Source organism: Pleurodeles waltl, chromosome 3_1, assembly GCF_031143425.1.
Source record: "Pleurodeles waltl isolate 20211129_DDA chromosome 3_1, aPleWal1.hap1.20221129, whole genome shotgun sequence".
Taxonomy (NCBI): Eukaryota; Metazoa; Chordata; class Amphibia; order Caudata; family Salamandridae; genus Pleurodeles; species Pleurodeles waltl.
In genome coordinates, this window is record NC_090440.1 from 1824781803 (window position 1) to 1824853891 (window position 72089).

The window sequence follows — 72089 nt, forward strand, 5'->3', positions numbered from 1 at the left end:
CAGCCAGAGTTTCAGACACTTTCCAATGGAAGGTATGTTATGCTGAGTGATCAATGCTGCCATGGAATGAAACCTGGAATTGCTTAGGTAATTTCAGTTTCCCAAACTGTAACTTGTTGTGGCCATGTGTTATTTCCCACCACACAAGAGATAAAAGTAGCAGAATAGTGGCTGCACAGTGCTACTTCCAATGTACAAGCTGAGCAGACTAAAGGCGTTATTGTTTCAAAGACATGTGGCTTTGACATCAGCCACAGAGACCTATGACCTGCATCTTGCAAGGTCATCGGCGGAGATACAGTCCCTATTAAATACCAACTTCCCCAAACACTTTGGAGAATTAATTGGTGAGCAGCATTTTTAACGCATCTAACACTACAGAGATTGTACACTTTTTTAAGGCTCTTGGGTCTGGATTTGTCAGCATGTTCCATACAGTATTTGGAGTCATTCCTTCAGCCATTTATTCACTCTTTTCGAGTGTCTTTGGTGGATTTTCAAAAACTTTGACAATGATTGGTGGTATTCTGCTGCTGCTATTTTTGATATGCGGTGGCTGTCCCATCTCAACAAAACGGAGTGATGGAGCTACCAACATCCCAACTGTGTCATGATCACATGATGCAGTACTCTGAAGCTTCCAAGCCGGAGGAACTGGAGCTGAATTGATCTCTCACATTCTGACTGGTTCTTACTTGTATGCAATCTATTTTCCATTGCATGTTGTGCTTCTTTGAGTGTTCACTGAGTGTGCAAGTGTGTCTTGCTGAACAGCCTGTACTGCATAATCTGATCATGATACAGTTGGGCTGGTGGTAGCTCCCTCACTTTGTTTTGCTGAACAGCCTGTGCCTTCTTTGGACATGGCTTTGTTGATGTTCTTGATGGGGGTTCATTCACGGACATGCCCATTGAGACTGTGGTTGATAGGGGAGGCATCTCATGAGCCGCCACTTGTGGATTTGCTGACTCCATCAATATCAGGTGAAATGAGAGGTGTTGCCGGATCCTTGGACTGATGTGCTGGTCGAATCATCTTCTGACGAAGTGGAATTTTTCCTGGCCTCCACCTTCACTGCTGACATCAAAACGTTTCTGCAGGAACACAATTATTGTTGACATTCGACCATTCGCATTTTTTTCAAAATCCCAAACGTGTCTCCAATTTGTCCTTTTAACTTTGGTTTGTCTGTTGGCCTGTCTGGCTTATCAGCTTTGGCATTTCATCTCTTTTATGCATATTTTAGAATGCTCTTAGTATGTTTTAGTTTAGGGCATTTTTTTAGCTAGGTCTTTGGACTGTCACTCTTGTTTGGCAATGGGGAGTGTGTTGTGAGTTCATTTTAGCACCTTGCTCAAGCACATATATTTTAGCTTAGATTAGCCCTGCGGCCTGTGCTCTTTTACCTAGATAATATGTTCTGTCCTCATTTATTAAATTTAGAATAGCTTGCTTTTCAGTGGGGCATTTTATTTTTCCTAATCAGCTGCAATTCTACGAGAATGTTGTTATTATTATTATTATACACAACGTTTCTCATCATGTTTCTGACCCAAGGTTGACAAGGAACAGTACGAGACCAACCAAGATAATGTTTGCCATTGCCGCCACAAGAGCACACACACATGCCCATGTCAGTCCTATTCTGCAGAGCAAAAACATACTTTTCTATAAAACATCAGGGCCCATAGTTATACTCTTTTAGTGCCGCATTTGCATCATTTTTTTACGCAAAAATGGCGCAAACTTACAAAATACAATTGTATTTTGTAAGTTTGCGCCATTTTTGCGTTAAAAAGAGGCGCAAATGCGGCACTAAAAAGGTATAAATATGGGCCCAGGTAGGCCAAAAGTAGGTTGAGAAGGGTCCTTCTGAGCAGAATTTCCATCTATGCAGTATGCCAGTTTCAGCACAGCCTCAGACTTCTCTCTGCAAGCCAGCTAAGGAGATGAAGGGAAAACCTTAATTTTAAGTTAATGGGAGTGGGTACTCCTCTCACAGACTGAATAGGGACAGATTTGGGCTCTCACTGCTGTGCTCCCGCTAGAAGCAAGACGCTAGGCCTCAGGTAGGAATTCTAAATACATTTTCATTGCAATATGTTGGGATTGTTGATCTTTTTCTCACTAGCCGTCACAATCCTAATTTTGTTATGCCTCATTCTCCTAATAATTGCAGCACATGTATATTATCATAGATTGCAGTCTTTTCAATAAATATATTTGTGTTTAGGAGACCTTTTGCTAACGAGAGAAAGGGGTGAAATCTGTTCACTGCAACTTCCCTGAGAGGTTACTAGAGTGTCATGCAATAAACTGCCACAAGTCACCTTTCCTTCTTGGGTTGGGTGAGGTGCTGCTAGCAAGCTGGTAGGTTTGAGCTGACAGCTGGCAACTGGTGTTAAAATAACTTAGTCACCCACAAGCGATGTTGCTGCTGCCCTGAATCCAGCAGTCTCGTTGGAACTCCTACAACAAAAGGTAGAAGCATAGATGTCACAGGACCCATGCCAGCCACCACTTTCTTGATCCTCACCCCAAATAGAAGCCCCCCTAATTAGATTAGGATAGCGGCTGGAAGGCGAGTGTAGGGAAAGGTTAGCCACACCTGTGGGCTAGGTTGTCCGACCTGCACTCTAAGGAGATAATTTCTCAGTTTATTTTGTGAGGAACTGTGCATTCTGGGACAAGAATATGCCACACATCCCTGGAAGTGGTCATCAAGGAAGGTGGCAACTTCATCCCCATTGGTTGGGGTGCCCTGTCCCTCTTGCCAGCCCAGAATGTGGAATAAATATGGGAGATCTGAAGGAGCCCCTCTGATCCCTGCCTGACAAAACTGAAGAAGGACTGTCCTGCTGGAACCTTGGACTGCACAACAGAGGACTGCACTCAGAAGGACTGCACCTGCTACACTTTGAAGGCCCCACACAAGAAGGACTTTGCCTGTCTTCAAGGATAAGGAGTTGACTTCTTGCAGCAACAAGTAGAAAAATACTAGAAGAGGCCACCTGCAACATCCACGAAGAGAACAATTCCAGCTGACCAGCTTCACCTGGATTTTCCTGGACTGACCAGGTGTATTGTGGAAGTTGGAGTCCCAGACCCCCGAGGCGCAAGCCAGAGCTTCTGCACCCTTGGCTGGTGCTGTTGATGCTTTCTATCCCTCAAGGAATCTTTCAGAAGAAGATCCGAAAGTTTGGGACTCTTTGTCAACATTTGTGAAAAAGCTCCAGAAGAAGACTTGTTTAACGTCAAGAGTCAAGCCACCACCATCGATCAGTGAGTCGGCCTGACCAACCTGCTTAGCCCCGCTGAAGGCTCTGGAGTTCCCCATCATAGGCACCAAAGACAAAGACCTCGTGAGACCCACCAAGGCATCAATCTGGCGCAGGTCACCTTCGACAGATAGCCGCAGTAGGCGCTTTTTAGTGCTAGAATGCACATCTTTTTATTTAAACTTTAAAAATTCATATCTCCGATTCCCTACATTGGATTTTTGTCTTTTTGGTGTCATTTCAAAGATAAACATAGTCTCTATTGTTATAAATTGGTATTGGGTTTTTATTTTGTTGTATCTTTTACTTATTTACTGTTTTGGTGATGTTCAATGATTTACCCTTAACCTGTCTCCTAAGTCAAGCCTAAGTGATGGTTGCAAAGCTAGCAAGGTTTGAGCAAGGATTAATGTACTGAGACTTGACAGGACCTTATTTGTGATTGTGCTATCATAACCAGCTGAAGGTGCACACCCCTACCTACTAATAATCAACTTTAATAATCCACATTGCTTATTAATTTCCTGGTCTGTACTTAACCAATAGTAGAATATTTTTATTTGAACATTTAAAACTTTGTAAACTGTTGATATTGCTCAACTAAAGTGTTTAAATGCAAAAGAGAAGGGAAGTGGACTCCGGTAGGCAGTCAAAGAACTGGGGCCCTGTCATGTTCGTCTTTTCAGGCCGAGCGCCTTCAGGACATAAAAGGAAATAATTTAACACAAAATGTGTCCGTTAGTGCTGTGTTTTCACATACTACAGCTCGGAAGAGGCAAACATTGCCCACTGTTTCCGAGCTGTACTATCTGAAAATAAGGAAGTAGAAACAACATGTTAAATGAACCTACCCTTAATGCGAAAAACACAGGAGCTCAACTTTGCACTGCCGCAGAAAAGATAATCACGAAACGGTCTTTGGTAAACGTCTATCATTTTGGCCATGAAGTAACGTTTTATCACACTCCAAATGAAACAAAGGCAGTTTGCAGATAATGAGTGCATTTATGTATTTGGACAAAGCATGAAAGAATATGCATGAATAAGTCCAAGACACAAAATGACAGCCTTAGCAGGTTGGGCGCAAGTATTTTAGGAATTCACTAATGTAGCTGCTTCATTGTAAAATCGTTTTCCGAACAGGAAAACATTAAAGTACGAACCAATATTTCATAATATTGGCAGTTTATCATTTCATGGTTGCTGTAGCTGCAGAGAAGAATGCAGAAGGAGAAATGTAAAAAGTCACTTCCACTGATCATGTTGTATAAAGAGACGGCTGAAATTCCCACCTAAAAACATGCATCACCAGAAATTCCTCTTTTTAGGCAGCTCGTTTGCTCATATTTGCGGCATTTCCTTTCCAGAGGCACAAACGGCCGTCATACTAAATCTGCATTCCATGTTACAGTGTTGGGTAGCAAAATTTACTTCCAGTACAATCATTTTCCTTTGAACTTCTAGAAGCCTTTTTTTGCCCTGTTAATGCCCCAGAGGGGATAATAAACCGTATCCATGAACGTGTATGTCGAACCAAGTAGCAGGTGTAGACGTTTGCATGAGTCGTATAGTAGCAGGTATGTTTACATGAGTCTCACAGTAGTAAGTGTTTGTACACAGTAGCAAGTGTGTGTCGTGGGTGTGACTACAGTAGCAGGTGTGTGTTTGTATGCAGTAGCAGGTATGCGTGTGTCGATGCAGCAGCAAGTGACATCATAGCGCATGATAATTCAGCGCATTACATCAAGGAATAGGACACCGCACATCGCATCACAAGAAGTGGCAACACAACCCATGACCTCACAGGAAGTGACGTCAGATCATAAGAACTCACACTTATGTTTAGCGGGTTTATGATGAGTACATTTAGGCACAATACAATATTTAACAAATGAGGTTTGTGTCAGACGAGCTGAAAAAGTGATGCTACCCCGACGCAAAATCTGGGCTTCAATTTCTACATTTATGTTTTTTAAACTCTGTCACAAAGAAATTGGCAACAAGGAGAATCTTGGCAGTAAATCTGTTCTGCTTGATTTGTTGCAAAGTCTCAATTTTAAAATATCTTATGAGGTTAAGGCACCTGCTGCATAGATCTTTGTGCGACCAGTAAAGGAATATTAATAATAATGGTAAGATAACTCTGGAGGTTAACGCACCCACCTAGAGAGATTTGTGTTTTTGTCTAGTTGCAGTTTTGAATCAAAGTAGCATAGAGGGTTAATATGTCTCTTGTAAAGCCCATCATGTGGCACACAGATGGCAGATTTTTATTTTTTGTGAATGGATAAGTGAGTTACTGCTTTTAACACAGATCTTTTTGTTACTTGGAGTTCATAAATTGTAATTCTAATATAGCACAGTGAGCTACGAAGGACGTAACTCCTGCATCTTGTAACCGTCAATGTGTTATGTAACATATGCTGTACATTGATTTCCACATATATGATTTATTGTCAATGTATAATGTGTAAATGTGATGTAAAGCATTCCGACATCCTTGATTTGGATGAGTAGCATCATAAAAGAAATAAAATGAAATAGTGGCATTTAAATTGTATAAATACTGGGACAGAGCAACACATCTGACATCCTTACAGTGCATGCATATGCCATATGCCATATACAGGGACTGAACAAAGTCAAAAACATTCCTCTCTAAAGTAACTGTGAAGTAATAACAATCTGTGAGTCTTTGTTTTTCCTCGACTGCATTTGCAGCTAGGTGTGAGTTTCCAGATAGCCCCCAACCAGGATACTCAATCAAACCGAGGTGTGATGGGACCTTAACTTCAGCCTTTGTTTTGGACTAGGCTGCAATTCAAAGTAACAAAGCCCCCTCTCCACATGCGCGTTGCTCGGACTGAAAGCAGATAAAGTGCATGTGTCCCGCTATCTGAAGATTACACCAGCATATCTCTGTGGATCCCAACTTCTTGGCAGGGGAGACTGCGTCTACCTTGTGAAAAGACAGGGTGGACGCCGTCTAGCCGTATGTATCCTCAACTTTTGCCCTGGTGTGTATAAAGTATCTGTGTGGCCAAGTGTGTGGATTTAGTAGCATGTGTGTATGTTTGTGTGTCTGAATACAATTGCAAGTACGTGTTGCTGTAATAACAGGTGAGTGGGTGTGTGTGCGTTTGTGTCCCAGGATGCAGTAACTTGTATATGTTAATATAGTAGCAGGTGTGTGTGTCTGGATACAGTAGCATGTATGTCTTGATATATTTGCAGGTTAGTGTACGTGCGTTTGTGTGACTTGGTTCAAAACAATGTACCTGTCGATAAATAGTTGCAGGGGTTGTGTGTAAGGATACTGTAGCATACATGTGTCGATATAGTATATGGTGAGTTTGTGTGTCTGGATTTAGTAGCGTGTATGTGTCTATAAAGTAGCAGGTGTGGTTAAAGTACAGGTGTGTGCGTGAGAGGGGTATATACAGTAGTAGTTACTTCATAGATGGAAGCAGTTTATTTAGAGTCATTAAATCGATTAAAAATGCATTTTCATTCTACCATTGTTGCGTCTCTCAAGGAGCAATACTACAATACATGGGGCTATTGTGATTTGACAGACAGAAACAAATTACGAACATAAGCAATTTAAGGTAAAGGGGCAGCGCACATACCTCTCAGGGCTCTGCTCGGGCCAAGGATCTTGTATGTCAGAGAGGCACTCAGCCTAAGTAAAATCTTACTGCCCATTCACAAAACTGAGATAAGAAAACGGGTTGGGGACGCTGCCAATGCTTAATTTGAGCAGGCGGTTTCAGGTGGGGCCTACTGACCCCTATTGTTGGGGAGAACAACTTTTTTTTCACCATCAGACATTAACCCAAAACAAGAGAGAAAGGCAGAAAATGGGGAAGAAGAGAGAATAGAAAGATGGGGGAAATAGTGACAAAGAGAAGATGTAGAGATAACAAAGAATTTGCAAGAGTGAGAATAAAGCCTAGGGCGTGGAGGGCGGTGGATGAAAGGGGCATGAGGAGCAATAAAGCCTAGAAAGCATTGCTGTTCCACAGCTCAACCATTCGGCAATGACAACTGCAGACTTAAAATCTTTGAACAAAGCACATATTGGGCCTGATTACAACTTTGGAGGAGGGTGTTAATCCGTCCCAAATGTGACGGATATACCCCCCGCTGTATTACAAGTCCATTATATCCTATGGAACTCGTAATACGGTGGGCAAGATATCTGTCACATTTGGGACCGATTAACACCCTCCTCCAAAGTTGTAATCAGGCCCATAATGTCATAAATTAAGCACTGGCTCCTACAAATAGTGACTGTGCTGCTAAGTGGGAAAGGAAAGTAAGCAATACAGGCATTTTTTATAATAAGCATGCACAATTCAGTTTTGTCTTAACAGAAACCCTTCCAAGCTGGTATTCATCCCAAGCAAATGCATGGAGCGGCGATAGCATGCTGCATGCTGTAGGAGAGGGTAAAATGGAGCGACAGATTAGCAGTTATGGCTATTTAAATTCCTGTTTCCATTGTCCTTGACTTAAGCATGAAAGCAAAATTGCATAACTTTGGTGTGCAACTTAGGCAATGATGAATAAGTGTGAAGTGACACTTGTTGAACGATGGAGTCTGTTGAGGTTCAGCCTTAGAAAATGTTCCATAGCTTAGAAAACATAATAAATCCATTTTAAAGTGGATTACTTTTCGGGGTGGACAAGTGTTCACTTCAAAGGATAAAGCCACCATCTGCCAGATGTCACACAAACTAAATTAAAACAACATGTGCTCAAGTCCCCCGTTCTGTAACACAAACAGTAAAGTTAAATCAAATGCAATAGGTAAAGTATTTTAGCGGTGCAAAAAGAGTGCAAACAAATCACACAAAACACAATAAAGTTCCACAACCAATTTTACAATCAAGAGAAAAAATATGAGTAAAATAAAATCAAAATGACAAACACACAGTAAGGGGAAATAGAAATATTAATTTTTAAATAATTAAAGTGACAAAGCACCAGAAAAATAAAGGGCAAATGTAAGTCAATCGTAGCAGTAGAGTGGGCCCGAGATGCAATTTCAGGCTAACTGCAACGGAGCTTCGGTCAGGTACACCAAGTGGATTGGTCCTGGTGAAAGTCTGTGAGCCAGAAAGTTCCAAAAGAGTTTCCAAGTCTCACTTCAGAAAGGGACTATGGGCCTGATTTAGATCTTGGTGGAGGGGAATACTCCATCACAAATGTGATGCATATCCAGTCCACCGTGCTATGATCCCATTACAGCCTATGGAGATCGTAATACGGCAGACAGGATATCCATTACGTTTGTGATAGAGTATTCCATCCGCTGAGATCTAAATCAGGCCCTTTGTCACTTTCTTGAAGAAAAATGTTTTTGAGAAGACAAATCCTTTCTAAGTGGACACCACTGAAACTGAACCTACCATTGTAGAACTGAAGATGGGATTCCTGAAGCAGGTAGGTTCCAGTGGCGCTCTGGAGCTTTTGAGATTTCTTGTTGAAAAGTTTCAAAGTCCCAATCCAGCCTTCACACTGCCACACTCCCGGTGGCAGTGAGACTGCCGCACTCTTGCGGGTCCAACCATCACATTACAACCCTGGTGAGCAGGAACGGCTAAAGACCGCCGTCAATGCCAGGAATGGTTCCCGACGAGTAGATGGTGATCTGAGCTGTGCTCAGCCACGTCAACACTGTACTCAGTGCCGCCGTGTTGATTACAACTCAGCTTTCCGCCAGCCTTTTCATTGCAGTGACCCCTCCATGTAAAGTCTGGTGGAAAGCTAGTGCCGGGGGCCCCTCTTCCCAGCACCATCAGAATGTGCATTCTGATGGTGCTGTTGTGCTACAGGAATAAGGGAGCCGAGACCAATACCGTAGCACTGTTACCGCCAGTCAGCCCGGTGTTAACGTCGCAATACAATGTTCCCTCCGGTCAGCCCAGTGGGAACATTGTAATACGACTGGTAGGGACACTGCCAGCATGGCGGTGGCATCCTCCCCATGGAATTGGTCGTCCCATTGTGGGACCACCAATGTCGTAATTAAGCCCTTAGTCATGTTTCCAGTGTTGCAGAGATCTCCGTTCTCTATGTTCCTTGAGACACCCAGGGGATCAGTCTTATGGTCTTTGGAGCTCTTTCTGTGCTTGGATTTCAAATACATTGAGATCTAACCTCCTCAGGTTCTTCTCACTGTTCACATATGCCAATTGCAGCTGGTTTACTCTGTGTGGCATCCTTTCACATATCTAGCTGTGTCATGAGGTAGGCTGGCTGAGGGTTCAGCTTTGTAGGGTTGGCCAGCCAGGATGGGGAGGCATCCTAAGACACTCCTAGTCCTCTCTTATCAGTGGAGTGAATCTTCCTAGGACCTGACCTAGTTACGTTTTCAATAGCTCCTGTTTACCTAACTTCATAGATACCCAAAATGCAATGTATGAGAGCAAATCCGAGATGGCCAAAGTCTTCAACAACACTAAACTTAGGCTCTGAGAACTGGGAGTGTGTAGAGGAGTATACTGTTAAATATTAACACTAAAATCAAGTTTGAAGTAGATCTTGAACTCCAAATTAATTTGATTCTTCAAAACAGGAAAAGTCCTTGAATTTTTTCAGTAGCTGCTTCCTACTTGATAATGATTTAATCTCTTCTGGCAGTATTTCCTAGGAGAACAGTTAAACCCAAAAGAAGGAAAATAGCTTTGAGTTATTGTACATGCTGCACTGCAACTACATGCTTACCTTAATTTACCACTTCTGGGCACTATCCAGCTTACTTTATGGGCAATACAGTAATTTTAGGGGTATTTTACTCCGTGTTTAGAAGTAAGTTTTTAGGCCCAGTAAAATGATTTATTTTTACTGGTCTGTCTACAAACAAGAGAGCTTGCAAGCTGCAGGGAATCGCAAAGCCTGTGTCAAGTTTTTGGGTCACAAAGTGAGTGGCACAATATAATTCTGCAGTCCAGTTGTGACAGTTAATTGGTGTATAAGCCAATTTTAACTTTGTTTTGGCGGTAGGGTCAGTACAGATAAGGTGGGCTTTGGATAGCAGTGTCCCAGTGTTAGAGTTCAAAATTACCAGCAGATGAGTCCCAAAAAAAAACAAAAAAACAAAGCTATTACCGAAAAATGTGTCAGTTTGCAACAGACATCATTTGAAAAACTGACTGGATTACTTACCAGTAATCTTCATTACTCAGTTTATGCTTTTCATTCCTCTGCTGAGTACTTACACTGTGAAGATGAGACCCTAATTCTTCTGGATAGGATCTCTATTTAAAGCACATAAAAACTGCTTTGGGACATTAGTTTGACACCTATACATACTATTTCCGCCCGTGTGTCAGCCCTAAAGGACAATGTGAACATTTCAGACATCTTGTATATGACAAGCCAAAGACCATCCAAGATTTCAGATAAATCTCTCAGTGAGGGGAAGTTTGGTTCACAATAATTGGGCAAAGAAGAGAGAATTGATGTAATGAAAATTACCTGTAAGTGATCTAGCCATTACCTCATCGCTTCCTTCAACACCACATTCCTTCCATCATAAGGAAAAATCCAAGCAGATTGCCTTCAGCCTGATACAAAATAAAACATATTAACAAACAGAAACAAGGTACTAGCAAACATTTACTCAATCATTATCCAGAGAAATGGCAACAGTAACAACCTTCTGAGTCAAAGTACCACCAGAAACGATGTGGGTATCAAAAGCAACCTCACAATTACAGGTAGCATCAAAGATGTTGGGGGAAATGAAAATGGAGGGGGTAACACAGGTAGCTGTACTGCAGATATCTACAACAGAGACACCATCAAACTCCATCCAAGAGGCAGCCACAACAAATGTAATGCACAACTCAACCTGACTGGGAAAAGACAATCTGTCTTGACTGTACACCAAAAAAAAAGATAGACTTCAAGTCCAGGAGGCAAAGACTTGAATCCTCTTTGACCCACACCAGAGTTGATGAGCAGGCCATCACAAAGGTGGAACTCAACAAAACTGCAGAGATAAACCATACATAAAGCTTAGTTTACTTCTGTCAGATCAACTTATTCATGCTTTAACCCCTTCTGTGCCTCGGACCCAATGGTTACGTCCTGCGGCACAGTGCTGCTGTGCCCAGGACGTAACCATTACGTCCTGGGCACACAGCCCAGAGGGAGCGCTAGCGCTCCCTCTGTGGGGTTCCCCCCCCCCAAGTCAGGGATGGAAGGGGAAGCCCTTCCCCTTCCACCCCAGGCCCCCTGACCCCACCTGTGATGTCAGAGCGTGGAAGGACATTTGTGGCTCCTCTCAGATTCCAGAACTTTCTGTCACCGAAATGAGAGGAAAAAATGTTTTTTTAGCCAAATTTTGAGGTTTGCAAAGGATTCTGGGTAACAGAACCTGGTCAGAGCCCCACAAGTCACCCCATCTTGGATTCCCCTAGGTGTCTAGTTTTCAGAAATGTGCTGGTTTGCTAGGTTTCCCCAGGTGCCGGCTGAGCTAGGGGCCAAAATCTACAGGTAGGCACTTTGCAAAAAACACCTCTGTTTTCTGTAAAAAAAATTGGGATGTGTCCACGCTGTGTTTTGGGCCATTTCCTTTTGTGGGCGCTAGGCCTACCCACACAAGTGAGGTACCATTTTTATCGGGAGACTTGGGGGAACGCTGGGGGGAAGGACATTTGTGGCTCCTCTCAGATTCCAGAACTTTCTGTCACCAAAATGTGAGGAAAATGTGTTTTTTTAGCCAAATCTTGAGGTTTGCAAAGGATTCTGGGTAACAGAACCTAGTCAGAGCCCCACAAGTCACGCCCATCTTGGATTCCCCAAGGTCTTTAGTTTTCAAAAATGTGCTGGTTTGGTAGGTTTCCCTAGGTGCCGGCTGAGCTAGGGGCCAAAATCTACAGGTAGGCACTTTGCAAAAAACACCTCTGTTTTCTGTAAAAAAATGGGATGTGTCCACGTTGTGTTTTGGGCCATTTCCTTTCGTGGGCACTAGGCCTACCCACACAAGTGAGGTACCATTTTTATCGGGAGACTTGGGGAAACGCTGGGTGGAAGGAAATTTGTGGCTCCTCTCAGATTCCAGAACTTTCTGTCACCGAAATGTGAGGAAAATGTGTTTTTTTTTAGCCAAATTTTGAGGTTTGCAAAGGATTCTGGGTAACAGAACCTGGTCAGAGCCCCACAAGTCACCCCATCTTGGATTCCCCTAGATCTCTAGTTTTAAAAAAATGCACAAGTTTGGTAGGTTTCCCTAGGTGCCGGCTGAGCTAGAGGCCAAAATCTACAGGTAGGCACTTTGCTAAAAACACCTCTGTTTTCTGTCAAAAAATGGGATGTGTCCACGTTGTGTTTTGGGGAATTTCTTGTTGCGGGCGCTAGGCCTACCCACACAAGTGAGGTATCATTTTTATTGGGAGACTTGGGGGAACATAGAATAGCAAAGTGTTATTGCCCCTTGTCTTTCTCTACATTTTTTCCTTCCAAATATAAGAGAGTGTGTAAAAAAGACGTCTATTTGAGAAATGCCCTGTAATTCACATGCTAATATGGGCACCCCGGAATTCAGAGATGTGCAAATAACCACTGCTCCTCAACACCTTATCTTGTGCCCGTTTTGGAAATACAAAGATTTTCTTGATAGCTATTTTTTACTCTTTATATTTCAGCAAATGAATTGCTGTATACCCGGTATAGAATGAAAACCCAAGGCAGGGTGCAGGTCATTTATTGGCTCTGGGTACCTAGAGTACTTGATGAACCTACAAGCCCTATATATCCCCGCAACCAAAAGAGTCCAGCAGACGTAACAGTATATTGCTTTAAAAAATCTGACATTGCAGGAAAACGTTACAGAGTAAAACATAGAGAAGAATTGCAGATTTTTTCACCTCAATTTCAATATTTTTTTTTCAGTTGTTATTTTCTGTAGGAAACTCTTGTAGGATCTACACAAATTACCACTTGCTGAATTCAGAATTTTGTCTACGTTCCAGAAATGTTTCGGTTTCTGGGATCCAGCATTGGTTTCATGCTCATTTCTTTCACTGACTGGAAGGAGGCTGAAAGCAAAACAAATCGTAAAAATGGGGTATGTCCCAGTAAAATGTCAAAATTGTGTTGAAAAATGGGGTTTTCTGATTCAAGTCTGCCTGTCCAGAAAGCTGGGAACCTGGTGATTTTAGCACCGCAAACCCTTTGTTGATGCCATTTTCAGGGAAAAAACACAAGCCTTCTTCTGCAGCCCCTTTTTCCCATTTTTTTGAAAAAAACAAAATTTTCACTGTATTTTGGCTAATTTATTGGCCTCCTTCTGGGGAACCCACAAAGTCTGGGTACCTCTAGAATCCCTAGGATGTTGGAAAAAAGGACGCAAATTTGGCGTGGGTAGCTTATGTGAACAAAAAGTTATGAGGGCCTAAGCGCAAACTGCCCCAAATAGCCAAAAAAAGGCTCAGCACAGGAGGGGGAAAGGCCTGGCAGCGAAGGGGTTAATACTCTAAGAGAGGCTTTCAAATCTATCCTCTCCTAGGTAAATAAACTATGCTAAAACAATTTAAGACACACACAAGCATAGAATGTTGATTCATTCAATAGGGATATATTGTCTTATATATTACTATACTGTTAACTTCACTTTGTGCAGTAGGTGGATGGATATGTACAATGAAAGATAGTGTGTCAGCCTGACCTTGCTTGATCCACAAGCTCCAAGTGGTCACCGATATTCTTGAAAGTTGTTGGTGCATAAAGTGCTATTGATTTCGTTCTTGATTTGCTACTTCCATGCTGCAAACTGCTCCGGTCTGCGCACGTCTAGCCCAGAGGCTGCTCTGAGGGGCTGCAAGCAGCCCAATCTTAAGACTCCAGTTAACTCTAGGGCATCTCCTTTATGCTGTCCTGAGGAAGACCCAAAACTGATGATTGATGATCACATATAGACACGTGTTGAAACGTCAACAGAAACATTTGCCTATTCTTTATAACTGTGTTGGAAGAAAATCAATGGAATTCTACACCTAGTCAGCTAAAACACATTTATATACTATGTAGCTATGCTGAAACAATTGTGGCTGGCAATTATGACAGTAATGTACTTGACCCCAGCCTTGTAGGGGCATTACTTATTTCTCTCCATAAATGCTTACAGGTGAGCAAAGGCATATTTTTCAAGTTTGTTGCTCAGATAAGGCAGATTGGGTAGAACTTATTAGTGTCATTCATAACGACCAAAGGCTTCTTTAATAACGACTTTACCATACATACCATTCATGCAAATTAGAGGAGCCTCGCCGTGCTGCAGCACACTGTTGAATAATGATATGAAATAGACTTTTAAGGTGGGAGTCAGGTGTTCCCTGATTTTTGTCAGGTAGGTATCCACAAGAAAGCCTGTGAGGCAGCATTTTGCTATGTTTTTTTCCACTTCATCCAATTCCTTTTGGGTGCTCCCCCTAAACTGCATTAGCCTCATGGTGTGGTCAAGTCCATACGTTTTGAGTAATAGCTTTATGTGCAGTGAATTAGCGTCCTGGCCAATGCATGGCCTATCTTTTCAATTTCCTCATCATTAAAATGTGAAAGCAATCAGATTCTGTGAAGGGGGTAAACTGGGGTTTGTGGTCATACCAAATATTTTAGCGCCCTGAGTATTATGAAACATTATCTTGCCAGGTTTGGGGCCTGGAATATTTGTGACATGTAGTGGGACATTTTGGCTCTATAAATTTGCAGTTTGTAGGCTGCAAGCTTGGGAGACTATAACATTTTGGCTTCAGAGGGATATATCTGCCTCCATTTCCTTTCTATCTGTCAAACTTTTAATTTAAGATTGGCAAATTAACTGACAAATCAATGGTTACTCCTGGTTTGAAGTCTGATGAGACAGCGTTAAGATTTCAGAGGTAGATGCACCTCTAATAAAGTTGCACCATTAATAAATGAAATAATAAGATCGTTTCAGAAGTCTTCTTTGTTGTAATTGTGAGAAAGTGGATTATTAGTTGGGGTGGATGGAAGTCACTGTCTTGCTAGGTCCCGTATGGAGTCCAGTAATTTAAACCGGAGCACAGCCCTAGTAGCTGTGGCACGGAGAGGACGTGCTGAACTTAAGAGTCATCCCTGCAATTGCCCAGCTGACCCGATGAAACTGAACCTGCCTGAGCCCTGCCTGCCTCTGCTGGAGTAAGTTTATGAACCCTAAGAGTAGCTTCCCCAGGTCCTCGACCCTTGTCTTGCATCAGTGGTGCTCGCCCTGTGAATAAAAGGAGGCATCCTGAAGTTTGGGCTCTTCATGACCACAAATGAACACATTGGTGCTGGAACTCGACTGAGGCAAAGACCATTCACTATGCCCAATCTAATCTTCGTGCTACAGTGATGACAGCCTCTGACACCAGGCCTCCTCTTTGTGCTACTGTGACGGCCATCCAAGACACTATCCCTGCTCCTCGAAGCCTCCTCTCCCTCAAATGGAACTCTTCGCAATTGACTTTAGAAGGTAACTTTACTGGAGGCCTAACCTGGCCCTTATATCTGGCCCATGCTCCATTGCAATTGGCCTGAGCCTGTGACTTACACCAGTAGCCTAGCACAACCAGATGACAGCGAGTGGCGCTTTTAGGCGCTAGATATCTCTAATATTTTACATTTGCATATTTTGAATTTACTGAGTGGATTTTTGTTATTTTGGTCTTAATTTATTCATTTAAATTTACAGTATATTTCTAAATGGGTTTGTGATTTTTCTTGTGTTAAATTAAGCCTGACAGGGTTAAGTCCAGGTTAATTTTGAAACGTTTGTGGTTTCCCCTGACAAGAACTGCAGTTGTTGCTTGAGGAGAGTTCCACCCCCTCAAACAATATCTAAATTTTTTACAACCACCACTGATATTCCATCCTACATCTCTACCAATTAGTCTAAACGCTCCCTATATTATAACGAGCTTTCTAACAGCTTAGTTGCATTAGTCTTTCAAAATATTTCAAGTAATGTAAAGCCTTACCATGTACCTCATTCTATCATTAAACTTAAAGTCAGAATATCCCTCCTCCAATCATTCCATGGGTCTTTCCCTGCTCTTACACCAGTATCTTTTATATTGTTGTTATGCTATAGCGCGAGGAGGGGGTCAGCTCATTTCTTCTCCTGTTTTGTTACACAGACAAGCAAACAATGATTCTTGTTCAAAATATGAGAGCACAGGGAACCGGTCATTTTATTCCTTCTTCCTACAAGACCGAACTCACAAGGTCATCTGTCCGTGTAGCACATTTCAGCTGCGGTGCTTATGAAAAATGAATAAACATTTTCCTTCTCCATCTTGCTACCATGATCTTCGAAAAACATGGCAATGTAGATACATTTAATTAGGTGCGCCATTTAAACAAATAAGCCCGCCCCTGAGGCCTTGCACTTGCAGCACACTTTCTAGTATGCGCAGTGACCATGGGAGCACACAACTTGGGCTGAATTATATGTAACATACATAAAGAAGTCTCACCACACACGTCACCAAATCAAAAATAATTTCATACGATGACATACTGTCATTACCTTGATGACTTTCACCTCAGACATTAGCTCAAAATGTCATTAATAAGCCTCGTGAGCTGTTCTCAGGCCATGTAGTTATATTTAAGATTGGGCATTGCCCACCCATCATCAGTCTGTGTATGACATGTTTGCATTGTATGACTCTTCGAGTTTTCCGCCCTCTCGAGTTGTTAGGAGGTTTTTTTTAATCGAAAATTGGAGGCATGCAATCGACCCTTTTTAGGTTAAGCGACCGTGTTATCTGGTGGTTCCATGAGAGAATTCACGTTTACAACATTTCATAAAGGTCAAAGGCCTTATTATTACTTGTAAGACGGTAAAATGCACGCCTTTGCCACGCAGTCTTTACCACGCACATACCATCATAATGCATGCCTTCACCACAAACATACATAGAATTACCTTATATTAACCATTACCACGCATGACATTACCACTCAGATGTTTTCCATGCAAACGTTTAACACACACCTTTTTTTAATATCAAAATGTCTAATGAATATGGATAAAAATATTAAAATTAAATGTACATGGATAATAGAATTATAATGTAACATATTGTGAGGATTTGTGGTATTCTATATTGTATGGCTGGGTAGCCCTACCGTGCACTCACAAATGCTGTCTTGGGTCCAGTCAGGTACATTTACTCAACTTTAAGCTCAACCCTAGGTAGCTGTGGCTGCAAGCAGCAAGGCTTAGCAAAGGAACAATGTGTAAAGCATTTAACACCAAACAACAGAACAAGAAAGTCACACAACACAAAAGAAACAGGAAAAATAGATTCAATTTTTATGTATCTTTAGAGTCTGGCAGGACAGAGGTCCAGGGGTCAGAGATGATACTTTGGGCAGTTACCTGGCCACCAGAGCATTTTGAGAGCAAGATCCAAACTTTACAGAATGACCGCCATAGATCATAATGGAGTGGTTCTGATGCTGAGGGATGCAGGCTCAAACATGCAGCAGGATGCTCCAGGTGCTGTGCGGTCCACGGGGCTGAAGTCTGGTTAAGTCCTCAGTTGACAGGTGAGTGGGGGTTACTCTGGCCACAGTGTTCAGGGTCCCACGAAGTCCTCTTTGCAGGGTTCCATGGAGTGCTGCTGCTGACCTTGGACTTTTGCAACACAGCAGTCACGGTGCAAATCTTCGTGGAGCTGGTGAAAGACTCTTCAAGTTTTCTGCCCTTTCGAGTTGTTAGGAGGGTTTTTTTTTAAATCGAAAATTAGAGGCATGCAATCGACCCTTTTTAGCTTAAGCGACCTTGTTATCTGGTTGTTCCCATGAGAATTCACATTTTAAACATTTCATAAAGGTCAAAGGCCTTATTAGTAGTTGTATGACGTTACAATGCATGCCTTTGCCACACAATCTTTACCACGCATATACCATCACAATGCATGCCTTTACCACAAACATGCATAGAGTTACATTATATTAACTATTACTACGCATGTCATTACCATTCAGACGTTTTCCATGCAAACGTTTACCATGCACCTTTTTTTAATATCAAAATGTCTAATGAATATGGATAAAAATATTAAAATTAAATGCACATGGATAATATAGTTATAATGTAACATATTGTGAGGATTTGTGGTATTCTATATTGAATGGCCGGGTAGCCCTACCATGCAGTACACTCACAAATACTGTCTTGGGTCCAGTCAGGAACATTTACTCAACTTTAAGTTCAACCCTAGGTAGCTGTGGCTGCAAGCAGCAAGGCTTAGCAAAGGAACAACGTGTAAAGCATTTAACACCACCAAACAACAGAACAAGAAAGTCACACAACACAAAAGAAAACAGAAAAATTTATTACATTTTTATGTATCTTTAGAGTCTGGCAGGACAGAGGTCCAGGGGCAGAGATGATACTTTGGACAGTTACCTGGCCACCAGAGCATTTTGAGAGCAAGATCCAAACTTTACAGAATGACTGCCATAGACGATAATAGAATGGTCCTGATGCTGAGGGGTGCAGGCTCAAACATGGAGAAGGATGCTCCAGGTGCTGTGCGGTCCACTGGGGTGAAGTCGGTCACGTCCTCAGTCCACAGGTGAGGGGGGTGACTCTTGACCACAGTGTTCAGGGTCCCACGAAGTCCTCTTTGCAGGGTTCCATGGACTTCCGCTGAAGACCTTGCACTCATGCAACACAGCAGTCATGGTGCAAATCTTTGGTGGAGCTGGTGTCTCTCTTGGGAGACAAATCCAATCAATATGAACATTCACAGGTCCATTAGACATGGGTGCACCTTTTGGCTATCGCTAAATAGAAGTGCCCGGCATTCAGTAGGGGTAAGATTTCTGCAGGCACTACCAGTTATGTGACTTGGGCTCCTGCAGCTTCATTGTCTCCAGTGCTGTACTGGGACCACCAGCTAACTGACCTTCAGAGTCTCTGTGTCCACCTGGGGCCAGGGATCAGCATTTCCCCAATCTAGGCACACAGAACTTCATTAGCCCAAAGTGTTGCAGCCTCTCATTGTGTGCTTCAAAGGGTGAAGAGTAGTCTTCTTCCCATCCTATTTCCATATCCAGCGAGTACAGAGGGTCAGCATGCCAGGGGTGCCACATTTATCCCAGGAAATTGCCCTTAGAAGACCACGTGGTCACTAGCAAATGGGCTACTTTGTCTCCTCCCACCTAGTGACAGAAATCCTGTGATGTGTGGCATCTGGCTATCCCAGAATGCCACATCCTTGTACCCTTCAAGTTGGTATGACTTACTCAGTTGTGAGGAGAAAGGTAGCCCACTCTAGGAGTGTGGTTACCTGGGGACAACACACCCATAGTAGAAGTGGTTTTGGGTTTGAGTTTCCTGCCTCTGGTCCTGTCTCCATACTACCTACAAGGACAAAAGGCAACCTGCTCAGGGGTGCTGGGCCAGGTAGCCCATCAAAGGCAGCTTGCCCTTTGAAGCATGCCTCTGGGCTAGTGTCCTGAGAAGCCATCAGGGAAGAGGAGGTGACACCTTGCTACTGCGGCACTGCCTTTGTCTTTGAGCCTAGGATTCATTCACACTTCTCCTCAGGCAGTCAGAAAGCTGTCGTTATGTGTGTTCCTTTGTGAGGCTGCTGGACCAGCAGAGCACAGAGTGGTCAGTTATTTAAAAGTGGCCAACTATAAATAGTGGCATTAATTTCGACCTAAGTATTAAATCACATTTAGGTCCTCATTACAACCCTGGCGGTCGGTGTTAAAGCGGCGGTCGGTGTTAAAGCGGCGGTAATACCGCCAACAGGCCGGTGGTAAAAAAAAATCACGACCGCAGCGGAAACCCCCAACATAGACAGCCACTTTAACACTCCAACCACCATGCTGGTATCAACAAACACCGCAGCGGTCACCGTCAAAAGACAGGCGGAAGTCAATGTACCGCCCACCCCATTACAACCCGCCAATCCGCCAGCTTTTCTGGGACAGTACCAACGCCATCAAAAGCACAGCGGAAACAGTGTTTGGAAGGGAAAACACTCACCCCTTGGTGGTGCTGCCCGTGGTGCCGGTGGTGCCACTGGTAGAGGGAGGCACCAGCCCGTCTCCTGCAGCCTCAGACAGCTGTCCACTGGGGATGCTGCTGCTGACAGTAGTGGTGGCAGCGGTGGGGCAGGTGGCGGTGCAGGTGGTGGTGTTTGCAATGGGGATGCTGGCGGTGCTGCCCTTGGTGCAGGTGCCGGTGCTGCCAGTGGTGGAAGGAGGCACCAGCCTGTCTCCTGCAGCCTCGGACGGCTGCCCACTGTGGATGCTGCTGCTGACAGTAGTGGTGGCAGCAGCGGGCAGGTGGCGGTGCAGGTGGTGGGGCTTGGGGGGGTTGCTGGCAGTGCTGGTGGTTCTGATGGTGGCCACCAGACCCTCACCTGCAGCCTCCGAGGCCTGAAGTGGCTTGGCTTTTCTGTCCCTTCCTCACCTTGGCAGATGCTACTGGGACCTTGGCTCTGGCAGCTGGAGCTTTGGAGGAGGCCTTGCTGGGTGGGTCATGCTCCTTGCCCTTGCTGCATGCTGTCCCCTTCTTCACCATTGGAAGGTGGCAGAATGGTTTGGTCCTTTGCAGGGGTCGGTGGCACAATGGTTGGCCTGACGGGTGCCCCCTTTCATCCTCTGGGAGTTGCAGGTACCACAGCAGATGCCGACTTGGCGGCTGAGGTGCTGGCCTGGGATCTGGACACCCTGGCCTGAGAGGAAGGACGGGGCGAGGGGTAGGGAACAGGTCCATGTTTGCCAGGAAAACTTTTTTAGACACACTGGGACGGGAAGATGTAGGGTTTGGGAGTGGAGGATGAGGGAGTGGTTGTAGGAGGTGTCTGTCTGCTGAGATTGGGTGAAGGTGCATGGGCTGGATGCTGTTGTGAGGTGGATGGCTGTTGGGTGGGTGCTTGCGTTTGTGTACTTTGGGAGGAGGGGTCACAGACACACTGGGAGAGGACACCGGGGACGTGTGCATGGTTGTGGGGGTGGTGACTGCTCGTGAGGGGTGTGTTGTGAAGGGCGTGCTGGTGATGGAGGTAGTGGATGAAGATGTAGTGCATGCAGGTGTGAGTGTAGACGCTTCTGGGAGGGAGGTGAATGAGGAGGAGGATAGGGGCACAGTGGAGGCAGTAGATGTTGGTGTGTTTGCATGGGTATGGTGTTTGCATGGGTATGGTGCTTGTGTGAGTGCCTGTGAAATGAAGTGTGGTGTTTATGTTTGCCTGAGCCACTTTTGTATGGTGATTTGGGTGAATGCTGGTCCGAAGGTGTGCTTGGGATAGGCTGGGGTTGAGGGGATTGGGTCTGGGTAGAGGAAGTTGAAGGGGGGAGGCTAGACACAGGGACAAGGGCTGCCATCAGTGCTGAGGCCAGAGCCTGAAATGCTCTCTGTAGGGCTGCCACTCCAGAGTGAATGCCCTCCAGGTATGCATTTGTTTGTTGCAAATGCCTCTCAACACCCTGGATGGCATTCAGTATGGGTAACTTCCCAACAGGGAGGGATCTCAGGAGGTCAATAACCTCCTCCTTGAGGGCAGCAGTGCTGACTGGGGCAGGGCCTGAGGTGTCTGGGGTGAAGGAGATGCCCACCCTCCTGGGTGAGTGGGCACGGGAAACATGCTGAGGGGCTGCTGGGAGGGCGGTGCTGGTAGGGGTTGGCAATTGTACCTGTTGTTGGGGTGGGCACAGAGGTGTCCGCCACCGCCAGGGAGCTTCCATCGGAGGAGTCGCTGTCTATGGTCTCCCCTCCTGTCCCCGTTGTGTTTCTCTCCTCGGCCTCCATCCCACTGGTGCCCTCACCCTCGATGGATTCGGCCTCCAGGCCCATGTGGGATGCAGCTCCCTCCATTGCCGGTGCCTCTGCTCCTCCGCCAGACAATGCTAATACACATAAGGACAAGGTGACAAAACAAAAAGGAGGGAGAAGAGACAGAGGAAACACTTGGTCAATGCCAGCAACATCACTACAGTTGGCGTACACAACACACAGGGAGCAACTCTATGAACTAGGCCATACCCAACCAGTTACTAACATAGTCACCAGCCCATGGGGTACAATGCGTAATGCCACCAGCTGCACACCAGAAACCCACAGGACCCTGCCCAGTAGTAGATGCCCACTTAAAACTATTGGGGAAGGAGTGCTCCAGAGCCGGCCCAAATAGGGACCTACACTGCCATGTTGGCCCTGGCCTAGGGGCACCCACAGCCCACATCCCCCACCCAGATACCTCCTAAAGCACGCAAAGTTAGGTTTCAGATTCTGTACTCACCCCCTCGTGGCTGCTGTGATGCCTTTAAGCGCCCATCCAACTCTGGCTAGGCCACGGCCAGGATGCGGTACATCAGGGGGGTCATGGTGCGACAGGCGCCCCTTACTCATTGGGAGGCCAGCCCCAGCTGGGCCTCCGCCGTCTTCTTTGCCCAGCAGCACAGGTCCTCCTACCTCTTGCGGCAGTGGGTGCTCTGCCTGTCAAAGCCCCCAGTGTCCACACCTCATTGGCGATGGCATGCCAAATACCCTTTTTCTGGTGGGCGCTGACCTGGAGGGAAAAGACAGCAGAATAGGGAATTAGTCACCCGTCCAGACCGTCAGACTCATTGCCCACCAGATCCCACCCATCCCCTGATGCACATACATTGACCACCTTACATGCTGCACTCTGCCCAGGATGCCTCAGTGCCCCCCAACATGTGGCTTACATACACAGCACTCCATAAATTCATCGCCCACGCATCATGTTCAAAGTGTACTCACTTGTTTGTCTGGAGGACCGTAGAGTAACGTGTAATGGGGTAGGACCCCATGCACCAGTTTCTCCAACTCCTCCACAGTGAATGCAGGGGCCCATTTCCCAGACACATGAGCCAATGGTCGGTTCCATACACAGGTCACAGCAGCACTTGCAGTGTAGGTCCTCTCCTGTTGAAGGTCAGGTAGCAAGTGAGTGATCAGATAGAAAATGGCGGTCAAGTCCGCGGCGGTGTGTATCGTCACCGCTGGCGTACATCGCCATTGGCTCGTGGAACCCGTAGGGCCCAATGATAACCAATGCGAAGTTGCGCCACGGTCATCGACCGCCTACCCCGACGGCGCACAACGCCAGTGCAATTACCTCTTTTCCACTTGTCCCTACTCACAGGTCAGGCAGCCGCCATTTCATTTGGGTACAGGTCATGCCACCTAACTGCGTCACAGCAGACATTGGGACATCAAATGACTCTCGAGTTCACATATTGTTTCTGTAAAGTAAGCAAATCAACATTAGTGCAATACATGTGGGAATATGACCCTCTGCTCACCATTCTCTTCCATAGGCTTCAACTGCTGAGGCAGAATATGAGATGGTGGCATCCTCCGGTGTACAGACCCCTTGTGGACCTTGCGACCATGGAGGACAGACACATTATCAATACCTACAGACTTGATCATGCCACAATCCAAGAACTGTGTGCCCAATTGGAGCCAGACCTGATGTCAGCTATCAGGCACCCCACAGGAATTCTTCCTCTAGTGAGGGTCCTGTCAGTGCTCCATTTCCTCGCAAGTGGTTCCTTCCAAACAACAGTGGCCATGGCATCAGGGATGTCTCAGCCAATGTTCTTTAACGTGTTGACCAGAGTGTTGTCTGCCCTGCTGAAACACATGTGCAGCTACATCGTGTTCCCCCCAGGTGGAGGATTTGGACACAGTGAAGGCTGACCTTTATGTCCTGAGACATATCCCCAACATCATTGGTGCCATTGATGGTACACATGTGGCATTTGCCCCCCCCCAGAGAAATGAACAGGTTTACAGGAATAGAAAAAGCCACCACTCCATGAATGTGCAGATGGTGTGTTTGGTGGACCAGTACAACATCTCCCATGTGAATGCCAAATATCCTGGCTCTGTGTATGACGCCTTTAGCTTGAGGAAAAGCAGCATCCCATTTGTGATGGGCGAACTCCAGAGGCACCGGATGTGGCTAATAGGTGAGCCAAAGGTCCCTACCCAGTATGAATTGGGGTATGGGGTTGTCCCTAAGGGTTAGTGTGTGTCTAACAGTTGTCCCTCGATATTTGCAGGTGAATCTGGTTACCCCAACCTCTCATGGATACTGACCCCAGTGAGGAATGTCAGGGCAAGGGCAGAGGAACGTTACAATGAGGCACAGAGGCACAGAGGAGTACAAGGAAGATTATTGAAAGGACCTTCGGCCTCCTGAAGGCCAGGATCCGGTGCCTCGATCTGACAGGTGGATCCCTGTACTACTAAGCCAAGAAGGTGTGCTGGATCATCGTTGCATGTTGCATGTTTCACAAACTGGCCTTGAGACGCCAGGTGCCTTTTCTGCAGGAAGATGTGCCTGGAGATGGTCTTGTGGCAGCGGTGGAACCTGTGGACAGTGAGGAAGAGGAGGCAGACGAAGAAGATGTGGACAACAGAACCAATATAATACAGCAGTACTTCCAGTGACATACAGATAAGACACTGTAACTCCACTTTACATTTCAGTTATCGGTTAGACATTGTACAGCCTCTTCCCCTATGTCTATTTGGCTTCCTGTGCCCCAATCTGGATCCTGCTATGTGTGCTGCTGCCCACCAAAGGTCATCCTAAAGTATATTTTACTAAACATGTGAGTTGCAATGCTTTGATAATGTTGTACTAATACGTTTGTGAATCATTAGATAGACTCCAGATTGGTATTTGCTCCAAGGGTGTTTATTTAGGTGCTCATAAGTAGAGGGGGATGTGCAAAGGGCTGGGGTGATGGTGGAGGAAAGTCCAGGGTAGAGTCCAGTCTCTTGGTTTCACAGGTGCATTGTCCAATGGGTCATAGGAAGGGGAGGAATGGCAGTTCAAGGTGGACAGGGTAACAGAGTTGGTCACAAGGGTTACAATCAGCAGACTCTTATTTCCTGGTGGGGAATCTTGGCAATGTTCCCTGGCTTCTGCCTGGATCATAGGGACTGTTTGCGGGGTGGTCCTCCTTCTGTAGGGGGTGGGGTGCTGGTGGCCTGTTGTTCCAGTGGCGGGCCCTCCTGTCCTCTAGCGCCGGCGGAGTTGGAAGGCTGTTCCTGGGTTTGGCTAGTGTCAGGTGCCCATTGTTTCGCCACTGCCTCCCTCATGGTCTTGCCCATGTCAGCCAGCACCCCTGCAATAGTGACCAGGATGGTGTGTATTTTTGTTAGGTCCTCCCTGATCCACAGGTACTGTCCCTCCTGCAGCCGCTGGGTCTCCTGCAACATGGACAGTATCTGGCCCATGATCTCCTGGGAATGATGGTATGCTCCCAGGATGCTGGAGAGTGCCTCGTGGAGAGTGGGTTCCCTGGGCCTGTCCTCCCCCTGTCGCACAGCAGTCCTCCCAGCTTCCCTGTTGTCCTGTGCCTCTGTCCCCTGAAGTGTGTGCCCACTGCCACTGACCCCAGGTCCCTGATTGTCTTGGGTTTGTGGGGTTGCCTGGGGTCCCTGTAGTGGTGGACACACTGCTGATTGACGTGTCCTGGGGACAGTGGCATGGGCCTGCTGGGTGGGTGCTGTGCTGGTGTTTCCTGAGGGGGGAGACTCTGTGGTGGGTTGGGACTGTGGGAGGGGAACCGGCTGTCCCGAGGTACCGGATGGGCCAGGTTGATCATCCTGATCCAGGAGTGCAGAGCTGCTGTTGTCACTGTGGGCCTCTTCAGGTGGGGGACTGGTTGTGGCTGGCACCTCCTCTCCGGTGACGTGGAGTATGGTTCCTGTGCGAATGCAAATGCATTGTTAATGTGTCTGTGTGTGCCATCTTGTGTATGGGTGTGTTTCCCTGTATGATTGTGATTTCCCTGTCAGCTTGGCCTTGCGTGAGTGGTAATTTTGTGCGCTGGGTGAGTCTCTCTACTGGGCATATTGTGGTGATGGGTGTCCATGCAGGTCTGTGAAGGGTGTCAATGCAATGTTGTTGCATGCAGGGCTTGGTACTGGGATGGGTGGGTTGTGTTAGTGTGGTATATGTGAGGTAGTGGAGTGATGGGGTGAGGCTAGGGGTATGAGTTTGTGATGGCATGTAGGTAGGGTGGGGGGGATAAAGTAGTTAAGATTTGACTTACCAGAATCCAGTCCTCCTGCTACTCTTGCGAGGCCCTCAGTATGCATTATTGCCAAGACTTGCTCCTCCCATGTTTTTAGTTGTTGGGGAGGAGGTGGGGGTCCACCCCCAGTCCTCTGTACTGCTACCACGGAATGCACCTTCCCCCATAGATCATTCCACCTCTTCCTGATGTCATCCCTGGTTCTTGGGTGCTGTCCCACAGCGTTGACCCTGTCCACGATTCTCCGCCATAGCTTCATCTTCCTTGCAATGGACGTCTGCTGCACCTGTGATCTGAATAGCTGTGGGTCTACCCAGATGATTTCTTCCACCATGACCCTTAGCTCCTCCTCAGAAAACCTGGGGTGTCTTTGGGGTGCCATGGATCTAGTGCGAGTGATATGTGTGAGGATGTGTGGGGTGATGTGTGGGGTGATGTGTGGGGTGATGTGTAGGGTGATGTGTAGGGTGATGTGTGGGGTGATGTGTTGGGGTGTGTGCTGTGATGTGCGTGAATGGTGTATGGATGATGGTGTTCTGAGGCTCTGATTGCGTGGGTGCTCCTGGCTTGTCTCTCTCTGCCTGATATCTATTTTTTCACTGTAAGGGGTTGTGGGTAATGTGGGTGTGTGTTTCATAGTGGTGTGAGTGTGTGGGTGTTGTGTGTGTATGTGTGTCAGGTGTGTGTAGTTTAAATTGTCCAATGTGGTGTAGTTTTGTAAGTGTGTGTGTATTTTGAGCGCAGCAGTGTGTACCGCCAATGGTTTTCTGCGATTGAAAGACAGCTGCAGGGATTCGTGGGTCGTCATATTGTGGGTGTATTCCTGTTGGCGTAACGGTGTGGGTTTTGCTATCGCGGGTTTATCACTGACCTTTGGTGTGGCGGACTTCTGTGGGTGTCTGTATAGTGGCAGAATTCTCAGTGTGGGTCATAATACCCGTGGCGGAATACTGCTGTGGTCACGGTATGTTGACGGCCATCAGCACGGAGGTAGGCGGCATTTATCGCCAGGGTTGTAATGAGGGCCTTAATGTCACATTTAATTTGATACCTTAAATGACTCAGTTTGGTAGTCCCAGTAAAAAGTTAGCCGGGTGGGTATCCACTCAGTGACCCTGTGTTAGCCAATGGGGCTACCAATTTTACCCACAGTAAATAGGCAATTTGGAAGTATTGCTATTGGGGCATGTTGAAATATATATGTCTCACTTAATAAAACAAAACTTCCTGTCATAAGGCTCTTTAGGTCTTTCTTTAAGAGACTTACACATAATGTTAAGGGGCAGGTTGGCTTGGCCATTAATTTAAATGGCAATATAAAACCGACAGTGAAGACGCTGTCCTTCCAGTCTGCAGTGGTAGACTGGGAGCCATTTTGTGTCTTGCCACACAAATGGTGGCACAAACAATGCTGCAGCTCTGAATGGACACGCTGCCTTACGTGCTCTGGGTACCATGTACTAGGGACTTATAAGCAAGTCAGGCCTTGTCAATTGAGTGTATTCAATTGAACATATACTTTGCATGGGGTCAGAACACTGGCACTAAGGTCTGGTTAGCAGGCCTCAGTGCACTCTCAGAGTGGAAAAAACGGCAGCCTCAGTCTCAAAATACGGAGTGAACATGCAAAAAGAGGCATTTCCTTACACATATCATAATATTTTGAAACATTTTTATGAAAAAAGAACTTGTGAAGTGCATCTCCAGACAATAGGTGACAACACATTGTAACACAGTGAAAGTCAATTAAATTCATTACAACCCTATGCATCAAACCAATGCAACACTATCTCAACACTATTCAAATGTTTTAAACATTATTATACACCAAGGCAACACAGCACAAAAATGTTATACACTAGTAAAACACTGTATATTAAAAAGTTCCGATTTTGTTTCATTTCTACATAACCAAACACCCTGTCTCCAACCAAGATGGCGGACAAACTCTCTGAAGGTCAAATACATGTTACATTTCACCACAAAAATAATTATAACTTTAGTCATGTGTTGTGTTAGAAATGGGGTCTTTGGTTGGCAGTCAGGTTACCCCAAGGACCCTCACTCTAGTCAGGGTAAAAAAGAATCACACTCAGTTAACCCCGCTCATACCCTTGGTAGCTTGGCACAAGCAGGCAGGCTCATCTTCAGAAGTAATGTGTAGAGTATTTCTACCAACACACACAGTAATACAGTGAAAACACTACAAAATGGACACCACACCAGTTTAGAAAATTAGGTAATGTTTATCTAAATCAAACAAGACCAACACAACAAATATCCAACATACACAACTTAAACTATGAATTTTCAAAAGGATAAAAGTCTTACTCCATAGAAAACAATGGAAAGGTTGATTTTGCACAAAGCCACAGGGGTGAGCGTGCATCTGAAAAGGCAGCGATGCGTTGATTCCTTTCATGCACGTGAGGCCGTGCATTGTTTCTTCTCTGGTCGGGTTGGCAATGCATCGGTTTTCTCCCTCCAAGAGAGCTATACGTTGATTTCTGGATGGAGCACCTCGGATCCGCGCAGTCAGGTTGACTTTGATACCCAGGGACAATGCGTGGAAAATCCTGTCACACAGTGTTAGAAAAATGCGCTGCTTGTGGTTTACATCGTTATCAGCAGTGGCAAGCGGGTGCTGCATGTCATTTCTCCAGCCGGGAAGTGTCGTTCTCCCAGCCGTAATGCAGGAGGAGCATCGATTTTAGCTGCAAAGCTGGCGGCATGTCGTTTATCAGCCGCGGTGCAGATGGTGCATCGAATATTTCCCCACACGGCGTTCTGTGCATGGATTTTCAGCTCGGGTCTGCCAACTTCACCTTTCAAGGGCCCAGTGACTGGATAGGACACCACTTGGCAGGGCAGGAGACTCAGCAGAGTCCAAATGTTAGCGGAGGAAATCTTTGATGGGCCTGAGACTTCAAAACAGGAGGCAAGCTCAACTCAAGCCCTTGGAGATTCTTCACAAGCAGGAATGCACAACAAAGTCTAGTCTTTGTGCTTTATTGGGCTATCCTGCAGTTGCTGCTGCTGCCTGTGAAAGGGGACAGTCACGGGCAGGGGCAGCACTTCTCCTCAGCTCTTCACGTCTTCTACTTGGCAAAGGTTCCTCCTGGTTTCATAAGTGATCTTGAAGAAATCTAAAGTCTGGGCTTTTGGGTCCAATACATATACCCCTTTCTTCCTTTGAAGTTTTGCAAACTTCAAAGGAAAGTCTCTGTTGTTCATAAGATCCTGCCTTGCCCAGGCCAGGCCCCAGACACATGAGGGGGTTGGAGACTGCATTATGAGAGGGTAGGCACAGCCCATTCACGTGTAAGCGATCACTCCTCCCTCCACTCTAGCACAGACAGCTCACCAGGATATGCAGGCTACACCTCAGCACCCTTTGTCCCACTGCCTAGAGGGGATTCACAAACAGCCCATCTGTCAAACTGACCCAGACAAGGAATCCACAAACAGGCAGAGTCACAGAATGGCTCAAGCAAGAAAATGCCTACTTTCTAAAAGTGGCATTTCCAAACTGACAATTTAAAAAACAACTTTGCCAAAAGATGTATTTTTAAATTGTGAGTTCAGAGACCACAAACTCCATATTTCTATCTGCTCTCAAAGGGAATCTACACTTTAATAATATTTAAAGACAGCCACCATGATAAGCTATGAGAGAGATAGGCCTTGCAACTGTGAAGGCTAAATTTAGCAGTATTTCACTGTTAGGACATGTAACACATCAGTACATGTCCCACCTGTAACATACACTGCACCCTGCGCATGGGCTATCTAGGGCTTACCTTAGGGGTGCGTTACATGTATGAAAAGGGAAGGTTTAGGCCTGGCAAGTTGGTACACTTGCCAAGTCGAATTGGCAGTGCAAGACTGCACTCACAGACACTTTAGTGGCAGGTCTGAGCCATGTTTACAGGGCTACTAACGTGGTTGGCACAGCAAGTGCTGCAGGCCCACTAGTAGCATTTGATTTACAGCTTCAGGGCACCTCTAGGTCACTTTACTAGGGACTTACTAGTAAATCAAATATGCCAATCATTGACAAACCAATCAACAATACAATTTAAACAGAGAGCATATGCAGTTTAGCACTGATTAGCAGTTGTAAAGTGCCCAGGGTCCTACAGCCAACAAAAACTGGTCAGAAAAACTAGACTAGGGGAAGGAGTAGGGATGACCCTGCAGAAAGGGCCATTTCCAACATGTTATTTCACAAAAACATAGTTTACAACACTTATTTTAATGTAATTTATGGTTTAACCATAAAAACATATAATCACCATTTTGTAGTCAATGACACACTGCCTTCTGACGTGACCACATGCACCAGAGGGTAGAGGAGTGGCAGATACTGTGAAACAGTGCTATCTATCTATAAAAGTAAATGTAACTTGCACAATTGTTTCATGAATAAAACCCACGGTATATTATATGGATAGAACTGAACTGTTATTTCTGTTTATATTTACAGGCATTAATTCAGTGGATTCTAAAAACCATCCACCATTTGTGATTCTTCAGGGAAAATAAACAATAATGTATGTTTAAATACATGAATATCTTGCTTAAAAAAAAAAATTAATGATAATATTTCCCCAACAGTGACAATGTTTAATTAAAAAAAAAAAACGTTTTGGTTAGTGTCTAGGGGGCAGATTCACTATTCCCACTCCACCAAGTTTTACCTCAGGGGAGGTGCTGCACAGTAAGTGGGGGGCAGATTTATAAGTCTGGCTCGACTAAGTGTCACCTCAGGGAAGGTACTGGACATTGACTTGGGTGGAGGAGCAGATAACTATTCTAACTCTGCCAAGTGTGGTCTCATGGAGGGTGCTGAACAGTGGCTGAGGGGCAAATATACTATTCTAACACTGCCGAGTATCACCTCAGGGAAGGTACTGGAATGGACCTGGGAGGCAGATTTACTATTCTAACTCAGCCAAGTGTCACCTCAGGAAAGGTGCTGGACAGTGACTAGGGGCAGATTTACTTTTCTAATTTTGCCAATTGTTACCTCAGGAAAGGTGGCTGAGCAATAGTCAAGCAGTAACCACAATACAGGGTCAGCTTCACAAGTAGACCCCAGATTAACCTGTGCTCAAACCCCTGGTAGCTTGGCACCGAGCAGTCACACTTAACTTAGAGGCAATGTGCACAGTATTTGTGCAACACTTCAAACAACAAAACAGTAAAAACACCACACAGCTTGATTAAAAAAACAAGACAAAAACAACAAAGATCCATCTAGTAGAACTGGAGATATTAAGTTTTAAAGTGCAAATAGTGTCAAAAAGCACAAAGTGACAACTGTGGATATCTGGACACACTGGACCGGGACAAAGTCATAAGTTCAGGCTGACCACAATGGAGCAGTAGCCAGCCACAGGGACCCAGTTAAGCAGTCTGAACAAACTTAGATTCTGGTTTGCGTGGATATGTGTGGAAAATGCGTTGAGCCATCAAAGAGATGCAGTAGTGCCGATGCGAGGGTCTGAGTCATCGTCAGGAATCCCATTGATGGAGCTTGCGATGTGAAGTCCAGGATCGAGGATGCAGCGCACAATTGGGGTGGTGCGTCAGTTCCGAATAGCTGTGAGGCTGCAATACAGAGCACAGTATCGTCTTTAAGACTGCCATCGACAAGGGATGCGAGGGTCTGCTCCGAGGATGCATCCTGCAGTAGGGACGATGCAACGGAAAAGCTCCTTGAGGGTTCCCTTTGAAATCCCCAGGCATCCTGCCTTCCCTGTCATGGCTCCGGACTAAATACAAGGGGTATGCAGCCCTTTCTGTGGAGGAAGGACACAGCCTATTCAGGTTTAATTGGGGCTTGGCCCAGCTCCTCTCTCTCACCCTACCAGTGATGGCACATACAGGCACACCTAAGCTCCCTATTGTTCTGTGGCTGTCTAGGAGTATTACACAAAGCCCAACCGTTAGCTACACCCAGTCATGTGACCTGAGGCTACAGGCACTAAATGGCTAAAGTAGGAAAATGGCAACTTTATAAAAGCAGAATTTAAAATCCAACTTCACCATAAGTAGGATTTTAAATTGTGATTCCAGCTATACCAAACATAAATTGGTTATCTCTTTCCATTTGGATATCACACTTACAAATGTAACCAGCTAACTCCAATGTTATCCTACGGGAAAGGTAGGCCTTGCAGTAGCGAAAAATGTATTTAAGAGTTTTCACTACCAGGACATGTAAACTGTAAAAGTACACGTCTAACGTTTCAAATACACTACACCCTGCCTGCTGGCTGTCCAGGGCCTACTCTAGGAGTGACTTGGATGTATTAAAAAGAAGGTTTGGGACTGGCAAATGATTTAGGGGGTCATTCTAACCCTGGCGGTCGGCGACCGCCAGAGCTAAAATGACGGAAGCACCGCCAACAGGCTGGCGGTGCTTCCTTGGCCATTCTGACCGCGGCGGTAAAGCCGCGGTCAGGAAAGGGCAACCGGCGGTTTCCCGCCGGTTTACCCCTGGCCCAGGGAGCAGCGCCGCCATGGGGATTCCGACCCCCTTACCGCCATCCTGTTTCTGCCGGTTTTCACCGCCAGGAACAGGATGACGGTAACGGGTGTCGTGGGGCCCTTGGGGGCCCCTGCAGTGCCCATGCCACTGGCATGGGCACTGCAGGGGCCCCCTAACAGGGCCCCATTAAGATTTTCAGTGTCTGCAAAGCAGACACTGAAAATCACGACGGGTGCCACTGCACCCGTCGCACCCCTTCGACTCCGCCAGCTCCATTCGGAGCCGGCATCCTCGTAGAAGGGGGTTTCCCGCTGGGCTGGCGGGCGGCCTTCTGGCGGTCGCCCGCCGGCCCAGCTTGAAAGCCAGAATGGCTGCCGTGGTCTTTTGACCGCGGTGCGGTCATTCAGCGGTTCCCGCTTGGCGGGCGTCGACCGCCGCCCGCCAATGTAGGAATGACCCCCTTATTGTGCCAGGCTGAAATGGTAGTTTAAACTGCACACACAGGCTCTTCAATGGCAAGCCTGAGGCATGTTTAAAGTGCCACTTAACTTGGTGGCACAATCAGTGCTGCATACCCACTAGTAGCATTTATTTTACAGGCACTGGTTACATGTAGTACCATTTTACTAGGGACTTACAAGTAAATTAAATATACCAATTGGGTATAAGCCAATTCAGCATGTTTCAAGGAGAAAGCACAAGCACTTTAACACTTGTTATCAGTGGTAAAGGGCATATCATCCTAAGGCCAAAAAAATGAATTCAGCAAAAAAATAGAGAAGTGAAGTCAAAAAAGTTAAGGGATGACCATGCAGAAAGGACCAAGCCCTAACTCCAAGTGCTACCACAGGGAAGGTGCTGAACAGTGACTGGTAGGAGGGCAAATTTATTATTCTAACTCTGCCAACTGTTACCTCAGGAAAGGTGCTGGACAGTGATGGGGCAGATTTACTATTCTAACTTCGCTTAGTGTTACCTCAGGGAAGGTGCTGGACATTGACTAAGGAGCAGATTTACTATTCAAACTCCACTAAGTGTTTCCTGGGGGAAGGTGCCTGTGTGTGGCAGGGGGCCGATTTACGATTCTAACTCCACCAAATATTACCTCAGGGAAGGCACTTCGCAGTGTCAAATCAGATTATCTATGATATTTTTGTAGATCAGAAAATGAAACAACAAAACTTCAAAAGAGAAGAAACTTTGAACAAGCCAAAAAGTGTTCTCTAGTCATCAAGCTATACCAAAATAAAACCACCAAACTAAAGGTAAACAATTTAAATACTTGAAGTAATCAAAGACAACACAGACATACATAAACATCAGATAAATGTTCCTTAGAATTCTTTCCAATCTTAGATACACTACAAAGATACAACCCTAACAACAAAAGTTTAAGGATCAAATCAAAAGGTAAAATGTTTAACATATAACAACATAATTTTTTTTTTAGAACAGCAGTGCAAACTACCAACGTTTTCTCCACAGTTTCTATGAATACACATTGCAGGATAAGCAGTTTGCTCTGTTCTCTTGTAGATAATTTAAAATGGAAAATGTAACTCAAGCAAAATACATTAAATTAAAATGCACTAACATACTTTTTAAAATATGGATGCTATATTTATTGTAAGGAGAGATTAAATGAGCCTAGGAGTTATTGAAGGTGCGTTGAATATTTCTCATCCCATTGCAGAGCCAGAGCAGTTCCTTTGGTGACAAAGGGGAAAAACACAGAACATAGCCACTCTGCCTGTGTAATGGAGACTGAAGTTAAAGAAAGCATTTTGCAAATAAAGGCACTTGCAGCCAGTGTCTGAGTGGGTGTGTAAGTAGGTGCACAAGGGTCTGAGCAGGTCTGTATGTGAATGTGTGAGGGCCTGAGTGGATCTCCTAGTGGGTGCATAAGGGTCTGAGTGGATGTGTGAGTGGGAGAAAGAGATTGAAAAAGAGATATTGAGAGAGAGAGAACAAGAGTGAGAGGGAGAAAGAGAGTTTTTTAGGCTTTAGTGAATGATATATTTAGAATGAGATATTTCTGGACAAACTGAAAAGAAAAATGTATTTGTCAATTAAAAAGAGTGAGATCACCTTTCAGTATGAACATTCAACTTCTAAAGTTTAAAAGGAATTGAAGTAGGGAAATTACCACAGACACAACTGGACTAGAACCCTCAACTTTCAGTGGGAGGATCTGTGACCTTAACCATTATGCCACAGATGACTGCTTAGTAGGCATTGCATGGAGAGACCATTGAAATGACAATCTCTCTCTCTTCCATACCATGATGGGATGGAAGAGACAGAGACAGAGTGACAGGACCGCGGGGAGAGCCTCAAGGTTCCTGCAGTCCTAGTCGGCTCCCCAAGTCCTGTGAGAGCCAGCATTGCTCCCACAAGCAGAGAGATGCATTAATAAGCAGCTCCCTGCTTGTGGGAGAAATGTCTTCATCTGTTTCCTGCACCCATATTTGCATGCAGGGAAACAGATGAAAACTCTGCTTTCTGACAGCAGGAGCAGGAGTGGGAGGCAGTCACCAGGGCCATCTGTGGCTTCTCGAGGGGGGCTGTATGGCCCCTCTCCAACTTTAGTAGCCCCAGGGAGTGTGTGGTCCCCAGGACTTGAGGGTCCCAAACAGACCCCAAATGTGTTTTAAAATGTATGCCCCCGGGAGGTGATGGTCCCAGGGAAACAAAGGGGCCGCGCAGCCCCACATAATTTTTGTTTAAAGCCCCAGGGAGGGGGTGGTCCCTGGGGTAGTGGAAGGCCGCGCCACCACCCCACAATGAGTTTGATGAAAGCCACAGGGAGGTGGCAGTCCCCAAGGCTGCATTCACAGACCTGGCAGCCCCCTGAACACATAATTGTTTTTGTCCCAGGGAGGTGGCAGTCCCCAGGGAAGCGGGAGGGCCAAGAGGCCCCCCGCATTAAAATGGGAATGCCCCCAGGACTTGGCCCACACAGTGGCTTCAGAATTAGCACTGGTTATTTTTTTTTATGTTTGCTGGATCCATGGATCCACCATGAATCACAGCGAAAATTAAGAAAAAAGGGTTTTTAGCTCAAGGGGGTTCCCTATGGGACCCCAGCACCAGAGCGGAGGTGTCAGGATGTCCCTAGCCCGGCAACTTTTGTTTCTTTACATCTTTTTTTGTGGGACTCGACTGACTCCGGGTCCCAACAATTCAACAAGGAAATGTTGCAGCCAATCAGATTTCAGCAAAACAAAACACACCTTTTCTATAGAAACTAGGTCCTAACTATAAATAATATTTAGGAATCATTTGAAATACATTACAAAATTTGAAAACTAAAAACTTACCAATACTTACATATACTTACCATTGTGTGTGGTAAAGCCACGCCTGGTAAAGGCACATGTAGTAGAGGAATTTGTGGTAAAGGCATATGTGTGGTTAAGACATGCATGGTAAAGACTGTTTGGTAAATTATGTTTCCCATCTATCCTTTTTTGTAAACACATTTTATAGAATTTTAGCATAGAAACAAACTGCAGGCATTTTTGTATTGTTCTGGACATAATATGCATCGAAGAGATCCAACTGGTATCATAACTAGACGTGATCAACTACCACTCTAACCCCACACCTCCTCCCCCATTTGCCGTGTCCCCCTTTTGTAGCAATATGTTCATGAGGAGCCAGATCAAGTGCCCCCTATTTCTTAGCAGTGTTTGAGTGCTATCAGCGCGTACATGTCAAGGCGGTGGCAGCTATATATGTGACCTCCTTTCTGTAAGCAGGTCATTTGGCCATAGCATCTAAGGAAGAGAAGCAGCAAGTGCGTTCTCCAGTGACTCCAGTGGTAATTGCTGATCAGGCTCCATCAAGCAATCCACTAGTGTCTCCCATGCCTGGGCCATATCCAGGGACCCTTGCCCCCTACTGGCCTCATGCAGCAGGACCTCTCCCTTGTATCCCACCCTCTTTCACACTTCTTCCACTGGACAGTGACTTGGAGAACCCCAGGGGCCTTCCAATCCTGGTAACCAGTATGTATGCTATGGGCCTGATTAGAAGTCTGGCGGTCACTAGACCTCCAGACTCGCAGTGGCACTCAGGACAGCTGCTGCTGTGGCAGTCTGACTGCCATATTACGACCCTGACGGTCAGATCGAAAGGATACTGCATCTCCTCCAGGATCTGTGATCCCGATAAGTTGATGGCGGGTGCAGGTCGCAATCAGTCAGGGATCTGCTGATTATGGCCTGGTTCTCCAACAGCCTTTTCATGGCAGTTTCACACCAAAAAAAAGGCTGGCAGAGAACAGGTGCAGGGGGGCCCCAGGGTGGCCTAGGCACTGTCCATGCACTTGGCATGGGCAATGCAGGGGCCCCCCTGCCCAACAGCCTTGCAATGCTCACTCTCTGCTGTGCAGACAGTGAGCATTGCAAGGCTGCTGGTGGCCCCTGCAGGCGGCAGCACTGCTGCCGGCTCGATTACGAACCAGCAACAATGCTGCTGTCACTTTCCCACTGGGCGGAAACTTTTCCCTCCCATCAGCCGAGCTGGAAAGTCGTAATGGGCCCAGCAGGGAGGTAGCCAGTATGGCGGTAACCTTCCCGTCAGAAATTCGGCGGACAGGTCACCCCGTCCTGCAAACTCATAATCAGGCCCTATGGCCCTCATTATGACACTGGCGGTAAATCCCTCTTACCACCATGCTGTCTGCTGCTAACATACCGCCGCGGATATCCGCTAACCATATGATGACACACATATACCAATCAGTCACTATACAGCCACACACACAAGTCCGTCAGCCCAAAGGTCAGTGATAAACTGGCAGTATCAAAACCCACACCGTTACACAAACAGAACTACGCCTACAACATTATGACCCACGAATCCCCACAGCGGACATTCAACCACGGTAAACCATTGGCGGTACATACCGCTGCGCTCAAAATACACACACACACCAACAAAACAACATCGCATTGGACAATTCAAACAACACACACCAAACACCCATACACACACAACACCCACACACCCACACCACTATAAAACACACACTCACATCACCCACAATCCTTTACGAATACAAACCATTGGCACGAGACAGGTACCACGATCACAGGCAAGCCCAGAGCCACACACCACACACACCTATACACCACCCACACACCCATCACACACCCCAACAAATCACCCTACACACCCTCACCCACACCACACTCATGGCACCACAACGACACCCAGGTTCTCTGAGGAGGAGCTAAGGGTCATGGTGGAGGAAATCATCCAGGTAGAGCCACAGCTATTTGGAGCACAGGTGCAGCAGATATCCATTGCTAGGAAGATGGAGCTATGGCGGAGAATCGTGGGCAGGGTCAACACCGTGGGATACTACCCAAGAACAAGGGATGACATCAGGAAGAGGTGGAACGACCTATGGGGGAAGGTGCATTCCATTGCAGCAAGACACCAACTCGCTGTACAGAGGACTGGCGGTGGACCCCCTCACCTCCTCCCCCACAACTAACATGGGAGGAGCAAGTCTTGGCAATCATGCATCCTGAGGGCCTGGAAGGAGTAGCAGGAGGACTGGGCTCTGGTAAGTCGATTCTCTATCACTGTCAGCCCCCTACCTGACTGCCATTGCATACACCCACCCTCACTCCCATCACCTCACACACACCCCACCATCACAACCCACTCATCCCAATGCCAACTACTGCATGCAACACAAATGCATGGTCACCCCTCACAGACCTGCATGGACACCTATCACCACAGCATGCACACTAGAGAGAATCACCTAGCCCACCAATTAACAACTCACACAAGACAAAGCTGCCAGGGCAATAACAACCATAGAGAGCAACACACCCATACACAATATGTCACACGCAGAAACAATAACACTGCATATACATCCCCACAGGTAACCCAGCAAATGTCACCGGTGAAGAGGTGTCAGCAACATCCAGTCCCCCCACAGAAGAGGCCCACAGTGATGACAGCAGCTCTGGTCGCCTGGATCTGGATGACCAACTTGGCCCTTCAGGGACCTCCAGAAAGTCCGTTACCCAGGTACATTCTCATGCCACCACAGAGCCTCCCCCCCTTAGGAAACACCACCACTACAGGGACCCCAGGCCACCCCATAAACACAGGACAATCAGGGACCTGGGGTCAGTGGCAGTGGGCACAAGGTTCGGGGGAAAGAGGCACAGGACAACAGGGAAAGCTGGGAGGACTGCTGTGCGACAGGGGGAGGACAGCCCCAGGGAACTGACCCTCCAGGAGGAATTCACTGCAATCCTAGGAGCATACCAACATTCCCAGGATACGCTTGGCCAGATCATGGACAAGATGCAGGAGAACATGCGGCTGAAGGAGGGACAGTACCTGGGGATCAGGGAGGACTTGAAGGCCATTAACACCACCCTGATCTCCATTGCAGTGGTGCTGGCAGACATGGCCAACAGTATGAGGGAGGCAGTGGCACACCAGTGTGCCCCTGACACTAGCCAGACTACTGAACAGCCCTCCACCTCCGCTGCCGCTAGTAGACAGGTGGCCCCGCCACAGGACCAAAAGTCCATCAGCACCCCCTCACCCTGCAGAAGGAGAACCACCCCGCAAACATTCTCTGCGATCCAGGCAGAAGCCAGAGACTATTGCCAAGACCCCCGCCAGGAAATGAGATTCTCCTGATTGTCACTCTTGTGTCCCACTCTGTCACCCTGTCCACCTTGAACTGCCATTGCTCCCCTTCCTATGTCCCCTTGGACAATGCACCTGGGCTACCAATAAACTGGAACTATACCCTGGACTTTCCTCCATCCATCATCACCACAGCCCATTGCACTACCCCCTCATCTTCAGAGCACTGCAATAAACACACTTTGATAAAATACAAGTATGGTGTATGCCAAATGTATTCAAAATGTATTCGTTTAACCAGGTTCAAACATTGCAATTCAACTGTACAGTAATGTTTACATAGGAAAGACCTGTAGTTGGCTGCACTGGACACAATAGGACCAAAAGTGGGGTACCAACATCTGCAAAATGAGTTGCCAAAGGGTACAGTGAGTGGACATAGACGTGGGAAATAACAGCATGCCAGTGCCAAAGATAATCTAATTAATGACAATGAAATGTGAACAATTCACAGACTGTCAATGACAATGTCACACATCAAACTGTCAATTATATGTGAAATAACACTGTCTTACCTGTGTCTCATTTGAAGTATTGACGAATAACTGCACTTTTGTTGTCCTCATCCTCAGCCTCATCATCTTCACTGTCAACACGGTCCACTGCTGCCACACGGCCATCTCCAGCCTCATCCTCCTGCAGAACAGACACATGGTGTCGCAAGGCAAGGTTGTGCAACACACAGCATGCCACGATGATCCGGCAGACCTTCTTGGGTGAGTAGCACATGGATCCACCTGTTAGATGGAGGCACCGAAACCTGGCCTTCAGGAGGCCGAAAGTCCTTTCTATAATCCTTCTTGTTTGCCCATTTTCCTCATTGTAAAGTTCCCTTGCCCTTGTCCTGGCGTTCCTCACAGGGGTCAGTAGCCATGAGAGGTTGAGGTAACCAGAGTCACCAGCAAATATCGAGTGACAACTGTTAGCCACACACTCACCCTTGGGGCCCACAACATACCCATACACCAACATCCACTGGGTGGGAACCAGGGCTCACCTATTAGCCACACCCTGTGCCTCTGGAGTTGGGCCATCACAATTGGGATGCTGCTATTCCTCAGGATAAAGGCATCATACACAGACCCAGGATATCCGCCAGGAACACCATCTGGACATTCATGGAGTGAAAATTCTTTTGATTTCTGAACACCTGTTAATTTCACCGGGGGGGAGACAAATGCAATATGTGTTCCATCTATTGCACCAATGATGTTGGGGATATTTTTCATTGCATAGAAGTCAACTTTCACTGTGGCCAAATCCTCCACCTGGGGGAAAACGATGTAGCTGCACCTGTGTTTAATTCTCTGTGACATTCCTGCTGCCAAGCCCACTGTCACTTGGAAAGAACCAGTTGCCAGGAAATGGAGCACTGATAGCACTTGCACAAGAGGGGGGGATCCCGGTGTGGTGATGGATAGCATGTATTAGGTCAGTCTCCATTTGGCACACAGCTCAGTGATTGTGGCCCTGTCAAGTCTATAGGTGAGGATAATGTGCCTGTCCTCCAGTGTTGCCAAGCCCACCAGGGGTCTGTACACGGGGGGATGTCTCCATCTTCTATTCATCTGCAGCGGTTGCAATCTATGGTCCAAAAGAGTGTTCAGCTGGTCATTATCTGTACATTTAACCACTACAGTTCAATGCACATTGCGACTGTAAAATTATTTTGGTGGGATATGTCCAAAATTAGATTTATTTTTTACTGTGACGCAGTTAGGATCCATGGCCTGCAACCCACAGTGAAATGCCGCCCGCCTGTCCTGTATGGAGGGACAGGTGAAAATGAGGCAATTCCGCTGATGTTGTGCGCTGTTGCAGGAGGCGGCCGAGAAGCGCTGCGCAACTCCTCATTGGTTATCATTGGGCCCTATGGGGTACTGTGGCCAATGGTGATGTACGCCGGCGGTGACGGTATGCACTGCTGTGGACGTGACCGCCATTTTCTATCTGTTCACTCACTTCCTATCTGACCTTCAACAGGAGAGGGCCTACACTGCATGTGCTGCTGTGACCTGTGTCTGGAACCAACCATGGCTTGTGTTACAGGGGGGGGTTGGTGGATGGGCCCTGGGCAGCGTGCAGCCTGTGTGCTGGGCCATGTCTGTGCTAATTGGGATGGGAAGGGGCATGGTGGGCCATAAGTCTAACAGGCAGGATGGTCGGACTATTACCTTTCCCTGTGTCTATTTCCCTGCAGATCAGCACCCTTCAAAAGAAGGGTATATGGCGTTCCATCGCCAAGGACGTGCGGACCCTGGGGGTCTGTGGAAGGCAGAGCACCCACTATCGGAAACGGTGGGAGGACCTGAGACACTGGGAACGGAAGACAGCGGAGGCCAAGCTGGGGATGGCCTCCCAACGAGGAAGGGGTGCCCGTCGAACCCTGACCCCCCCGATGGCCTGCATACTGGCGGTGGCCTATCCGGAGCTAGATGGGCGCTTGGGGGCATCACAGCAGCAACAAGGGGGTGAGTACAGTGCCCTACATTACAACTTACGCCTGGTGGGGTGGTATCCGGGTGGGGGTGTGGGCCCTTGGGTGCCGTTAGGCCAGGCCTGGCATTGCCTAGTAGGTCCCATGTTGGGCAGGGATCTGATGTGAAAGTCCTCCAACCAAGCTAGTAGACATCCACTACTGGGTAGAGGTCTGTGGGTCTCAAGTATGCTGCAATTTGCGTTAGGTGTCCCTATCCATGGCCTGGTGACTAGCATTGTGACTGGTGGAGCATTCCCTAATGCGTAGGACTGTTCCCTGTGTGTGAGTGTGTTGTGTACGCCAACAGTGATGTTGGTGCCGCCATTGACCAAGTGTATCCTTTGTCTCTTCCCCTCCCTTTTTGTTTTGTCACCCTGTCCTTATGTGCATTAGCATCATCTGGCAGAGGAGCAGAGGTACTGGCGACGGAGGGAGCAGCATCCCACAGGACCCAGGAGGCCGAATCTACCGACGGTGAGGGCACCAGTGGGACGCAAGGCAAGGGGACAGTTCGGACATGGATAGCTCCTCCGATGGAAGCTCCCCTAGTGGTGGCGGACACCTCTGTGCCCACCCCAGCTAAAGGTACAGCCGTCACCCCAGTACCAGCACTGCCCTCCCAGCAGCCCCTCTGCGAGTTTCCCGTGCCCGTTCACCCAGGAGTGTGGGCATCTCCTTTGCCCCAGGCACCTCAGGCCCTGCCCCAGTTAGCCCTGCTGCCCTGAGTAAGGAGGCTACCTCCTGCGATCAATCTCATTTGGGCAGTCAACCATTGTGAATGCCATTCAGGGGCTGGCAGCCCAAATGCACCAGTCCAATGCATTTCTGGAGGGAATTCACACTGGCTTGGTGGCCTAACAGAGATCAATCCAGGCTCTCGCCTCCTCTCTGATTGCAGCCATTGTCCCTGTTTCCACCCTCCAACTTCCTCTTCCAAATCCCATTCCCCTCAAACCCAACCTATCCTAAGCACACTGTCAGACGGGCAGACACCCAGGACAACACACAAGAGTGGACATGGCAAACACAAGCACTTCACTTCATCCCACAGGCACTCACACAAACACCATCCAGAAGCAGACATGACAACATCCACTGCCTCCACTGTGGCCCCCTCCTCCTTGTCGTTCACCTCCCTCCCAGTAGCATCTCCACTCACACCTGCATGCACTACATCCTCATCCACTATCATCAGCACAACTATCAGTACACACCCCTCAGTGGCAGTTACCACCCCCACATCCATGCACAAACCCCCTGTGTCCTCTCCCACTGTATCTGTGCCCCCTCATCCCAAAGTACACAAACGCAAGCACTCAGACACCAAACAGCCATCTACTTCACAACAGCATACAGCCCATGCACCTGCACCCAAAAACAGCAGACTGACACCTCCTACAACCATTCCCTCTTCCTACACTCCCAAACCATCTCCCTCTTCCCGCCCCAATGTCCCTAAGAAGCTTTTCCTCATCACCATTGACCCCTTCCCTAGCCCTCCCCCGTCCCTCACGTCATGCCAGAGTGGTCAAAACCCACGCAAGCACCTCAGCCACCCAGTCCATGAGCACAGTAGTGTCCCCAGCAACTCCAGGTGGGAAAGGATCCCGGTCACCAGCCAGCCAGACAGAGAGGGTGCCTGCCCCAAGTGCTTCAAGGAAGGGCAAGGAGCCAGTCCCATCAGCAGGAAGGAAGGGCAATGGGGCAGCCCCAGCTGCAGGAAGGAAGGGCAAGGAGCCAGCCCCAGCTGCAGGAAGGAAGGGCAAGGGGCATGCAACAGCAGGCAGTAGAGACGAGGGGCCTGGTGCTGGGACTCAGTTGGAGCACCCACCACCAACCATGGTGGTGCAGCCGTCTGAGGCTGCAGGGGATGGGTTGGAGCCTCCCCCCACCTCTACCAGCAGCAGCAGCTGCACTAGTGGACAGCCGTCCGAGGCTGCAGGGGATGGGCTGGAGCCTCCCCCCCACCACTACCACCTCCACCAGCAGTACCACCACCAGCACCGCCACCAGCCCCAGTGGGCAGCTGTCCGAGGCTGCGGGAGATGGGTTGGAGCCTCCCCCCCACCACTATCAGCAGCAGCACCACCACCACTGCCACCATAGAACAGCCATCACCGCCGGCGGACAGTGTGCAGTTCTGCGTCCATGGGCTGTTGTGCGGCCTGGCCCCTGCAAATGCTGTGGGTATGACACCCAGCTGAGAGACTGTGACCTTGCATTCCCCAAGATCTGCATCACAGGGCATGATGCCCCCTCCAGAAACAGTGGAGAAGCCATCCACCCACCCTATCTTCCCCAGATCAAGAGCATAGGGCACGATGCCACCTGCAGAACCAGTGGAGAAGCCATCCACTCACCCCATCCTCCCCAGGATGAAGATTTCAGGGAATGTTGCCACTCCATAGCCAGTGGGCAAGTCAACCACTTGAGAGACTGTGGCCTTGCACTCCCCAGAACCAAGTACAGGGCATGTTGCCCCCTTCAGAGCCTGTGGGAAAGTCACCCACTTGAGAGACTGTGGCCTTGCACTCCCCAGGACCAAGCACAGGGCATGTTGCCCCCTCCAGAGCATGTGGGCAAGTCACCCACTTGAGAGAATGTGGCCTTGCACTCCCCAGGACCAAGCACAGGGCATATTGCCCCCTTCAGAGCATGTGGGCAAGTCACCCACTTGAGAGACTGTGGCCTTGCACTCCCCAGGACCAAGCACAGGGTATATTGCCCCCTTCGGAGCATTTGGGCAAGTCACCCACTTGAGAGACTATGGCCTTGCACTCCTCAGGACAGAGTGATGGGCATGTTGCCCCCACCAGTGGTGTAGTACCATCTTCCGGCTGAGGTGCCCCCCGTTCCTCATCCCCCTGAGGTGCCTGGCTATTTTCGACCTGATGCCCCTGCAGTGTTCTTTCTGTGTTGTTACAGGAGTGAGATGGGGCCTTGGACTTTGTGATGTGGCCCTGTGGCCCACGAATACTGAGGACTGGGCAGTGTCCCTTGATTTGTGAATATGTATATACCTTTTGATTTGGATGCACATAATCCTGCAATATTTATCTTATTACACTCTTTTTACTCCATTGTAGATGTCCTTGCATTATTCCTGAGGGGTAAGGGGTAAATACGTTATGTTACTGCATCTGCTTGTGTGTATGGTGCTGGGGTGGGGGGGTGTTGCGTGTGTGTGTCACTCTCTTTTTCCTCCTCTCCTCCCCTGTGTGCTAGGTGGCAGTACTCACTGTGGTCGTCTTCGCCGTTGTTGGTGTTTGTAGTGGAGCAGCACGTAGAAGAGGTTGGGGAAGACATGCAACTCGAGCTCCATGGCGGCGTGGTTGTTCCCTGAGTCTCCACAGGTGAGTCATTTCCCTTCTGTGCAGTGTTTCCACCAGGCTTTTGATGTCGTTAGTACCGCCCCGGAAAAGGTGTCTGTTTCCTGTCTCATAATACAGTGGACGGAACATTGTCTTCCACCTGGCTGTAGGCGGTTACCGCTGTGGTGCCTGTTGATTCCGCCCTGGCGGTCGGTGTGTTAAAGTGGCTGTCTGTCTGGGCTGTTTCCGCCGTGGTCATAATTTTGCTGTTATTACCGCCGGCCTGTTGGCGGTATTACCGCCACCTTATCACCGACCGCCAGGGTTGTAATGAGGGCCTATGTCTTGAAATCTGCTGGTAGCCTTAGTTTTGGAGCTGTGGGGGAACCAGTGCAATAAACAGTGGCCAGGGCACCAGGGGGCCTCTCTTGAAATAACATCTGCTCCCATTGTAGATACCTCTTCCCAATAGTCAGACAGTGATGGGCAGAACCATAACATATGTAGGAGTTCCGCTCTCCCCTTTAGCCACCGACAGGGGCAACGTCTTCCCGAATTGAGTTTTTGATTTCAATACTCTGTTTGCATATCGTACATTCCTGTCAAGGATTAGAGTGTACCAGATGTGGCAGAAGGGGGAGGAGTCTAGTGTCTAGGATTCAACTGAGGAGTTTATAGTATGTGTTCAGCATCAACAATGGTTGATATGCTTTGCTGATGTGGGCCGGTCTACCTAATTGTGCAGTTTTGTATAGTTCCACCAATTTAGGGGTTAACTCGTCCACATATGTGACATCGAATGTGACGGGGAACCAATCAGTTCCCTTCGTCTTCCCCCGGGCCACTCCCTTTATCGCTGCTCCAATCTCAGTCACTGTTATGTCTCCTTCCAAAGCCTCGATCTCCTCTTGGGTGAGATTTGAAGTTGTCAGTGTTTCTGAGAAGGTGTTTACTTCAATCTTTGTGTATTCGGTGACACTGGCATATATAGTGGTGTGATAGTGGTTAAAGTATATATAGCCTCTCCCGATCACCAGAATTGAGTTCCACTGTTAGTGAACTCCTCTTCACCTGGTTCCCCAACCACACCGGTAGGGACCCCGTTTTGTCTCACTCATTGTGGGCCCTCACCACATATTGTATATAATGAAAGCAGCAGAGCCTCTCAATGTGCCCTCCTAGACTTTCTTTAGCGTCCAGCGGAGCCTGATGCAGTTCAGGGTGCCCCAGTCTGCTTTTTTCCAATCAATCAATCAATCAATCAAGAAATTTCTTAAGTGCACTACTCACCCGGTAGGGTCTCAAGGTGCTAGGGGGGGGGGGGAGGTGGTTGGTTACTGCTCAAAAAGCCATGTTTTTAGGTGCTTTCTGAATGTTAGTAGGTCTTGGGTCTTGTGTAGACTGGTGAGGAGAGAGTTCCAGGTCTTGGCAGCGAGGTGGGAGAAGGATCTGCCGCCGGAGGTGTTGCATTGGATGCGGGGGACTGTGGCAAGGGCGAGTTCAAAAGAGTGGAGCTGGCGAGTAGGTATGTGGAAGTTTACTCATTTGTTCAGGTTGGCCGGTCTGGTGTCGTGGAGGGCCTTGTGAGCGTGGACGAGGACTTTGAAAATGATCCTTTTGTTGATGGGCAATCAGTGTAGGGATCTAAGGTGGATAGATATGTGTTTGTGGCGAGGGAGGTTGAGGATGAGTTGTGCGGCTGCGTTCTCGATTGGCTGGGGTTTTCTTTGAAGTTTGGCTGTGGTCCCAGCGTAGAGGGCGTTGCCGTAGTCCAGTCTGTTGCTGAGGGCATGGGTGACTGTTCTTCTTGTTTCTAGGGATATCCATTTGAAAGTCTTGCATAGCATGCGATGGGTGTTGAAACAGTAGGATGATATGGTGTTGATTTGCTGGGTCATGGAGAGGGATGAGTCCAGTATGATGCCAAGGTTGCATGTGTGGGTGGTGGGTGCTGGAGGTGGTCCGAGGGTGGTGGGCCACCAGGAGTCGTTCCATGTTGTCTTGTTGGGGCCAAAGATGATGATCTCTGTTTTGTTTGAGTTCAATTTGAGGTGGCTTGTTGTCATCCATTTGGCGGGGTCGAGGAGTCCGGCGTGCAGGTTAATATTGGCGGTGGCTGGGTTCTTGGTGAGGGAGATGATGAGCTGGGTGTCGTCAACGTAAGAAATGATGGTGATGTCGTGGGGGCGGAGGATGTTGGCGAGAGGAGCCATGTAGATGTTGAAGAGGATGGGGCTGAGGGAGGATCCTTAGGGACCCCACAGATGATCTTGGTGGCTGTAGACCAGAAAGGAGGGAGGCGAACTCTAAAGTTCTTTCGGAGAGGAATGAGGTGAGCCAGTCCAGGGCCTTGTGGCAAATTCTGGCGTCGAACAGGCGTCCGCGAAGGGTTTGGTGGCATAAGGTGTCAAAAGCTTCAGAGAGGGCTAGGAGGATGAGGGCGACGGTCTCGCCCTTGTCCACTCTGGTCCTGATGTTGTCTGTGCAGGCGATGAAGGCAGTCTCAGTACTGTAGTTCTATGCGAAATCCAGATTGGGAGGTGTTGAGTATGTTGTTTTCTTGAAGGAAGTGAGATAGTTGTGCGTTGACTATCTTCTCGGTGACCTTTGCGGGGAAGGGGAGAAGAGAATTGGGTCGGTAGTTTGTGAGGTCTTCTGGGCCTGCTTTGGGTTTTTTGAGAAGAGTGTTGACTTTGGCGTGCTTCCAAATGTCGGGGAAGGTTGCAGTGTCGAAGAAACTGTTGATGACGGCGCGGAGCTGGGGAGCGATGATTTGGCTGGCCTTGTTGAAAATGTGGTGGGGGCACGGGTCTGTTGGGCAGCCTGAGTGGATGGAGTTCATGGTTTTGCCAATTTCTTCGTCGTTGGTGGGGGTCCAGGTGTTTAGTCAGTGGGAGCGGTAGGGTGTTGTGGTGTTGGTTGTGTCAGTGGTGGAGGTAGAGGGTGCTGATGATGAGGGTGTTGTGAAGCTGTTGTGTAGGTCTGCGATTTTGCGGTGAATGTAGTTGGAGAGGGAGTTGCAGAGGTCTTGGGAGTGTGGGGGTCGATGGTGCAGGATTTGGGTTTGGTGAGTTCTTTGATGATGGCAAAGAGTTCCTTGCTGTTTTGTGTGTTGTTGTCTATGCGTTCTTTGTAGAGTGATCGTTTGGTGGTCCGGATGAGTTGGTGGTGTTTGCGCATGGCTGTTTTGAGGGCGGAGAAGTTGCTCATTGAGGGTTCTTGGTGCCAGGCTTTCTCTGTTTTTCGGCATTCTCGTTTGGAAGATTGAAGATCTGGTGAAGCAGGGGGCGGTCTTGGTAGTGCGGGTGTTGTTGTTTGGTTTGAATGGGGCACAGGTTTCTAGCCATCGTGTGAGGTTGTGGGCGGCGATGTTGGGGTCGTTGTTGATGGGCAGTGGAGTTTGGGAGAGGTTGGAGATCAGGTGTTCCTTGGAGATCTTGTTCCACTTGTGGTAGGGTGTGGTGTGTTGTTGGTGGTGGGTTTCATGAAGGAGAAGTGGACGCAGTGGTGGTCAGTCCAGTGGAGTTTGGTGGTGTGAGTGAAGATGATGTGGTTGCTGGAGGTGAAGATGGCGTCTAGCGTGTGTCCTGCTGAGTGGGTGGGTGAGGTGACCAGTTGCTTGAGGCCGCAGTTTGTGAGGTTGTCCAGCAGGGCTGTGGTATTGCAGTTGTGGGTGCTTTCCAGGTGAAAGTTGAGGTCACCAAGGAGTATGTAGTCTGTGGAGGAGAGGGCGTGGGAGCTGATGGTATCGGGTATGGTGTCACAGAATGGGGGGGGTCCTGGTGGTCTGTAGATGAGGGTTCCTCTAAGGGTGGTGTTAGCGTTTATGTGTATTTGAAAGTGTAGGTGTTCTGCTTTGTCTAGGGAGTCGTTGGTGTTGGTGGAGATTTTGATGGAGTTTTAGTGTATTATGGCGATGCCTCCTCCTGGTTTGTTGGTGCAGTCTCTACAGGTGATTTTGTAACTCTGGGATGGCTATGACGATGTCGGGATCTGATGAGGGGTTCATCCATGTTTCAGTGAGCAAGGCGATGTCAGAGGAGTTTGTGGTGAGTAAGTCCCAAAGTTCAATGGCGTGCTTGTGGATGGAGAGGGTGTTAAGGAGGATGCAGTTGAGGTGGTTGTGTGGTTGGTGTTGTTGCGGTGCTTGTTGGTGTTGCTGGTGTTAGTGTGAGTGAAGGAGAAGTGGCAAGAGTGGCATGAGAAAGGTCCGTGTGTGTGTATGGGATTCGCCTGGGTGCAGGCAAGATGCAGGCCTGGGTCCAGGGCAAGGAGTTCAGTGGAGGAGTAGGGGTACTTCAGGGTCATCGGAGGAGCGGGGACCAGGTGCTGGGCATGGTCCAGGCACAGAGGGGCGCAGATGGGCTTGCTTCTGGCGCGCCAGCGCACAGCAGCCGCCATTAAGAAGGGAGGTGTGAGAGGGGAGCAGCTGGGAGGGAGTGTCCAATAGGGGTGCGAGGGAGGCAGGGGACGCAGCGGCTGGGTTAACGGAAACCGGTGAGAGCCGGAAAGAAAACAGGCATAATAGAAGCACAAAAGCAAAGCGGGGCACAGTTCTCTTAGTTCGCTTTCTGCCACCGTGACTTCCTGCAACAGTGTGCTCCTGGACTCCATCGACTCAGCTATGCATTTGTCCAATGTCACTGCCTTGAAGGCATCCCTTCTATGTGGGGGGAGAATGCTGTGCCTTTGTTCTCCATAAAGTACTGTTGTATGCATTCCCCTATTGCGTCATGATAAACTGGGTCCTCAAGAAACTCAGGTTTCAGTCGACAGGTCAGTATGCGGGCCTGGGGTGCTTCCACTGCAACTGAAGGAGGGCAGGGTTATGGTGTTGAGTCATATATGTAATTCATGCATACTTGAGAAAAAGGAGTGATCTCATGCCTGCGTGTATAGCCGTTGCCAGGTGTCTATGAAGCCCCATGGGGTCTGCCAGTCCATGAAAGCTCGGGTTGCGCAAAACACCAGGGACTCCCGAGGGGGTGGGCGGGATCTGTCAGTTGCTCATTCAGCTACACAACTGACATTCTCTTCTATTAGCATGGAATGAATCAGGTGAGGTGTTAGAGTCCTCAAAAGAGTTGCTAGAGAGGTCCCATGTTCCCCCTTCTTAGTGTTTTACAGGTTAAACCAAGCTAGAATCTCAGACTTTTGAACAAAAGCAATTAATTCCCTAAACAATTTTGGAGGTGAAAAAAATCAAAATGGTGTATTATTTTTAAAATGTGACTCCTAACGTTTCAGTACAATAAAACTATATTAAAATAATGTTTTTTTAATTAAATTAATACATTTACTTTAATAAAGCCAGTATAATACATGATAAATAATGTTTTCGCACATTAATTACATTTCTAATTATGTGGTGAAAAATATAGGTTGGAGTGAGTTAATTTTTAATCAAGATTACAATGTTTACCTTTCGATAATTCGAAATAATTTCGTAATTTGATGTGATGTCAGTCTACTTTTTAAAGCAAGAGTTTCATTTTCCATATTTAAATTAAAATGTATATTTATTTTTAAATAATCATTCCTAAAATTGATAATATCATAATAAGTTACATTAACCAAAAATGATTAGTAACAAGTGTACCTTGAATGATTAAAATATTTTTTTCAAAATCATGTTAGTAATATAAAATTACTATTTAATTATTAGATGCTAAGTAGATTAATATTAAAATAATCACTATGATATATTTCAACAGGCTATAATACCTTTATAAATGTTCACTTGTTTTGAGACGAATCCTCTAAAAATTATTTAAAATTACATTTATTAAAGATTACATGAATATTCATATGTGTCACTTTATATAAAATAAGTTACAGTATTTAATTATTGTTTTCGAACAAGAGATAGCAGTTTTGCTCTTCAACAGAGACTGCACTTGTCACAGCTTCCTCATACTGTTCAGGGTCACACATCAGAGTGACCATAAAATGAACGTATAGATTTTTCAAAACTTCACCTTCATTTTTTGAAATATGCATTCCCCTGGTAATTTTTGTCTGCAAAAATTATGATTAAACACTATACAATTGTTGCACATAAATAGGGTATGTTTTGGTGGGACTTCTCAAGCAACACCATTTGTGTGCAATATTGTTTGTGCCATTTCTTGTTAAAATATAATAACACTTTTAATTTGTATATTACTTACTAGAATATAAAAAAGTTGTGAAATTGATTTGAATTTTTTTATTACAATTTATTATGTTCTTCATAATATTAATAGAATACATGGTAATGGTTTGTGGTTTAAAAGTGATTTACATTGTGATACATTGCAATGCTTTGTAAATATATCATTGTAAACAGCACGCTGCAATGTACCATTATTTAAATGTGTTTGTGGTAACGTCTGATCTTCAATCCAGTTGCCATTGTTCCCTCCATTTGATTTCACACTTTGTGGCATCTTGTAGCCCTAGTACATTTTTCTTTTGCCCTCAGTAAACTGTGGCCTTTCTGTAAGTAGTTCCTTCTTGTTGTGCCTTACCTTTGGATTAGGGTTCATTATTGTTTCTCTACTGAGTATTTCCCCCTGCTTATTTTTGCTCTAGGAATTGAGACCAAAAACCCTTCTGATGAGTATATGTACATTCTCCTGGTACTAGTTACAATTTATTCTTGTGGCCCAACTTTCTCAATGTTTTTATTTACTTTTTTTCCAGTTTTCTTTTCAGGCCATCTCAACAAATCTCATCCTTGATGATAACTTCATATTTCTTTAAGTCGAAATTCTGTCCCCTTTGTTCCATATGTACCAAAATTTGATCTGTTCAACATCAATTTTGTAATTTACAAATCTATGGATACATACACCAGCTTTTGCCTTTTGGTCTTATGTTCATTTCACACCTTTTGATTCTCTATTCTAACCTTAGCTAGGGCTCATTAGATAGACATAGATTGCTTCCAGTGACAGCGTGCATGGGACCCACATCTGGGCATACCCATCTCACTTGAAGCAACACACTGAAAAAACTGGTCTTGGGTTACTTGTGTTCCGTTTCAAAGAGGTCCTAGCTTGACGCTCAGGTTGGACTGTTCCTATTGGAGCTGAGTCAAGGTTGATTTTCATATGGATCACCCTGTTGCACTGAAAAAGGATGGCATCACAGCCAGAGTCAGATCAGCCCAAAGGCAGGTGAATCCACAGGGGTCGACAGCCACAAGAAGCTCCCAAGAAATGCAAGCAGCAACTGGCACTAACCCAGTTGGAGAGAGAGACCACCATCCTCATAATCATCAGCAAGGCCTGAGACCAGCAACTCCAGTTCATGAAAGAAGCATGAACTAGCAGCATGAAGCAAAGGCAGCAGATCAGGCTTCTGGGCCAAAAACCACTCACCTCCATGCAGACTAGAAAGACAACCCTGAAGTATGGCCCAGCTACGTACCATGTAGGGAAACTAGGAAGGCATGCAAATAGGAATAAGAGAACAAAAGCAGCCCTGCACACCCCAAAACAGTGAGCTTATTCCTCGGTAGGAGAACTGAACTGACTCCTCAAACACTTGGGCCCGTGCACCCAAAATAAACGAAACAGTTAGAAGCAGGACCTGGCCCAGCTAAAATCCCAAGGATCCATCTGTGCAGACTCAGACAAATGAACATGCGGTGCTCTGGAAGTCGTTCCTTTAAATGACCCTCATATTGAGGTGGCACCTGAAGGAGAGATTGGGGAGGATGGGACGGAAGGCACTTTCTTTGCATTCTAGCTCAGACATGTAGCACTGGAGGTGGGGGGTGGACAGACACACCTCAGATAGTAAAGTCTGGTACAAGAAAAGGCTGAGGATGTAATTTAAGTGCAGCACAACCTGAGACTGACCTAAATATATTTCTTTTAGATTATAAATCCAATGCAATTAACCCTTATAAGGTAGTGTGGAGTGCACACCTTCACCCTTTGAGCACTTCGAGATATTGATTCTCACCTGAATCAAACACAAGAAAAAAACAACTACCTTGAATTTTTTGGTGGTGCTATGCTAAATATAATTAAAATCTGACTTTGATTTTTATACCAAGTGAAAGCAAGTCCAATTAACAAAGCTATCTGTGCACCAAAGTAGCATGGAGGTGTGTTAATAACATTATCTACAAATGAGTAATTTCACTCATGAATGGACTTAATCACTGTAGGGAAATGCCTCTTTTCGCATGATCATCCTAATTTTTTTAACTGATGCTGCAGTTTTTTACTGTGTGCACTGGGGCTCTGTTAACCAGATACGTGTTCTGACCCCTAAAATATGGCAACATTGCCTATACTCCTAAATAGCATATGTAAATGACTTATATGTCCCTAGTATATGGTACAAAGTGTACCCGGGCCAGTAAGTTAAATATTATTAGTGTACTGCAGCACTTATTGTTCCATTCACTGCAGTCACTATTTTAGTCTGGCTGTGCAGTTTTAAAACTGCACATTTGAGTGTCAAAACAACCCCTTTTGACAGGCCTACACCTTCTTTATAAATTTTATTAAATCTCCCCTAAGAATGCCAACGTGCCTATAAGGCAGGCTGCATGGTATATAAGAGTGGCACGTCAAAGGTTATTGTTAAATACGTCCTTACCATAAAAAGACACCAAAAGCTATTTTCACTGTAGCAAGGTTGGCTATTTTATATTGGGATACAAAATTAAACTTAATAATATTATCTCAAGAAAATAACCACCTACATATTTCATTCTGAGAAGGCCCAAATCACTGGTGAAGTGGTATTTGTAATAAATATTCTGGAAAAAGAACTTTCCGAAAGTTACCTTTTTCAGGCCTACAATATCTGTGGGCCAATTTGCAAAAGTTCCAATTGCTCTTGGCAGCTTAATAGCCCCCTTGATGAACTTGATGAGGTGTGAGAACAAAAGCCTTGGGTCTTTTGTTCCCCAGGCAGGATGAGCATCTTGGCTGCGCTCAGGTACTTGATTAATTTCAAAGAAGCTTACCATCTCAAAGGCAAATTTTGACACCTGGACAGGCCCTCTTTTGTTTCCCTAACCAGGTAGATATCCATTAAGGTTTCACCATCTTAGAAAAGAGGGGGACTGTAGGATTTTTTGCAGTAGGACACACAGGAATTGCTGCAATTGTGAGTAGAGTCCCCACTGAAGGAATCCGAGCTCTAAAAAAGTGACTACTTTGAACCTAGGAAAATTTACCTGGCAAGGGAACTAAAATTATTCAACCAACAAGGAACCTTGCTTGGGCATGAATTTGTAATTTTGCTCCCTCTTAGCTTTCATGTAAAAAATCAGCAGCTCCTCCAGGATTGCGTCCGATGACTATCCAGCCTCATGGAGCTATTTTGAGCCACTGATCAATGCCTTACCTGCTGAGGATTTTTGACTTACATTTCAATCACTAAGGGCCTGATTATGACTTTGGTGGTGGGACCTCCAGACTGCCTACGGCCTCCCTACGGCCTCCCTACGGCCTCCAAACCGCCACATTATGAGTTCCCCATGGGGCTGGCAGTGCATCGGCAGGGCAGGCACGGCGGCGGCATGCCTCGGCTATCGAAGCGAGGCTGCAACTAATGCCCACCACAGTATCCTGCCCCCAGCATGTCGGTGCACTGTTCCCATGCACCACGTTGTGCATGCCACATAGTACATCCACAGACATCACAGGCATAGGGGCGCCACACATGGGCCCCTGCCTCAGCCCACATGGGCTCTTTCCTGCTGGGGCCCTGTATTGATCCCCTTTACATGCCTGTCTGCCTACTTGTTCTTGGTGGGATCCCTGCCATGAAAAGCTCAGCGGTCAGGCAGGTTGCTATATCCATGGTACAGCCACTGCCGGCACTGCCAACATTGAATGCCGAGGTCCCCACCACCGCAGCTGCGTCAGCTTAGAAGCTGGCAGTGCCAGCAGTCGTGTGGCAGTCTGACCGCATTGCTCGTAACCTGGTGGTCAGACCGTCAAGGAAGCAGCAGTCGGACCACCACTGCCACCATGGCGGTCCACGGACCACCAAAGTCGTAATCAGGCCCTATGTCTGAAGGTAAAATGTCCAACTAGGTCAAGCCTGGTTTCTGCATTTGACTAGCGCTACATCACAATACACCTTAAATTGTGCCTAGGAACCAGTCAAACACAATCAGTTGGCACTAACGGCCATGGTTGGCACTTAATGTTCTTTCCCCTTATTGGATCTTTGCTGTCTTGGTGTCATTTTATTCATATCATTACCTCTATTTTTATCAGTTGAAGTGGGATTGTTATTTGCTGTATTCCCAACTTTTTTTTAAACTGTTCTGGTACTTCTTAATGCTTTAACCCTCTTTCTTAAGTTAAGTCTGTCTTCTCTGTGCCATAGCTTCCAGGTGTTGAGCTCAGGCTTAAATTACTAAAACCTATAGTGGATCTAACATGAAAAACGACATGTTTACTTGTTGTGGACTAGCGTCACTATCTCACACACAAAATTATGCTGTGCTGGTGTGCTTTTAACGTTTTTCAAATCTCACAAGGGTGTTTATCTGGGTGCGTCATTGTGGGCACACCCACAAACGAAATGAACATCCAGGAACTCCTAAGAATAAAGATAACAATAAACTATTTGCAGATAGTTTTCTATCCTGACAACGGTTGCAGATTTACTCTTATCAAGAGCAGGAGTGAGAGAGGGAAAGCTTACAAAACTGGTCAGAGGTATGGGGAAAGAGTTTTTTTCTCCATGAAGAAAAATATGTTCTCAATGTAAGAAAAATAGCAAATGCACTTATGAATTCAGAAATAAACGCTTCTTACAGCTTCGAATGCCTGAATGTTTACAGGGTAATAAGTACTGCAAAGGGGCATCTATAAGAATAATGCTTTTTTCTTCTTCGAGGAATTTATAAATAGCTAATTATATATTTAATGTTCTTAAATTGTAGTTGATATTCTGAAGCCAATATTTTTATAGCTTCGTATCCTTCGGTATTCTGATATAAATTTGTCAGAATATCGACGAGTGTCATTTGGAACTCACAGGGAGTATTCCTTGTTTTCTGTGAATTCGAAGAAAGTCAGAAATTTGATCGTAACTTAAGAGTAACCCTATACGAACACATTTCCAACTGTGAATCGGGCAAAAGGTTTTTTTCATCAATAACGCAGCCAGGTCCAGTTTATTATCTTAAAGTGGCCTCTAGACTTAAACACAGGCGTCGGCTCTACCTTGGCTCAGATACTTCTGCGTGGGATATTTGTGTTTTTGTGCGGGTAGGGCTGAAAAAATTAGAAAAGACTCAATAAATAAAGCCTATTTGCCTGGCAATATAATTGGCACGTAAAGCTGAGAATGATAGATTCTAAGCAAGAGAAATGCTCTTCCTCGCTTTCATAAACAACATCGGGAAAGAACATTTTCTTGGCAATAAAAATAATTTTGAGAGATACATTTAAATGAAACAGTACTGCATAGTTTTTGACAGTTCCTCTCTTCCATTTTACAGCAGAGTAATTATGCTAGGCAGGTCTCTTTCCAGTTCCCTCTCCAACCAAATCCAAGAGAGGAAATGGAGCCGTACTTATTTCAAACAATGAGTTCTACTTTCCACATCGTGGCTGCCAAGTTGACTGCAAGCGGACCAGCCTGCTGTATGGTAATAAATATGTGAATTATATGCCTGCACACATATGAAAGCCTCAACTCATACAATTCAAATCAGAGGCTGTCATTTTCTTGCGCTTAGAGAACACCCATCTACTATATATTAGTTTGAATATGTCCCTTGTATGAATAATGGCGTTTCCTGATTTACATACAGCTATTGTTCATACCGTCACAGTTGTTGCCAAATGCTTCGTTTCTGTTCACAATAATGTAGCGGTTTAAGGGCTGTGAGGTAGGGGTTTTCTCTGACCATTTGCACTCCATTCTAGCAAGAAACTGTACCCATGAATTTCTTGCCATAGAAAATGTGTTCAACATATTGTTTCAGTGTAAGCCTCCAGGGTATACAGTAGTCTGTTGCCACTGTTTACTTTTAGCGCAAACACACCATTAGCCTTCATTAGTAATGCTGCTTCACTTCTGAAAATGTTACCAAGGATTCCGAAACAAATGTGGCAACAGCTCACTTTTGAGTCAGTGAATTATACCATATAGTCATTGTATCCTACATGTTCAATATGACACTGACAAAGAATATGGGTATTTTGATCACACATATCCTTCAGTTTGGTTAGTCCCTCATTTTTTTCAATGTTAGGACATGGTTTAGACTTTATCTAAGGAATATCCTGTGTTAGGAGGCGCCATCATATTGAGAACCATAAACCGAGTGCCTGTCTCTCAAACTTCTTCATCCACCACACTGCTGAGCACTGCGTCCTATAACACAATACCTGCAGGACATAGAAACACTTCCCATGCAGGAATAAAAACAAAGACAACGCAGTTCCAACCACACACCCCAGAGTGTAGCATGCTACCTATGTAGGCAAGTACTTCAGTGCCCCACATAGGTAGTCAGCGCTATATAAATGTTGCAATACAATAGAATACAATACTGGAAATAATTTGATACAGGCTAATATTACTGTTATTTCCAAGTAGCTGGACATTAGAAACCTGATTGTTGTGGAGGCAGAGCATAAAAGACATGGGCCCTCATTCTGACCCTGGCGGTCGGCGGAGAGACGGCGGTCGGACCGCGAACAGACCGGCGGTATTAAAAATGGCATTCTGACCGCGGCGGTCCCCGCCGCGACCGACCGCTACTTCTCCACTCCGACCGCCGCGGCGGTCATGACCGCGGGGCTGGAGTTTGCGCACTCCGGCCCGGCGGTCGTCCCAAGACCGCCAAGGGTATTATGACCCTGCCTACCGCCGCGGTTTCTTGCGGGCGGGAACCGCCGTGCGAACCATGGCGGTAAGCACTATCGGGGCCAGGAAATTCCTTCCCTGGCACTGATAGGGGTCTCCCCCACCCCCCACTACCCACCCGAGTCCTCCCCCCACACCCTCCACCCCCCTGCCACCCCCCAGAGGTGGTACGAACCCCCTCCCCACCCCCACCCCGACATGCACATACATGTACCCCGACATGCACACACCCCCAACATGCACATATACACACCCCCTACACACACATACACAACGGGGACACATACCCGCACACATACATGCCGACATGCGCACCTGCCGAACAGCACACATTACCCATAGACACAGCAGCACCCCCCGCCCGCATACACGCACTCACACACCCCCTCTACACACTCACACGCACACCCCCATGCACGCCCACATCACACAACACCCCCCCACCCCCTCCCCTCACGGACGATCAACTTACCTTGTGCGTTGGTCCTCCGGGAGGCGACGGGAGCCATAGGGACGTGACCGCCAACAGAAGACCGCCAACAGAAGACCGCCACACAGAAATGTGGGTCGTAATTCTTTGGGCGGTGTTCTGCTGGCGTGGCGGTGGAGGTTGACCAGTCTCCACTTTCCCGCCGACCGCCAGTGTGGCTGCTGGCGGTTTTCCGGCGGAACGCTCCCAGCGGTCAGAATGCGCACAGCGGCACACCGCCGCGGTCGGCGGTCTTCACCGCGGCGGTAACTCAGCGGTCTTGCGAAAAGACCGCCAAGGTCAGAATGAGGGCCATGATGTAGGGTAAAAGTAAGACATACTAAACATGATTAACATTGAAAAGAAAACATCATCAGTTACAACTGTATTGTGATAGGCCTAAGCAGATCCTTCTTTACCACAGCTCACTTATCCGTGCAATGAAAACATGTAGACTGAATCATTGGAACACTATCTGCAGCAGACTCTCAAATAAGAACAAAATAAAACAGCTCACAGAAGTATGCCCACGCATTTCTAACTACATCAATGTATTGCTAAAGGTCCAGAACTGCCTATTTGTAAAGAAGAAAACCAATTTCAAACCTTTCTACATTGAACTAAATGTGCTGTATGGAATGTCTGAAGTTCACTTAGCCAAGGTCTTTCATGAATATTAGATACTGATGCTTGGTGACCAAGAAACAATTTACAATTCAACCAGCTAATAGGTTTATTGGAAGATAACCCCACTCTCAAGCCTTAACCCTACTGAACTATCTACACCCTATCTTGGATTCATATAAGTGGTTACTTTTCTCTTCTGTAGAGGCCATATGGCAATAGCTTTGAATACTTACCAAAGGGAGATGTTCTTTATTCTCTTGTTTTAGAGTATTGCCAGTTTCCTCCAACCTATCTGCAAATTGTTTCATCATGTTTTTTATACATGTAAGTGTAAGGATTCAGCTGGGAGAATGGGTCAAGGACTCAGCTCCTGCAACACCCAAGGCGTCTATATTTACTATGTTTTTGACTCTGGCTGCATCAGTTTTGTGGCACAGACTCAGTGCAAAATCATGTTTGGCATTTACTCTACAAAGTAATGCAACACAGTGCATAGTGCTACCTTGCATTACTTTGAGTTGGGTAGGGTACATGGATGAAGCATGTGCCTTCCCATGGATCTACTCAGAACACAAACCCATATTTACATAGATGTGTAATCCTAGGTTTTGCCAACATGGTGTGCATACCTGTCAGAGATATAACAAGGAGAAATATATTTATTTCTCCTTGTTACTTCCACTCTCTGCAGCACATATAGAAAGTAGAAAGTATATAGTAAGTAGAATAGGTCTCTGAGGTGTCCCTTTCTGCACAAAAACAATCCTAGCCTTTTCCGGGTATTCAATAGAATTCTGGGCTACTCCATCCCAAATCTGCAGGCCCCTCTCAATCTCTTCCGGCTAGAAGAAGCTGCTCTGGTAGAGCACAAAGTTTCAGAGATCATTCAAAGAGTGCACTTGTTCCCAACCTCCTGTGAGGGAGGGTTTCTACGCACTAACTTTGTTTTCTCATCCACAAAAAAGGGAAGGGCCTTCATACCCCAATCATCTGTCTCTGGGCCCTCAACCATTTGGTTTCTTAAAACCTCCTTCGAGACACCATTCTCCTTGGCTAGCCATAGTAGACCTCAAGAATCCCTACTTTTCAGTTTTGATCTGCAAAGATCATCAAATTTCCCCAAAGTTCCAATGAAGGCATCAGAAATTGTAGGAAGCTGGCTCTTTATTTGATATAATAAAATGAGATCTAACATGCAAAGAGTCCAGGGGTTCCCTTACTAGAGGACTGGGCCTTGCTCTAGTGACCCCAAGGTCTTTAGGGGGTAGTTTGGTCGAGCAGACTTAGGCTTCTCAGAGAGGATTGTGAGACATCTGCAAATACCCATAAGTCAATAAATGTGACACACAACTCAAGAAGGAGAACCATACCAATTTACAAAAACAACAAGTATCTTTATATATGTTTTGACACCAGAATCAATTCGTTAAGGTAAATACGTTTTGCAAGAAAAATCTTTATAGTTTTGAAAAGTCGACAGTGTGGTTTCTGGAAGCTGCAATGTTGTCCTTTGGAGGGAAAACAAAGACGGCAAAACAGGTGAGTTATGGGACCAATCTCCTGGACTTAAAGTGAGTACTGGGCAAGGGTCAAGACCACACCAGAAGGTTACACCAGGCAGCAGTGGGCTGACTGGGTGCAGAGGAGTAGTTTGGTGTCAGGTGCCCAATGTTACTCAATGGGGATCGGCCCGGTCGAAAAGATGCTGCAAGTGAAGACTGGGGGTTCCAGTCAGGGGGAACCAACAATTGGGTTCCAATCTTCGGATGTCAGTGGACGTGTTGGGTCCTCTTCTCCATGGGCCAGAGGCAATGGGTGCAGAGGTGTCTTGAGGTGATGGGTTTTCTCCACTGGAGCACTCATGGTTGCGGGGGGCTGTGTGCAGAGGCTGCAGTGACATCTGGGGGTCCAGAGTGGGCAAGTCTTTGTCCCTGGAGGACTGGGGAACCACACTGGCACCACTGGTCCATGCCAAATTGGGCTGTGTGGCACAGGTGCAGCTGTACTTTTAGGTGTCTGATTTGAGGTGGTCTGGAGTCCATGAAGTTTGTCTTGGATGGCCTGCAAGATGAAGGGAAGCAGCTCCGCTGCTCCACAGGAGTTCCTGGGTCTTTGTTGAAGGCAGGCAGTCCTCCCAGGCTATGGAGGCACAACAGCTGCAGGACGAGAAAACTTTGGCACAATTCGGCAGAAGCAGCAGGCAGGCCGGCAGGGCTGGGTCCAGGTCAGGTGCTTCTTCCTTTGCTTTCCCAGATTTTCAGTGTCCTTCTTCTTAGGTATGCAGAAATCTGCTTCCCTGGTGCCAGGGGCTCCCCTAAATACTGCATTTAGGGGTGTTCTGGGGAAGTGCAAGGTAGTAGCCAATGAGGTACTTACCACTGGGGACACTACACCCGTATATGGCCACTTCCTGTGGGGAGTGGGCATAACTCTGTCCCAGAGTTCATAAATCTGCCAACTCCAAGATGGCAGGTTTCTAAAAGTTGTGTCCATAGAAGGCACCGAATCTTAGGGGTGGGACTGACCTGAGGAGTGGACAAACCTTCCTGAAGACTAAATTTCCTGTCTGCCCAGTTGCCAAATGGGCCCTGGGGCAGAGTGATCGGCATCTCTCCTGTGAGTGAAGCCAGATCTGCATACCAAGGGCGGTGGGCTTCTTTGTTGCCCCCTGCCTTGGAATGCAGGCTCACAGGTCATCCCATTGGGTCTAGTGTATAAACACCTCTCCCAGAGTAGGCTATGTGGTTGAATACCCAAGCGCAAAGACTCTCTCCCTAGGAGGTCAGACTTGTGTCTGGCGGTGGCAGGCTGGCTAATACTAGTCAATCCCCACATAAGCAGGTGGTAGGTTTTGAGGAGGCACCTCTAAGGAGCCCTCTGGGTGCAGGAATTATTAAAACTATCACTGGCCTCAGTGAGGGTTTATTAATACAAGATGTTTGATACCAAACATCCCTATTCTCAGTGAAGCCTTCATGTAGCTGGAGAACTCGTATTGACCAGTGTCCAGCACATATACCTAAAATGGCTTCCCTGTTCACTTACTATGTAAGACAAAGACATAGCAGGGGAATATCTGCTCTTGCAAATATGTCCTCGTCTGTACCATATTGCACCCTGCCTTAGGGCTGCAAGGCCTGCTGTAGGGGTGACTTAAATATATTGCATGCAGTGTTAGGGGACATGGCACAAAGGTGGTGTGCCATGTTGTGTTTTAACTTTAAGCTGCACCAAGACACACGGCCTGCAATGGAAGTCTGTGTGAGGGTCCTTGAGGGTGGCACAACACATGCTGCAGCCCGTGGGTACCCTCTTTGGTACCCAGGCCCTAGGTACCAGGAGTACCATTTACTAGGGGCTTACTGGAGGGCCAAATGTATTGGCAATTAGGGAACAATTACTCAGTTTTAGGGAAAAATATCTGGCACTGGGGACCTGGTTAGCAGAAATCCAGTGCACTTTCAGTCAAACTTGCATTGAATACCAGGCAAAGAGTTGGGGTGACCATGTCTAAAAGGGGCACTTTGCTACAATATTACAGTCCTGCTGTCTTCCCCTGAGCCTTTCCTCCACCCCAAGGGTTTTCACCCTAACATCTTTAAGGGTGATATCCCCCTGATGCATCAGTCTCCAGCACACTCTCTTAGCATGAACACTGATAGTTTGTCTCCTTCACAGTCTAGGTTTCATGGTCAAATAAAGAAATGTCTTGCAAACCACCTCAGAGCACAGATTTTCTGGGTTTTATGGTGCACACAGTCACCTCTAAACTGAAACATCCAGACAAAAAAAACATGCCCTCATCAGATGGGAATTGAAAGCTTTCATGTCATCAGCCTCTTAGTGGCCTCCATTCAAGCAATCTTTCCAGCCCCTCTGTATTATTGGGACCCCCAATGCTGGAAGATCCATCTTTTGCACCATGATATTTTATGTGGAGCACATCCCTCTGGGTGACGAATTTTGTATGGAAAATCGGTGAAGGATCCTAAATATGGAAGCCTGAGACAACAAAGTCATCTTCAGTTGTTTGACACACTTGGTAGTCTATTCAGATATGAGATATCTGAATGTCAACAAATTCAGAGGTATGAGAGCCAAGCCCCTACCAGACCTCACCAGGGATCTCTGGGAACACTGCCCCCCTCCCAAGGTATCTCTAGGAGAACTGCCTTTGCAACTACCTTTTGTGACTGTAGAATACCCTCCAGTCTTTCCAGGTCTACTATGGACTGGTTCTCCAGACACCTAAGAAACTCTATTGACTGGACACTAGAGTCTGACATTTTCATACCATCAGCATTTTTTGGGGGGTCTTCTCAATGTAGACTTCTTTTTTTCCCACTTAAATGACCAGCTTCACCACTTTTATTTTTTGTGTCTTCACCTGGAGGCTTGGGTGACAGATGCCTTTCTTCAGCATTGGTCTGGGTTGAGCCCTCATGTCTTTCCCCCATTTGCTCTTCTGTTCAAGGTCTTCTGTTTGTAACACCTTTCTTATGCAAGATGGTTGTGACTGCCCTGCCATCTTTGGCCTTCTCAGGTGTGGATTCCCCATCCCTGGATCTAGCCATGGATGCTCTGCACCTCCTTCAAATCCTTTCTTAAGCACCTCAATCGTCCTCAGGGTCTGATCCTGCAGAGTCATCTTCTTGTATGGGAAATCTATGGGGATCCTCAAAATAACCAGACCTTTTGATGTCGCTGCACACCTGCTTGACAATTCCTGGCACCAGGCACTCATTAAGCCTACAATGCTGCCTGCAAGGCCTGACTGTGTTGGTGCTTCGGGTAGATCCTGGATTCCATTGTTCCTTCTCCACTGACTTTCCCCAATTTTCTCTCAACACTTTTTTGCAACAGTCTCTTGTACAGAAGAATAAACATCTACCTTTCCACTATTGCGGCACACTTTCCTCTGCATCATTCTATGTCCAGAGGGAAGGATACCTTTGTCTGCTACCTCATGCAGGGCATTCATGTTAAAAGGCCTTATTTGTTTTGCTCTTCCTCAACTGTGTGAATTCCCATAATTTCCTTTCTTTTGTACAAGTTCCAGAATTCCACTCTTTTCTTGAAAGGTCTATCTCTCAAACTGGCATCCCTGCTTTGTCTGATTTCTTTTAGGGAAGTTTCTGGTGTCAGAATCATCTGTGTGTCCACTTCACTCCAGACAGGACACTGTTCTACATCTTGGCAAGTACCAAGGAGGCCTTCCATCTGACCTATGTCCCTACTTTACTGCCTTCCCACTCTGTGTAGTCTCCTGCCCTCAGGAGTACATCTCCTACACCTCCCAACTCCAGTCCTTGAAACACCTTCTTCTCTCCTACAGGAGACCTCACAGTCCAGTTTCATGTGCCACCATGGCATGGATCAAGTTAACCATTTCCACATGAGCATTCACACCTCCTCTGTCAAAGCCCAGTCCACTCATAGACTTATAGCCTCTAAAGTTCTTTCCAATGCCTCAATGCCTCTGGGCATCCTTAGAGCACTGATGACTGGTCTTGGGCACCAACTTTTAGTACTTTTATTGCAAGCCAGCTAAATGTATCGGGATCCAAGTCCTCATCAGACTTTGAACTTGCTTGTTGTACCACCTCATCATCTTGTGATAAAATGGGGGGTTCCCTACTTTCATTGGAGAGGACATTAAAGATTTTACTAAAGACAAGGTGTGTTTAATACCCCTCCCTCCATTGTGTGTGTATGAGTTTTTTTGTTTGTTTAGCATTTAATGTCTCTACAGTTCTGTTATTTAAACTGCCTTTTATGAATAAGCTGCATGTTATTATTGTTGCTTTCTAATCCATTGGCTTCCCACTCTCAAGTATCTTCTTTTTTAGGTGTGGCTTGATCTCAACTCTTCCGAGGACCAGAGGTCCTTACTGTCTTTAATAAAATCTTAGATTTTCTCTTCACTAAAACTACTAAAATCACCATTACAAATAATAAATGGCACAACTCAGAAGTGATAAATGAATTGCTATCTCAGATGATTTTTTTGAATAATTAGTAACTTTGAAATTGTTTGAAGAAGCCGCACAATACTCTCCTAAAGTTGATTCTATCACAATAACTTGGTCCTGAATGTCCTAAACAGTTCCTTCTGGAGCTGCTGTTGAATCCACTGGACAGATTCTCACTAAACATGGAAGACATGAAGACATGTGATTTAAATTGCTGACCTTTCATGGTTTGGTGAGAATCCATACAGTAGTTTGTGCCAAAAAATCCAAACACTTGGGGGTCAAATGAGGATGGCAAAATGTAGATTGTCACTGTTGGTGCAACTAAAGGAAATTGGGTTGTTGGTTAAGTGGGGTGCTAATCCTTCTCAGATGACGGCCACAATCTGTCAGGGTGAACCACAAAAGTCACTAAATAAACCTGTGCTTAACCCTCTAGTAGCTTGCCACAAAAGCAGTCAGGCTTAACTTAAATGCCACATGTAAAGTATTTATGCAGCACACAAACAGAAATAAAGTGAATACACAAAAAAAGAATCATACCACACCAATTTAGAAAAACAGAGTAAAGTTTAACACATTATTTGACACCAAAATGACAAATATCCAAGCAGTAGAACTGGACTTGTGAATTACATAGAGTGAATTGTAATACATTATTTGACACCAAAATGACAACAATCACTGGAGTTATGAATTTTCAAAGTTTGAAGTAAAAGTAGTGCATAAAAAAACTGAAGTGCCAACCATGGACATCTAGACATGTGAGACCGGGTCAAAGTCGAAAAGTATGGCAAACCACAATGGAGCACAAGCCATATACAAAAAGTGGATTTGGCCCAGTCCGCTCTTACCATCAGACTCAAAAGAAATTCCAGCAAAAAGCCTCTGAGAAGATAGAAGTTCTGTACAGTAAGACTGCAAGCGTTGCCCGCGGAGAAGGTGTTGTTGATGGGAGCCGCTGAATGAAGTTGCATTGAAGATTTTCATTCTGACTTAAGGCCTGATTACGAGTTTGGCCGTCTGTGGACTGTCATGGTGGCGGTGGCAGTGCGATGGCCATCAGCTTATCGGTCAGACCACTGTATTATGATGCTGGCAGGCATATATAGCACAGACCGCTGCGGTCCCACCAGAAGCACCAGGCAACACAGCCCACCGCGGTGACGAGGCAGGACATACAGGCAGGCGGAGCCAGCACTTCTGCCAGACTCATTATGATGTTGTACACCGCCAATGTGACTGTGGTGATCCAACCACCACCTCCAAATTGACAGAAACGGAAAGTATAAGGGAAGCAACACACCTGCAGGCAGCATAACCCATCCTGTGGCACCATGAAGCATATCAAACGTCCTGCCGCTGCTGCTCATTACAGGTGTCCAAAATACACACCGCCATGGAATCAACCGATGGTAAGTACACACCTACCTGTGCCATTAACCCCAACAACAGATCATCACGTTGTCATCCACATGATATGGGGCCCTTGCTACAGGTTCCAAGTACACTTGTCATTGGGCCTGATTCTAACTTTGGAGGACGGTGTTAAACCGTCCCAAAAGTGGCGGATATACCACCTACCGTATTACGAGTTCCATAGGATATAATGGACTCGTAATACGGTAGGTGGTATATCCGCCACTTTTGGGACGGTTTAACACCGTCCTCCAAAGTTAGAATCAGGCCCATTGTGTCCACAGTCGGAGTATTTCACAAAGAATGACATATTCACAGCTAAAAAACACCCCCTTTGGGCAGGCAACACTCCACAGAAACACATGTCTGACCATCTCAGGCACAAGGACATAAAAGTATACACAACACTGTGGCCCTCATTCTGACCTTGGCGGGCGGCGGAGGCCGCCCGCCAAAGTCCCGCCGTCAGGTTACCGTTCCGCGGTCGAAAGACCGCGGCGGTAATTCTGACTTTCCCGCTGGGCTGGCGGGCGGTCGCCTTCAGACCGCCCGCCAGCCCAGCGGGAAAGAGGCTTCCACGATGAAGCCGGCTCGGAATCGAGCCGGCGGAGTGGAAGCTGTGCGACGGGTGCAGTTGCACCCGTCGCGTATTTCACTGTCTGCGCAGCAGACAGTGAAATACATGTAGGGGCCCTCTTACGGGGGCCCCTGCAATGCCCATGCCAGTGGCATGGGCACTGCAGGGGCCCCCAGGGGCCCCGCGACCCCCCCTACCGCCATCCGGATCCCGGCGGTCGGACCGCCGGGATCTGGATGGCGGTAGGGGGGGTCGGAATCCCCGCGGCGGTGCAGCAAGCTGCGCCGCCGTGGAGGATTCAATGGGGCGGCGGTGCACTGGCGGGAGCCCGCCAGTGGTGCCGGTCCGACCGCGGCTTTACCGCCGCGGTCAGAATCCCCATTGGAGCACTGCCGGCCTGTCTGCGGTGCTCCCGCGGTCCTCCGCCCTGGCGGTCTTTGACCGCCAGGGTCAGAATGAGGGCCTGTGTCACAAAACAGCAACAACACATCAACATCACACCTACCAATACAACTGGCACCCTCACACTGAACATATATAATGGACTGTCGTCAGATTGAACACATATGTATGGATGTGTCATAGAACACAAATACCCCTCCCATGAAACAGCCCTGCAATGGACCCACACATAACCCACATTACAGCACAATGGAAGGACAATGAGATGCATAATAGTTTGAGAGACAAATATCCAAAGCTCACTATGCAAACAATACCTGCACCATAGCAATGGGGGCACCAGGCACACTCATGTAAGGATGCTACCCTGGGATGCATTATACTTTGCACATGCCCATAAAACATTTGCACAGTAACTGGCCCTTCATGTATGTCAGGGACAAACAATAGTAGAGCCAAGTGACATGCCTATCTGCATAATGTGGAAGGGCAAGTCAAGAAAGAAAATACAACAACAACAGCATGGCCACTACAACTAGATGAAGTAGCTGCAAGGTACACACATCAAAATGGACACATGCACAGTCAAATGCAAAGGAAGCTAGCACAATTGAACACCATCCATGTGTGGACAAACAAAACTCCAGCTTCCACACATGAGATTAATGTGCAGTCCTCATCAGGGGGACAAGTCTAACACCATACATGCTGACATTGAACAACAACAGATGAAATACTTACCATACCAAACATAGCATGATGCCATGACACAGCATTTGGATTAACATCCACATATTCAGACAGTCAAAATCTACCTTTGCCTTGGGTGACACCAGCATTGCCCACAAAGTCAGATATTGCAAACAACAGCAAATGGATCTGAAATCAGGGTAATACACACACAACTGTAGGCAAACAAAACAAGTTAGTCAGGAACAGCATAAAGGTGGGAAAGGAATTGCAGGATATATGTGAACTCAAAAAAACAACAACTTGGAATTATTATCTCCAAATGTTTCAGAACTGGCCAATCCAATTAGATGTACATGCACATCACTGTGCCCACACTTGGCTCCAATCACTGTCAGGGAACCTCTACAAGAAGGGGCATCAAGTGGACTGGTAGGCACCTCAGGGATCATCCTTGGATGGGGTGTGGTCGGATTTGGGATGGGTGGGTTTGGGTTTGGGAGGGAGACTTTTTCTCCTTGGGGGGCAGGGGTATGGGTGCTTGCAGAGGAGGCAGGTGTGACAGGGGAGGACTTCCATGTGGAAGGGATGGGTTGGGATGTGAGTGGGGGCTTGGGTTTGGGAGGGGGTGGAGGAAAGAGGGGAAAGGGCAAGCTTGAAAAGGAGACTCTCCTTGCAAAAACACAGAGGGTCTGCAGAATGGGTTGAGGATTTGGAGGTTGAGGACTGGTATGGGTGTCTGATGAAGTGGTGGCTGATGTTGTGTTAGTGGGTAGATGTTGAGTGCCTGCGTGCTGGTGTGTCTTGTGGTGTCTGTATCAATGTGTGCTGCTTGTGTGTGTTGAGGTGGGTGCCTGTGGATGTGTCCATGTGCTTGGGGCAGGTAGGGGAAAAGGGGATTTGGATTGGGAAGAGGGAAGTGGAGGTGGAGGGGGGAGGAATGTGTGGGGTGACTGGCTGCCATCAGTAAGGTAAGATGCTGAAAACAATCTCTGTAGGCCAGGCATGGCACTATGAATGCCTTCCAGGAAAGCATGGATCTGCTGAAGTTGTCTGGCTAACCCCTGGATGGCATTCACAATAGTAGTCTGCCTCACTGAGATACTCCTCTGGAGATCAATAGCCTCCTCACTCAGGGCAGCAAGTGTAACAGGGACTGAGGCAGAGGTGCCTGTGGCAAAGGAGACGCTCAGTTCTTGAGTGGGCATGGCAAACTGGGTGGGGAGCAACAGGGAGGGCGATGAGAGAACTGGGGGTAGTGGACAAAGATGGTATAGGAGTAGGTCCTGATGGGTCTACCACCACTAGGGAGTGGCCACTGGATGTAGAATCTTATGATGACAACATTGAGCCTGTCTCCTCTGTCGCACTCCCCTCGCCCTCCAGGCCACTTGGTCCCTCTGTGTCCCTCTGTGTTGGTGGTGTCATGACTGGGGGTACCGTTGCAAGATGCTTACCCACTTGTTTGTGCCCTGTCTCCTTTGCTGACCTGGGCTGATGCTGCAAATACAAAGAGGAAAAGGGTCACTACATGTTTCTGATCACACTTGAACAACAGCTGTGATTAGCAAACATTGCCATGATGTCAAGTAGGCCCCAGCAACAAACTACTTCAAAGTGCCTCCTACATGCACCATACGATATACATGCATGCCACCTGAATTGTCAACAGTTGCCCACAGGAAAATCAGGATGTCAGACTTCTACAATTCCATGGCTGAAGTTCAGCAATCACAGTAACCATTGAACAAGTAGGAGGCTACATCACCTTCAATGCTTTGCCTCACGGAGCATGCCTCAGTCACCTTTTGTTATACAATAGTAGGTCAGTGCTAACTACATTCCCACAGATCCCACACAAGGTCACGCAATATCTATTTGTCACATACACAATAACAAATGATGGTCCTAAAACCTGCCATGTTGCTGACAACAGTACAGTCGCCTGGAAAAGGGGACATGGAAATACTCATGGCACAGTGGAAACATCTCAACAATGCATACTTCACCCTGTATAATTTGTCCTAATGGAATCATGGAAGTTGTAACAATGTTGCTCAGATATGCTACACATTTGGCATGGAAATGTACGCTGTAGACAAAATGTGCAAATTGTCAGGGAGATATGTTCCTAAAATCCACAACACAATGAATCAGCAAGCCGCAGGGAAATCATCACTAATGTTTGGTGCCCCGTACAATGACATACACTGATTGCATCAGTAGACACCATTAGTGCTTTGTATGTTGGAGAGGCCAAATGACATCCTATGACAGGTGATGGCATGTGTGAGCCAGCAATCAATGGTGTCACACTCCTGTCTTTGGCACCAAATGAAATGAGGCCTCATTGCAAATGTCCTATTCCAAACACAGTTTGTCATGCGCATATATGTGAGGGAATATAGAAATCACCCCATGAACACAGGTAGACATGCATGAAACAGTAGTGTGCACATTCTGACAAAAGAGAAAAGGACACATACTAGCATGTTGGCACAAGGAATGTTGGCATGAGTGGTGGCACATAAATCATGTCAATGGATATTCCGCACTTACCAAGGGAAAGTATTGATCTGTAGCTGACTGAAAGAACAATGTATGCTCTGTCACATGTATGATGGCCATATTCACATTACAGACAGTAGTGAGGCACCAGCACTCGTCACACACTGAGGACAAGTGGCCTCAGGTTAGCAGATGGCAATTTACTCATTTGACTAGACACATGGCTAAGGACAGTGATCCATCACTTTTTCTTTGGCCTATAACACTGAGGAGCAGTGGTGCGTAGCATAGAATTTACACCCACATCAACAACACACATCACTTGATTGAGCAATGTACACAGCCATGTGTTGTCCCTGGAGAGCAAATTGTTTGTGGACTGTACACAGTTGTGTCCTACGTCCCCGGGCCAATAGGCAAGACACATCAGTATGCACCACATTACATATCTACACAAAACGTTACTCATCTACTGTATCACACATGGCTCATCCCTAATCATTAGAGAGAGACGTCAGAACCTAACACATTAACTTTGCAATGTGGCAAACAGGAATATGCCCTATGCTCACCCCCTTGGGGCTGTTGTGTTCCTGTCAAATACCCATCAAGGTTTGGGTACACCACCACCAGAGTGCGGGCCATTAGAAGGGTCATGGTCCGACGTGTACCCCTTCCATGTTGGAAGGACAGCCCCAGTTGGACCTCTGCAGTCTTCTGGGCCCAGTGTCTCAGTTCCTCCAACCTCTGGTCACTCCGCTGGCGGTGGACCCCCAGGGTCTGCATCTTCCGGGTGATGGCTCTCTATATCTCCTTCTGATGGGAGTTTACCTGTATGGATGCAAGAGACAAATCAAGTGATTACAGTCACAAGTTTTAGCCCAAATGGTTGTGTCACACGCGTCAAAAATACCAAGCAAACAATGGTCAATTTGTCAACACACCACATGTGTAAAGCACATAAGCCAATAAGTACAGGGACATGAAATACACATTTGAATCCATTGGCAGACTAACCCACTACCCTGCTCATGACGTACAATGACTAAGCAAGTCTACTCACATCATGTAGCCCAGGCTCCAGCAACATGTACTGTGATGTGAGCCCCAATGAAACACTACACACCTATGTGTGTTCTGAAGGGTATACTCCTTAGGCTTGACTGGACCAACACATTCACACTCGAGATTGACTCAATGCATACAGTCCCCATAGGAAACTTCCACAGTTCAGACTTCACCCTT